The following is a 72,089-nucleotide window of genomic DNA, read 5'->3' on the forward strand; positions in this document are numbered from 1 at the left end:
GACCGAGTTTCTACTAATAATGTAATAGATGTAGAGAATACTGAGGCAATAGAGACTCGGGCGGGGGAGTCCGAGGATATCCCTCACATGTAACCTTTTTGTGTTTAATGAAAACATATTTTGTCATTGATTTTACTAAGTGTCTATATATCCTGTGTTTACATCCTTTTTTCAAGACTTAAACAATTTTTTCTTTCCAAAGAATCGCCAAGGGTTATCTTTTATCCATCACAATGAAAATAACTTGAAAATCATTGAACAACGGGCATAACGCCAGACACTTGGCCTGGCGTATACCCGTTTTGGGCTTGATCCTGAGGCTATACTCACCTATGAGTGCCCATCATGTAGCTTGGGCCTTTAATGTCTTTAAAAGTCTCATACGGGGCTATCTCCCTGTAATTAATTTTGGCAAAATCATGCCTCATGGTTTGGCATAAAGCCCTCGATTAGTAAGGTCTTTGCCTGATTTATGACCTTTTCCTATGACCTTGGATGCACCCTAGGACTTTTCATAGAGATTTAAAACTTGTTTAGTGGAACCAATGTCTGGATGGTCTGGCGAAACCCGCATTATGACTTGACCTGGAGGAACTGCCTTGTGGCCTTATTTAGTTGGACCAATGCTCGGATGGTCTAGCGAAATCCACCTTATGATCTAGCCTAGCGAAAATCGCCTTGTGGCCTTGTTTAGTTAAACTAATGCCGGGATGGTCTGGCGGAACTTGCCTTATGACCTGGCCTGGCGGAAACTACATTGTGGTCTTGTTTAATGGGACCAATCCCCGAGGTTTGGCGGAACCGACCTTATAACCTGGCCTAGCAAAAATCACCTTATGGCCTAGTTTAATAGGACAAACTCTCGAATGGTCTGAAGGAATCTACCTTATGACATGGCTTGGTGAAAACCGTCTTGTGGCCTTATTTAGTGGGACCAATACCCAAATGGTTTGACTGTAACGACCCAAAATCGGACCGCTACTGGCGCTAGGATCATACATTTACATAAAAACTTTAAACTTTTTCATTCACCAAGCTCGACCTGTGCATGCACTGATACTGAATACATAAAAACCCCACACTAGAGCCCTCATCAAATGCTCTAGTTGGGTCAACATTACATACATCAAGCTTGGTTTATATTTCACAACATTAAAACATTTCATAATGATCATGAACAAAAGGGATTAACCAAACAGTCTAGGGTCAAGCACAATACTAATCCTCAATACAAAACTGTACAATATCTTACATTACATTACATTATCTTTCATGTCCACAACTAAACTATTACATACATAAACATTTTACTCTTGCTGACTTCCTGGTCTATCCCGAACCTGCAAACCTGGGGGTTAAGGGAAAGGCGTGAGCTACTAGAGCCCAGTGAGCAGAATAGTAAAACAATATATTAAAATCTACACTTTCATGAAATTCATCACATTACAAACAAATTACATCAAGGATGGACTTGTCATCAATAGCCCTCTACACATTCCAATGGTGCCAGGGGCGTAGAATGGGCCTCGCTGGTCTTTCTTTTATCATAACATAACATAACATTCCAATGTGCCAGGGGCGTAGAATGGGCCTCGCTGGTCTTTCTCTTACTTTGTGCCAGGGGCGTAGAATGGGCCTCACTGGACTTCCGTACCGTATCATCGTCATCATATCATATCGAGGGCTAATGGGTCATCCAACATCCATCCACATCAACATTCGGTGGCCGAAAGTCCCTCCAGAGCCGAAAGTCATGCACTTTCGGGGGCAGGGTTCGGCGGCCGAAAGTCTGTCCAGAGCCAAAAGTCACCCACCTTCGGCGGCAGGTTCGGCGGCCGAAACTCTCCTCCAGAGCCGAAAGTCCAAACTTTTTGGGGCGAGTTTAGGCTGCCAAACTGCCTCCACAGGCAGGTTCGGCGGCCAAACATGGTTTCGACAGCCGAACCTGAGTTCTTCCAGAATGGCAGAACTCAAGCCTCTCACACACATTCAGCCAACCAAACCTCTTCAACACACATCCTGCTATTCTAAAACATGCATATACACCTTTTCAAGCATATAGGGGCTTAAAACTAACCTATACCCCAACAACAACAACATTTAACATACATTAAACATACATTTCATCATTTAACTCACATAAACCCTAACATTTACAAGTACTCTAATCATGCATCTCTACCCCATAACCCTTCATAACACTTGCTTAAAACATTAAAGACGATGAGGATCGACGCTTACCTCTTGAAGATCGAGAGAAGGCATGACCTAACTTGGAGATTTGGGGAAAACGAGTTCCGGAGGTCTCCAAGCTTCATAACTTCGATTTTGAGCTTAAAAACTTCAAAAGAAGATGAAAGCTTTTTCAAAACTTGAAAGATTTGAAGGAAAACATCAAAACTAACCATGGAAGGGTATGGACTCACCTTTGCCCGAAAATGGAGAAGAAAACTCGCCCATTTTCAGACATGGGGCCTTTTATAGGTGGCTGGCCAGACCACCTTCGGGGGCCAAAGGTGCTCCCTAAACTTCACCATGTTCGGCGGCCAAACATGAGGTTCGGCAGCCGAACCTGGCTTTCCTTCCTTGGTGCTTTTCTTTCAAAAACTCAATTTCTTTCTTACTTAAAACCTTAAAATACATGAAAACATTTTAGAAAAATATGATTTTACCCTTCTAGAGGGTTCCGACATCTGAGATTCCGCTGGAAAGCAGGAATTTCGATGCCGGGGTCTAGCCGGGTATTACATTCTCCCCCTTTAAGAACATTCGTCCTCGAATGTTCAACAAACAAGGCATAGCAAGGCATCACATATAAAAACACACAGATACTAACCTTAAAAGAGATGAGGGTATTGCTGAAGCATAGACTCCCGTGTCTCCCAGGTACATTCTTCTATGTTGTGGTGATTCTAAAGGACTTTCACCATCGGGATTTTCTCGTTCCTCAGCTTTCTGACCTGCGTGTCTAAGATCCGCACTGGCTGCTCAACATAGGTGAGATCTTCTAGGATCTCGACATCAGGCTCACTAAGAACCTTGCCCGAATCTGACACGAACTTCCGTAACATGGAAACATGGAAAACCAGATGGATTCTCTCCATTGAAGCAGGTAGGTCTAGCTTGTACAATACATTCCCAATCTTTTGCAAGATTTCAAAGGGTCCGATGTACCGTGGAGCTAGCTTACCTTTCTTCCCAAAACGAATCACCCCTTTCATAGGAGACATCTGCATAACTCTTTTGTCTGCTCACAGCAGTTTTGATCCTTTCTCTGATAATGAGCACTACTCTGCTGGTGATCTCTACTAGCTTAGGCCCTGCCAAGGCCCTTTATCCCACTTCTTCCCAGCAGACAGGTGACTTGCACTTCCTTCCATACAAAGCTTCATATAGAGCCATCCCTATGCTAGCATGATAGCTGTTATTGTAGGCAAACTCCACTAAGGGTAGATGCTGCCTCCAAGAACCGCCAAAATCTAGCACACACATTCTGAGCATATCTTCAGTTGTCTGGATAGTCCTCTCTGACTGTCCGTCAGTCTGTGGACGGAAAGCAGTGCTGAAATCCAACCTGGTACCCATAGCATTCTGCAGACTCCGCCAAAACCTGGAGGTGAACTGGGGTCCCCTATCTGACACTATTGAAACGGGAGCCCCATGCAACCTGACCACTTCATCAACAAATACCTGTGCCAATTTATCCACAGAGTAGCCACTCCTGACAGGGATGAAGTGAGCAGATTTGGTCAGTCTATCCACAATCACCCATATGGAGTCTAGTCTGTTGGACATTGCCGGTAACCCCACCACAAAATCCATAGCTATATTCTCCCATTTCCACTCTAGAATCGGCAGTGGATTAAGCATTCCATCCGGCTTCTGATGTTCTAGCTTCACCCTCTGACATACCTCGCAGGCGGACACAAACTGTGCCACTTCTCTCTTCATAGCTGGCCACCAATAAACTCTCTTCAGATCTTGATACATTTTGGTGGCTCTAGAGTGAACACTATATCTAGCATTATGAGCTTCTCTCATAATGTCTCCCTTCAGAATCAAGTCATCTGGTACACATAACCTGTTCCCATAGCAGAGGATCCCCTTGCTGTCAAATCTGAACTCATCATTCTTGCTTGACTGAACAGTCTTGGCAATTTTCACTAACTCTGGGTCCTCATGCTGTTTCTGAGCCACCTGCTCCAGAAACACGGGTGTCACTCTCATCTGGGCTATCAAAGCACCTGTACCAGACAACTCCAACTGCAGCCCTTCCTCAAAGAGCTTACAGAATTCCCTCACCACTGGTCTCCTCTCTGCTGAAATATGGGATAAACTGCCAAGTGATTTCCGGCTTAGGGCATCTGCCACAACATTTGCCTTACCCGGATGGTACTGAATCTTACAACCATAATCACTAAGCAGTTCTACCCATATTCTCTGCCTCAGGTTCAACTCTCTCTAACTCAAGATGTACTGCAAGTTTTTATGATCTGTGAAGATCTCATATTTAACCCCATACAGGTAATGCCTCCACATCTTGAGTGCAAAGATCACAGCTGCCATCTCTAGGTCATGTGTAGGGTAATTCAACTCATGCTTCTTCAGCTGCCCAGAAGCATAAGTAATTACCCTCTCATTTTGCATTAACACACAACCCAGGTAAGTCCAGCTTGTACGATACATTCCCATTCTTTTGCAAGATTTCAAAGGGTCCAATGTACCGCGGAGCTAACTTACCCTTCTTCCCAAAACGAATCACCCCTTTCATCGGAGACACTTTGAGCAATACCAAATCCCCCTCCTGAAACTCTACTTGCCTTCTGCGGATATCTGCATAACTCTTTTGCCTGCTCACAGCAGTTCTGATTCTTTCTCTGATAATGGGTACTACTCTGCTGGTGATCTCTACTAGCTCAGGCCCTGCTAAGGCCCTTTCTCCAACTTCCTCCCAACAGACAGGTGACCTGCACTTCCTTCCATACAAAGTTTCATATGGAGCCATCCCTATGCTAGCATGATAGCTGTTATTGTAGGCAAACTCCACCAAAGGTAGATGCTGCTTCCAAGAATCGCCAAAATCTAGCACACACATTCTGAGCATATCTTCTATTGTCTGGATGGTTCTCTCTGATTTTCCGTCCGTCTGAGGATGGAAAGCAGTGCTGAAGTCTAGCCTGGTACCCATAGCACTCTGCAGACTCCGCCAAAACCTGGAGGTGAACTGGGGTCCTCTATCAGACACTATGGAAACAGGAGCCCCATGCAACCTGACTACTTCATCAACAAACACCTACGCCAATTTATCCACAGAGTAGCCACTCCTAACAGGGATGAAGTGAGCAGATTTGGTCAGTCTGTCCACAATCACCCATATGGAGTCTAATCTGTTGGATGTTGCCGGTAACCCCACCACGAAGTCCATAGCTATATTCTCCCATTTCCATTCTGGAATCGGTAGTGGGTTAAGCATTCCAGCCGGCTTCTGATGTTCCAGCTTCACCCTCTGACATACTTCGCAGGCTGACATGTACTGTGCCACTTCTCTTTTCATAGCTGGCCACCAATAAACTCTTTTCAGATCCTGGTACATTTTGGTGGCTCTAGGGTGAACACTGTATCTGGCATTATGAGCTTCCCTCATAATGTCTCCCTTCAGACTCACGTCATCTGGTACACACAATCTGTTCCCATAGCGGAGGATCTCCTTGTTGTCAAATCTAAACTCGTCCTTCTTGCCTGACTGTACAGTCCTGGTAATCTTCACTAATTCTGGGTCCTCATGCTGTTTCTGAGCCACCTGCTCCAGAAACACAGGTGTCACTCTCATCTGGGCTATCAAAGCACTTGTACCAGAAAACTCTAATTGCAAACCTTCGTTAATGAGTGACAGGAGCGGTTGTCAAAGCCGGTCAAAAATAACCTTCTTGGTTACCTACAATTTACAACTGTAGATAGTGGTGAAGGATCGTATCCACAGAGAATTGATTACCTATTTATTTATCTCAATCAAGACCAATAGAACTAATTGAAGGCACAAGTGAAAGCAAGTGATCAAAGAGAAATAGGAACTAGTGCAATAAAAGTAAAAAGGGGGGTTTTGAGATTGATTTGTCTAACAACTATTGAAAGCAATTAAAACAGCAAGTAATTAAAATAAAACAAGAAATCAATATGAGAAAAGTCTAGTTGAAGATATGGATCCACTTTGGTTGTTTGGGTTGATCATTGAAACATGGTTATCTTGATTGATTCAATAGGTTGGTTATGGGGGTGGAAGACGCTTCTCACCACCATGTCTTTCCTTATGAACAAACTGATTAGGGAACGTCCTCTAACCAATTACTAATCAACAAATTGCCAAGGAACGTCCTTGGGCCAAAGGCATCAAAACAATTGCCAATTGCATGAAGAACAAGAAAGATCCAAACCTGATAGAGCATAAATTAGCCCATATTATCATGATATTCTTGATGTCTATTTACATCTTTTCTACCTAATCTTGTGGTTTTAATCATGTTTTGCAGATATTAGGTGAAAAGGGACATTCAAAAGAAAATGCTCTTAAAAACGCTCAAAAGTGCAAAATCTGGAAAAGCCACCTTCGGCAGCACCTTCGGCGGCCGAAAGCCCAGTCCAGAGACGAAATTACCCCACCTTCGGCGGCACCTTCGGCCGCTGAACATTGGCTCCAGAGACGAAAGTCGGCCTCCTTCGGTTGCGAACCCCAACCTTCGGCCGCCGAACCTTCAGAACATAGCCGAAAGTCCAGCCTCTGAAACTCAACTTAGGCAGCCGAAAATGCGCTCTATTGCACTCTTTCCTTATTCAAGAAGCCATATCCCAAGTTGCCATATTTGAGGAGCCAAATAAGAGAAATATCTTGAGATCCAAAACTTCAAGATTCACATTCAAATATTGGATTTCAAGATCAAGCTTATAAGTCAAATCCAAAGATCACATGTTTCCCACTTCATTCAAGTTTCCAAAGAAGGCTCCACCTTCCTCATTAGTGCATGGGCAATCTCTTGGACTTAATGTACAACATCTTGAGGATCTTGGACAGCTATGAAAAGACCAAAGTGCCCCCACTTGCCTTCTATCACATGTGACTCGTTTTTGCCTTCACTCATGCACAAACAAGGCACATGCAACACCAAGGGCACTTTGGACAGCCTCTAAAAGACTCATGGACTGCCACCAAACCCTAAGGAGCCTCTCAAGATCTATTTAAAGGCTTCAAGAAGACAAGAAGAGAGATTTTGATCCACCATCTTCTCCAAGAATCGGCAAGGCTCTCCAAGCCTCTCTCTCCACCTTAGTTCTTCATCTTTTGCTTTCTTTTCTTTTATTTTTCTATTTGGTTCAGCCATGAGTGGCTGAAACCTTCTCTCTAGTTGAAGTTTGGTTGAAACTAAGGTTGTTTAATGGGTTGTGAGATCTGAACAGAAACTATTGTCTTTGATTTTAGTCAATATTCATGCAATTGTGCTTTGATTCCAAGATTGCTTTGTTGTTTTGATCAAATTGGCCACTTGATTCTTGATTGCAAAATTAATTGATTGTTGGATTAGGATATTTGTTAGTCCGTAATTGCTGGAAATATTCTGTCCATAGAACACTTGGTATAAAAATCTAAGGAATTGCATGATCTAACATCATCTCATGCGTTTGAGTAGTTAGGGTTTGGATCTTTCTTGTTCTTCATGCAATTGGCAATTGTTTTGATGCCTATGGCCCAAGGAAGTTCCTTGGCAATTTGTTGATTAGTAATTGGTTAGAGGACGTTCCCTAATCAATTTGTTCATAAGGAAAGACATGGTGGTGAGCAGCGTCTTCCACCCCCATAACCAACCTATTGAATCAATCGAGATAACCTTGTTTCAATGATCAACCCAAACAACCAAAGTGGATCCATATCTTCAACTAGACTTTTCTCTTATTGATTTCTCTCCTATTTTAGATTACTTGCTGTTTTAATTGCTTTCAATAGTTGTTAATCAAATCATCTCAAAACCCCTTTTTTACTTTCCTCGCACTTGTTTCTATTTCTCTTTGATTACTTGCTTTCACTTGTGCTTTCAATTAGTTCTATTGGTCTTGATTGTGATAAATAAATAGGTAATCAATTCTCTGTGGATATGATCCTTCACCACTATCTGCAAGTTGTGAATTGTAGGTAACCAAGAAGGTTATTTTTGACCGGCTTCGACAACCGCTCCTGTCAAAAATTGGCGCCGTTGCCGGGGAATTGATTTTACTTGTTTGTTTATTTTTGTTTTCATGACCAGGTCTGAACATAGGGACACTCTGCCCTTTGATCCAGAAATTGAACGCACCATCAGAAGGCTACGAAAGCAAGCCTCAAACGCAGAACCTTCTGCCCAACATTCGGCCGCCGAACCCAACCCATCTTCGGCCGCCGAAAGTCCTTCACTCCAGCAACCAAATTTTGCACCAATGGCAGAGCCTCAAGCACCAGCTGCTGCCCATAATGGACATGCTGTCCAAGGCCAGATAATTCAAGAGAATCAAGCAAATAGGCCACAAGCACAAAGGGAAAGAACCATGAGGGAGTTAGCAACTCCTATAGGTGATTATGCTCCACTTTGCATCACCTATCCACCTCTTACACTTCCCTTTGAACTGAAATCAGGTTTGATTCATCATCTCCCTAAATTTAGAGGTTTGCAAAATGAAAATCCACATAAGCACTTAAAAGAATTTAAAATTATTTGCTCATCCATGAGACCTTAAGGGATCTCTGAAGATCATGTTAAACTAAGAGCTTTCCCTTTCTCATTAGATGACCATGCTAAGGATTGGTTATTTTATTTGCCACCTGGATCTATAACTTCTTGGGATGATATGGTCCAAGCCTTTTTGGACAAATACTTCCCACCATCTAAATCAATTGGCATAATAAGAGAAATCACTAGCATAAGACAAAAACCGACTGAAGACTTATATGATTATTGGGAAAGGTTTGAAAGACTATGTACAGGTTGTCCACAACATGATATGTCAGACAAAGCCCTCATTCAGTTCTTCTATGGAGGATTGATTCCATCAGAAAGGAAACTCATAAATGTAGCCTGTGGAGGATCTATTCTAGATAAGACACCAAGGGAGATGAAGGAACTAATATCCAATCTTGCAGCTTCATCTAAACAATATGAAGAAGAAGGGCAAACGCAAAGAGGAATCTATGAGGTAAGTAAACCCTCTGTTGAATCTCAAATCTCAAAACTAACTTCTCTTGTGGAAAAGATCGCCCTTAGCCAAGTCCAACAAATACAAGCAATCCCACCACCTAGGCCATGTGAGATTTGTTTATGTGTGGGACACCCAACTGATCAATGTCCCACACTCCAAGAAGACCATCATCAAGCCAACGCCATTGGGAGATACAACAACCAGCCTAGATATGATCCATACTCCAATACCTATAATCCAGGTTGGAGAGACCATCCCAATTTCAGCTATGGAAAGAGCAACACTGATCAGAATCACCAAGGTTACCAAAGAAGCCAAGTCCAACCAGCACCTCCAATGGACAATAACACTATGAATGAGGTAGTGAAGACCTTGCAAATGATACAACAACAGATGGGACAAATGGCCACCTCCATAAATAGATTGGAAGCTCAAGGAAAGTTGCCATCCCAGACTGAGGCAAATCCCAAACAAAATGTAAGTGCCATTACTTTGATAAGTGGGAAAGAGCTTCAAGATGCAAGATTTGAGGAGCAAAAGCAAGTTGAACCAAAGCATGCATCATCTGAGACACCCTCTGCACAACATCCAAGGCAGTCTGAAGCCTCTTCATTGCATTCTGCACCACCTCCTGCGCAAAGAGCTGACCCGAAAGTAAGTTTTCACATCCCACCTCCTTTTTTAAAAAGATTTGAAAGAACTCAAAAAGAAAAAGAAGAAAAGGAGATTCTTGAGACCTTCAGAAAAGTGGAGATCAACATACCACTGCTAGACGATGTCAAGCAAATTCCTAGGTACGCAAAATTTCTGAAAGAGTTGTGCACCAACAGAAGAAAGCTAGCTGAAAGAGAGAAAGTAAGTGTAGGTGAGGTAGTTACTGCTGTTATTAAAAGAGAACTCCCTACCAAATGCAAGGACAAAGGTATGTTTGCCATCTCTTGCAAAATTGGGAATGTTGGTATAAAGAAAGCCATGTGTGATTTAGGTGTATCTATCAATGTCATGCCTCTCTCCATCTATAAATCTCTCAATGCATGTGCACTAAAAGAAACAAGAGTTGTGATACAATTGGCCGATAGATCTGTGGTATACCCCATAGGTGTTCTTGAAGATGTCTTAGTCCAAGTAGATGAACTTGTCTTTCCTGCTGATTTTTATGTGATTGATACTAAGGAAGATAGTTGCAATACTAGTTCTGATATTCTTCTTGGACGTCCTTTCTTGAGTACTGCTAGAACAAAAATTGATGTGCATGATGGTACTCTTACCATGGAGTTTGAAGGGGAAATCATTAAGTACAATGTCTATGATGCCATGAAATATCCTCATGATACATCCCCTGTTTATGGTCTTGATATTATTGATTGTTTGAGCCAAGATGTGTTTAATGAAAACCAAGACTCTGTTTTAGATGATGATCTTTGCAGGATTGAAAACCTGAAACTGAAAGAAACAATCTGCAGCATTCAGCAAGTTGAGGTAGCACAGACAGAAGACATTCGGCCGCCGAACATAGCCCACCTTCGGCCGCCGAATCCCACTGCCATTCAGACACCACCTTCTGATGCACCGCTTTTGCAACACATTGCGCAGAAAGAAGACATTCTTCGGCCGCCGAACATCTTTCGGCCGCCGAACCCCACTGACTTGCGGAAGCCGAATCCATCACCACAGCTCATTCCGCAAACTGAAGAAATTCGGTTGCCGAACTCAGACACTTTTTGGCCGCCGAACCTCTCCCAGCAACCCCCATCGCAAGCAAGCTCTTCCAATCCATCTTTGCAACAACCTTCAGATCTAAAGCTTCTTTCAGACCATCTGAAATACATGTATTTGGGAGCAAACAAGACACTACCAGTCATAGTGTCCAATGAATTGAACCAACATGAAGAAGCAAGACTCTTAAAGGTACTACAGAAACACAAAGGAGCCATAGGATGGACTATTGATGACATCAAAGGTATTTCTCCCTCCACCTGCATGCATAGAATTCACATGGAGGATGAGTGCAAGCCAGTCAGAGATGCTCAAAGAAGACTAAACCCACCTATGATGGAGGTGGTGAAAAAAGAGATAGTCAAGCTCCTTGATGCTGGCATCATATACCCAATCTCTGATAGCAAATGGGTGAGCCCTGTACTTGTAGTTCCAAACAAAACTAGAATTACCATTGTTCCAAATGCTGAAGGGGAACTTGTCCCCACTAGAGTCTAGAATGGATGGAGGGTATGCATGGACTATAGGAAGCTTAATGCTGCAACAAGGAAGGACCACTTCCCACTGCCTTTCATTGATCAGATGCTAGAAAGGCTTGCAGGTAAACCTCACTATTGTTGTCTTGATGGTTATTCAGGTTTTTACCAAATCCCAGTTGCTCCAGAGGACCAAGAGAAGACTACCTTCACTTGTCCTTTTGGCACTTTTGCCTTTAGAAGAATGCCATTTGGACTATGCAATGCACCTGCCACTTTTCAGCGATGCATGATGAGCATATTTTCTGACTATGTGGGTAAGACAATTGAGGTATTTATGGATGACTTCACTGTTCATGGAAATTCTTTTGATGAATGCCTTACCAATTTAGAAAAGATCTTCCAAAGATGCATTGAGACTAACCTTGTGCTTAATTATGAAAAATGTCATTTTATGGTTAATCAAGGTATGGTCTTAGGCCATGTTGTTTCAGCTAAGGGCATTGAAGTGGACAAGGCTAAGGTGGATACCATCAAAAATCTACCTTACCCCACAAACGTTAAAGACATTCGATCATTCCTTGGCCACGCAGGATTCTATAGAAGATTCATCAAGGATTTCTCAAAAATCACTTTGCCATTATGCAGATTGCTCCAACAAGATGTAACATTTGATTTTGATGCAGATTGCAAAAAGGCGTTTGATTTGATTAAAGAATTGCTTGTGACTGCCCCAATTATTCAAGGACCTGATTGGAACTTGCCATTTGAAATCATGTGTGATGCAAGCAATTATGCAGTAGGAGCAGTCTTGGGGCAACGTGTGGGAAACTCCCCCCATGTCATTCACTATGCCTCTCGCACATTGGATTCTGCACAAAGCAACTATACAACAACTGAAAAAGAGCTATTGGCAGTTGTATTTGCTTTGGAAAAGTTCAGACCATATCTTTTGGGAACCAAAGTCATTGTCTATTCTGACCATGCAGCCTTGCGATACTTGATCAAGAAAAAAGAAGCAAAACCAAGGCTCATTAGGTGGATCCTACTTCTACAAGAATTTGATCTAGAAATAAGAGACAAGAAGGGCAAAGAGAATCTCGTGGCAGACCACCTCAGCCGACTTCCCTCCGGCTCTGCACCATGCCCAGTCAAAGAAGAGTTCCCAGACGAACATCTGTTCGTCACTCATTCTGCCTAGAGGATCATGCCATGCACACCACACCCCAGGGAAGTACTCAGTTTCTTTTGTTCTTTTCTCTCTTCTTCTCCTCTCCTCTTCTCTCTTCTTTTACATTGAGGACAATGCATAATTTAAGTTTGGGGGTGCATATAGCTTCTTTCTTCTCCTTCTCTCCCTTTTCCTTCTTCTTCTTCTTCTCTTCTTCTGCGATTTTTGTAACGACCCCAAACTGGACCGTCACCGGTGCTAGGATTTAGGTCGGCTTAAGGCCGCCATAACCCGTAGCAAGCCTGCTATACTCTCTGTGTACCTGTAAATCTCATACATGATCATACATTTTCTGTGAAAATAAAAACTCTTTTCTGAACCAAGGCTTAACCTGTGCATGCACTATCTCTGTACTCTGTACTCTGTACTCTGTACCCCTGACTAGAGCTTGCTCTAGATGCGTTAACTCATACCTGTTAAGCCTGGTATTTCACATACAGTAAAACAGATATACATATACAGATCATGTTATGAACAACATCACTAAGTCAAGCACATCTCTAACTGTATACACACTATTACATCTTTCTCATATTACATGTCCACTCTAAGCTATTACAAGTCTCTTTACTCTTTCCTCTTTTGGCATTCTGCTGCTCTCCTCTCTATACTGTACACTGAACCTGCAAAACTGGGGTTAAGGGAGTGGGATGAGCTCTATAGCCTAGTGAGTAGAACAGGAAAACATCTCAGTAAAATATGATCTCATGGAATGCGTCATAACACAGTCAAACCACATCAAGAGTAAACCTGTCACCACATAGTCCCAGTAACTCTGTGCCAGGGCGTAGAATCGAGCACCTGGTCTTCCTGTCATATATGTATATGTGTATATAACACCTCTGTACTTACCATTGCCAGGGCGTAGTTAAAGGCTCCTGGTCTTTACTATAACTGCCAGGGCATAGTCAAAGGCTCCTGGTCTTTACTATACCTGCTAGGGCATAGTCAAAGGCTCCTGGACTTCCTGTCTGAGACTATTGGATCATTCAGCATTCACTCACATCATCAAATAACTATGCAATGCAACATATTCGTGAATGCTAATGCAAACAACCTGCTGTATACTCATGATGCATGAACTATGCTGAAAGCAGTTTATGTTTCAATTAACAGTAGTAAGTTTAGTTCCACTCACCTCTGGCTATCTGGACTGACTGACTCTGCAGGCTCTGAACACTCTGGAGCAGTACTCACTGCTGCTCTCTCTGGTTCCTCTGGTCTGTACCTATACAGATAGATGCAAATGAGGGACCAAACTAGCTTATGACCAACACTATGAAACTCCCCAAGAATCCCCTTAAACTCACTCAAACATCCATGCAAAGCATGTAAAGGAAAGCGGGACAGGACACTTTCAGCGGCAGGTTCGGCGGCCGAAATTCCTCTCCAGAGACGAAACTCAAGCACCTTCGGCGGTCGAACTTCCACTTTCGACTGCCGAACCCTTTCGGGGGCAAGTTTCGGAGGCTGAAAGGCACTCCAGAGACGAAAGTCTCTAACCTTCGGCGGCACCTTCGGCGGCCGAACTCCCCTCCAGAGCCGAAAATCCAAAAGCTCGGGGGCAAGCTTGGGCAGCCAAAGCCACCTCCTCATGGGTTCGGCGGCCGAATGTACCTTCGACGGCCGAACCTGAGTTCATCCGCAAGGCAGAAACTTGCTCTGCCTCTCGCCAAAAGCACCAAAACCCTCTCAAACTCAGCCATCTCCATCCTCCACTTGCATACACTCAAGTATATGCTCAAAGGGGTCAAATACTAGCTAAAAACCCCAAACACACAACACAAACAACACAGAAACAAGCTGTATGCACAAAATCATCAAAACCTCTCTTTTTACCCTATTCATGCAACTCTCTCCACAAACCCCATAAAACCTTCAGAAAACATAAAAACAAGCTCAGGATCTTCACTTACCTCTTGAAACCAAGAAGATGAACGATCCTCACGTGGAGTTTGGAGCAACTCTCCTTCAAACTCTCCAAACTTCACAACTTTGAGTTTTTAGCTTAAAACCTTCAAAATACCATAAAAACTAATCAAATCTTTGCATGATTGGATAAAAAAATGAAAGAATACTCACAAAGGACAGGGTCTCACTTCAGAAGACAAAAGAAACGGTGACTCTTACCGCTTCAACCGACTGAGGGCCATTTATAGGTGGCTGGCCAGACCACCTTCGGCGGCCACACGTGAAACCGAAAGCCATGCAAGTTCGGCGGCCGAACCTCAACTTCGGCGGCCGAACCTGGCTTTTCTGTCTTGGTTCATTTCATAACCAAGAAGATGAACGATCCTCACGTGGAGTTTTGGAGCAACTCTCCTTCAAACTCTCCAAACTTCACAACTTTGAGTTTTTAGCTTAAAACCTTCAAAATACCATAAAAACTAATCAAATCTTTGCATGATTGGATAAAAACATGAAAGAATACTCACAAAGGACAGGGTCTCACCTCAGAAGACAAAAGAAACGGTGCTCTTACCGCTTCAACCGATTGAGGGCCATTTATAGGTGGCTGGCCAGACCACCTTCGGCGGCCACACGTGAAACCGAAAGCCATGCATGTTCGGCGACCGAACCTCAACTTCGGCGGCTGAACCTGGCTTTTCTGCCTTGGTTCATTTCATTCAAAAACTCAGTTCCTTAAGCTTTAAAATTATGAAACATAGTAAAACATGTTAGAAAAACATCACTCTCACCCTTCTAGAGCCTTCCGACATCCGAAACTCCATCGGAAAGTAGAATTCCGATGCCGGACTCTAGCTGGGTATTACAATTTTCTCATGCTTTCAGATTGCAAAATTTTTTCTTTTTTCTTTTCAGTCTTAAGTTTATTAGCCACAGTTAAATTTTAATTTGTTTATGCTTTCAATAAAACACACACAACCACAACCTTCTTCTTCTTTTTGTTTTGCTCTACTCAAACTGATGAACTATGTTGGATAAGTCTTTCTTTCCATGACCCCATTGATGTGAAAACTCTTTAAACTTGTGTTGAATCAATTGCAGTGAGTTATATTCATGTTTGAGAATTGCCTTTTGAATTGAATCTTTGAGTCTGCCATGGTGAAAAATGTATTGATGACCCTCAATTGATTGAGAATAAATTAAAGTGGTGTGAATGAACTTAATGTGACTTGATTTAGCAATTAGTGTTGATTTGCCCAAATCATTGAGAGAAAGAAAATTCAGCAAAGGCAAAGCCCTCAAAAGCACAATTATGATAAAAAAGACTATGAAAAGAGCTAGTAGCCACTTGGAAAGGTGATCAACTGAGTAACTGGGGGTGGGTATCACAAATATGTACCTTCACGTCAAAAGGTTGGTGATCTTTTCAAGCAAAATCTGTAATACCCGGCTAGACCCCCGGTATCGGAATTCCTACGTTCCGGCGGATTTTCCGTTGGAAGTCGGGATTCGAGGATGTCGGAGCTTGCCCTAAGGGTATAAGAAAGGTTTTTAAGCTATTTTTTTAAGTGTTTTTATCATGTTTGCATGTTTTGAGTTAAGAAAATTGAGTTTTGAAATGAAAAGGCCAAGGGGACAAAAGCCAGGTTCGGCCGCCGAAGGTGAAGTTCGGCCGCCGAAAGTTGCATGGTTTCGCATGCACGTTAGGCCACCGAAGGAAGAGTCGGTTGGCCACTACAAAAGCCCCTTTGCCCGAGACTTGAGTGTTAAACACTCTGTTTTTGGGTCAAAGGTAGGTTCAAGCTCTCCTTGGTGTGATTTCTCATGTTTTCCTCAAATCTTGCATGTTTTAACTTGATTTGAGCTTTGTTTTAGAGATTTGAGCAAAAGGAAGCAAAGTTGAGCACTTGGAGAGTTTGCTTGAGTTTTCTCCTATCTCCAAGCTTGGATCATCAATCCTCTAGTTCTTCAAGAGGTAAGCATGGATCCTCACCTCCCCTTATGTTTAAAGCAAGTTTTAGAAGTTTTGGAGAGGTTTATGGCATGTTTTGGGGTATAAGCATGAGTTTGAGCATAGGTTGCTCATATGCGTTTTGTTGTTGTTTTTGGGGCTTGAATTAGTTTTTAGGCCTCTGTATGCATGAGTTATGTTATATGTTAGTTGAGAAGTGTTGGTATGCATGTTCTGGGTGTTTGCTAGGCGTTTGGAGGCTGAGAGCATGAGTTCTGCTCGGATTCTGCCTTTCTGGAGAATCCAGGTTCGGCCGCCGAAGCAAGGTTCGGCCGCCGAACCCCTTGTGGAGGCAGTTTCGGCTGCCAAACCTTGCCCCCGAAAGCTAGGCTTTTGGGTGAGAAAGGGGCTTTCGGCCGCCGAAAGAGGGAGTTCGGCCGCCGAAAGTGCATGAGTTTCGTCTCTGGATGAGACTTTCGGCCGCCGAAGGTGCCGCCGAACATGCATGAGTTTCGTCTCTGGAGGGAGGTTTCGGCCGCCGAACCAGCCGCCGAAAGTGCCCAGTCCAGCCTTCTTTTGCCCATTTTTCCATGCATGCCTATGATGTTTTAGAGGGGTTTTGGGGAGATAGTAGGAGTTATGTTTAAGTACGTTTGGTCCTCATTTGAGTCCACCTGTGTAGGTACGGACCCGAGAGACCAAGGAGGCCCACAGAGTTAGAGTTACAGAGACTGCTCAGCAGTTGACAGAGGTGAGTGGAACAGAACTTTATTTTAAAAGTTAAGAACTGTTTTAGCATGATTCATGCATCATTAATGCCATGTTTATGTAGGATGCTTTGCATTAGTATTCACCAAGTTGATGCATTGCATTATTACTTGTATATGTGGATTGGACCGAGGCGATCTCAATAGCCCATAAGTCTGTCATTATTGTATGTCCTGTGTGAGCTCCTTTGGGGCCGGGCATTTACCTTGGATGAGTCCTGTGAGAGCCCTTATAGGGTCGGGCACCATGAGTAGTTAGTGAAAGACCTGTGTGAGCTCCTTTGGGGGCCGGGCACTGACAGAGGGAGTTTTGGGATCATGTCCAATCCAAGATGTGAAATGTTTGTGCAGTGATGCATCATATGATAGCATGTTTTAAATGTGATTTTTTTTAGATTCCGCTCACTGGGCTTTAGCAGCTCATCCCTCTCCCTAACCCCATTTTTCAGGGCCTCAGAGAAGAGAAAGAGAAAGAAATAGCAAGGGTAAAAGGCATATGTAATAGTATAGAATAGTGGACATGATAATGATGTACAGTACAGAGTTTATGTAATGTATAGAAATGATGTAATAGTAAGTTATATAGTGAGTTATAGAATTGTGCTTGGCCCTAGTGCTTGTTATCCCTTTGCACATGATCCTTTTATATTATATTAGATATGATTGAGATATGTTGTGATGATGATGAGCTAAGCTTGGTGCATGATAGTCTTTCTATCTCTGTAGTCACTGTATGGTACCATAGCAGGTATCACTCTTCGAGTGCATACAGACAGAGCATGCATAGTCCAGGCTTAGTGGAAGTTATACAGAAAGAAAAGATAGTCAAGCAAAGAAAAAAAAAAGAGTAAGTAACAGTTTTAAGCTTAAGTATGATCATGTATGGGATTTATCAGGTACACAGAGTTGACAGTAGGCTTACTACGGGTCCCGGCGGCCTTAAGCCGATCTGGATCCTAGTGCCGGTGATGGTCCGGTAAGCGGGCTGTTACAGATTGGTATCAGAGCATAGGGCCTCTAGAGTACGGTGTGCTGAGCTAAGATGCTCAGGGATTAGAGATATCTCACATCGGAAAGAGGTTGTGAGGGCAAGCACAATAGGAAGATCATGTCCACTAGGATAGGATGTTGAGTCCTATCTTGATGTGTAATGCCATGATTGTATGCCTGTGCATTTCGTGCTATGCTATGCTATGAGTTGAGGGCTCATGTTGTTACATGGATCCTATGATGCTAAAGTTCATGATTATTCATGTTATGTTTTCAGAAGCTAAGATGAGAGGAACCCGTCGATCAGCTAGATTGACTGGAGCTCCGCCCGAGAATGAGGGTATGGAAGGGCGTCCCCCTGCTTTGCCAAGAGCGATGTCCCAAAGGGCAGGCAGAGAAAGATCATCAAGGGACCCTAGAAGGTCTTTTGATGAAAGCAGGAGGGAGACAGAACAGAGAAGAAGATCTAGTGATACAAGGGAAGAGATGGATGTGGATCCAAGAAGGGATGGAGGGTTAGGTGTTGGCACTACAGAGGAGGATGTGGGATCATCGCAGGGAGGCGGTCAGGCCTCGGGGTATGGTTATCCACCCCACTATCAGCCCTACCCACAGGGCCCAGGATATTCGATGGGAGGTACATCGGATTATCCGAGTTTTCACCCATATCCCACATATATGCCTTATCCACCGTATTACCCCCCATATCCACCATATCCCATGTATCCACCCTCACCTTTTTACCCCAGTCCAGCATACTCTACACCAGAAAGTTCTGCACCTCCCCCACCACCACCAGTGGTACAACCAGAAGCCCCAGTTATCCAAACACCTCAACCTGGCCCATCTGTGCGGAGCAAGGTAAAGATGACTGATTACCTAAAGTTAGATGCTCCTAAGTATCAATCAGGAGATGATCCGTTTGAGTACCTTAAAGCAGTCAAGATGATAGCAGATGAGCTAGGGGCAGATGATACCAGAGCCATTCAGATGGCAGGGTTCACTTTAAAATGTAAGAAGGCGAAGGAATGGTTTGGCGTCTATGTGGACCCTAGGTTGGATAACATGTCTTGGGAGGAGTTTGCTAATGAGTTTGCCGGATGGGCATTCCCAGATAGTTCGAAAGAGCTAAAGATGATAGAGTTTGAGCAGCTCAAGCAGACAGAGGATATGAGTATTGATGAGTTTACTGACAGGTTTCTGGAGTTGCTGCGGTATGCAGGACAGGCCTATGATACGGAACAGAAAAAGGCTAGGAGGTATGCTATGAAACTGCATTCCAGGTATTCCTCTTTGATCCATGCAGCCGAGAGGGAGAGTTTCCACACCGTGGTGGATTTAGCACAGAGGATGGAGGCTAGTGCCATTATACAGGGTACAGTGAAACAGCAGCCGGCACAGTCTTCTGGTTCTAAGACCCCAGGTAGGGGTAAGTCAGATCCCTCTTCACAGGGTGCAGCAACTTCCAGTGGTAAGAAGTGGAGTGGTTCCACGCAGAAGTCGAGGAAGAATAAGTTCTGGAATAAGATTAAAGCAGGTCTGGGATTAGGCAGTGGCATGAGTTCAGGCTCAGAGGTGCCAGTGTGTGGTCGGTGCGGTAAGGCGCACAGAGGAGTTTGTCGTTTGGGGATTACAGGATGTTACAGGTGCGGCCAGGAGGGACACATGGCTCGTGAGTGCCCTCAGGCATCTTTCACGGCACCATCCCATCAGACAGCACCAGCTAGCATGCCACAGCCACCAGTTTCAGTTATGACACAAGGCAGAGGCAGAGGGAGAGGGTCAGCCTCTTCATCTGCGGGTCCCCGAGGTGGAGGTCCGTCAGCTCCGGCGCGGATTTTCACGATGACACAGCAGGAGGCAAACACTTCTAACACCGTGGTGTCAGGTAATCTCCTCATTGGGTGTTCTGAGGTGTATGCTTTGTTAGACCCTGGTGCTTCGCATTCCTTTGTTGCTCCCAGAGCCATAGAGAGAGTGGGTTTGATGACGTCTGGGTTAGAGTGTCCCCTATGGGTCAGTGGCCCTAAGTGTGATCCATCGTTGGCAGAGACAGTCTGTCGACATAGTCCAGTGTTTTTAGATGGTAGATGCCTTCCAGCTGACCTTGTGGTTCTAGAGTTGACAGATTTTGACGTCATTCTAGGGATGGATTGGCTATCTGCATATGGTGCTACCTTAGACTGCAGAGACAAGGTAGTTAAGTTCAGAGATGAGGATGGATCTGAGTTTGTCTTCAGAGGAGACAGGAGGGGCACGCCTAGAGGTCTGATATCAGCCCTACAGGCTCGTAGGTTGCTCAGGAGGGGATGTCAGGGATATCTAGCACATGTGAGAGAGCTAGACAGTCAGGTTAGGGACCCCAGTTCAGTGCCCGTAGTCAGAGAGTTCCCAGATGTGTTTCCAGATGAGCTTCCAGGACTACCACCTGATAGGGAAATAGAGTTCGAGATAGAGTTAGTGCCTGGTACCAGACCGATCTCTATTCCTCCCTACAGGATGGCACCAGCAGAGCTGAAAGAGTTGAAAGAGCAGCTACAGGAGTTGGTAGATAAGGGTTTCATCCGTCCAAGTACCTCACCCTGGGGTGCTCCAGTGTTGTTTGTCAAGAAAAAGGATGGATCCCTTAGACTTTGTATCGACTACAGGCAGTTGAACAAAGTCACTACCAAGAATAAGTATCCTCTACCCAGGATCGATGATCTATTCGACCAGCTAGCAGGAGTAGGTTGTTTTTCTAAGATAGATCTGAGATCGGGCTATCATCAGCTGAGAATCAGGGAAGAGGATGTACCTAAGACAGCTTTCAGGACCAGAAATGGGCATTATGAGTTCTTAGTGATGCCGTTCGGGTTGACTAACGCCCCTGCAGCATTCATGGATCTCATGAACCGCGTTTTCAGAGAGTACCTGGATCACTTTGTTATTGTCTTCATAGATGATATCTTGGTGTATTCCAGGAATGCAGAGGAGCATGCCCATCATCTGAGGATAGTCCTGCAGACCTTGAGAGAGCATGGTTTATATGCCAAGTTCTCCAAGTGTGAGTTCTGGCTAAGGAGCATTTCATTCTTGGGGCATGTAGTGTCAGATCAAGGTATAGCAGTGGACCCCAAGAAGATAGAAGCTGTAGCCACTTGGCCTAGACCCACCACAGTGACAGAGGTCAAGAGTTTCTTGGGTTTGGCAGGCTACTACAGGAGGTTCGTTCAGGACTTCTCTAAGATAGCGGCTCCTATGACCAGATTAACCAGAAAGAACCAGAGATTCACATGGTCTGACCAATGTGAAGAGAGCTTTGAAGAGTTAAAGAGAAGATTAACTTCAGCACCGGTGTTAGCTCTGCCTACTAGTGATGAAGACTTCACAGTGTTCTGTGATGCGTCCCGAGTGGGATTAGGTTGTGTGTTAATGCAGAATGACAGAGTAATAGCTTATGCTTCTAGACAGCTGAAGAAGCACGAGCTGAACTATCCAACACACGATCTTGAGATGGCAGCTGTTATCTTTGCACTCAAGATGTGGAGGCATTACCTCTATGGGGTGAAATGTGAGATCTTTACAGATCATAAGAGCCTACAGCACATCCTGAGTCAGAGGGAGTTAAATTTGAGGCAGAGACGGTGGGTGGAATTGCTTAGTGATTATGATTGCAAGATCCAGTATCATCCGGGAAAGGCAAATGTTGTAGCCGATGCCTTGAGCCGGAAATCATTAGGCAGTTTATCCCACATTACAGCAGAAAGGAGGCCGGTGGTGAAGGACTTCTACAGGTTAGTTGAGGAAGGGCTACAGTTAGAGTTAACTGGTACAGGTGCTTTGATTGCACAGATGAAAGTTACACCCGTGTTTCTGGAGCAGGTGGCTCAGAAACAACATGAGGATCCAGAGTTGATCAAGATTGCCAGGACTGTTCAGTCAGGCAAGAGCGAAGAGTTCAGATTCGACAACCAAGGGATTCTCCGCTACGGGCATAGACTATGTGTACCAGACGACATCAGTTTGAAAGGAGACATTATGAGGGAAGCTCATAATGCGAGATATAGCATTCACCCTGGAGCCACCAAGATGTATCAAGATCTGAAGAGAGTGTATTGGTGGCCAGCAATGAAGAGAGAAGTGGCACAGTTTGTGTCAGCCTGCGAGATATGTCAAAGGGTGAAGCTAGAGCATCAGAAGCCGGCTGGAATGCTTAACCCACTGCCGATTCCAGAATGGAAATGGGAGAATATAGCCATGGATTTTGTAGTGGGGTTACCGGCGACGTCCAACAGACTAGACTCCATATGGGTGATTGTGGATAGACTGACTAAATCTGCTCACTTCATTCCTGTCAGGAGTGGCTACTCTGTGGACAAGCTAGCGCAGGTATATGTTGAGGAAGTTGTGAGGTTACATGGGGCTCCTGTTTCTATAATGTCTGACAGAGGACCCCAGTTTACCTCCCGGTTTTGGCGAAGTCTGCAAGAGGCTATGGGCACAAGATTAGACTTCAGCACTGCTTTCCATCCACAGACTGACGGACAGTCAGAGAGGACCATCCAGACCATAGAAGATATGCTTCGAATGTGTGTGCTAGATTTTGGTGGATCTTGGAGGCAGCATCTACCCTTAGTGGAGTTTGCCTACAACAATAGTCATCATGCTAGCATAGGGATGGCCCCATATGAAGCTCTGTATGGGAGGAAGTGCAGGTCACCAGTTTGTTGGGAAGAGGTTGGAGAAAGGTCCCTAGCAGGGCCTGAGTTAGTAGAGATCACGAACAGGGTGGTGCCCATCATCAGAGAAAGGCTCAAGACTGCTGTTAGTCGGTAGAAGAGCTATGCAGACGTTCGCAGAAAGCACATAGAGTTTGAGGAGGGGGATCTGGTCTTGTTGAAGGTGTCTCCAATGAAAGGGGTGGTTCGTTTTGGGAGGAAAGGTAAGCTGGCTCCGCGGTACATTGGACCTTTTGAGATTTTGCAGAAGGTCGAAAATGTGTCGTATAAGCTTGATTTGCCTATGTCTATGGAAAGAATCCATCCAGTCTTCCATGTTTCGATGCTAAGGAAGTTTGTGTCAGATCCGAGTAAGGTTCTCAGCGAACCAGATGTGGAGATCCTAGGTGATCTCACGTATGTAGAACAACCAGTGCGGATCATTGACACCCAGATCAGAAAGCTAAGGAACAAGGAGATCCCGATGGTGAAAGTCCTCTGGAACCACCATAACATAGAAGAGTGCACCTGGGAGACACGGGAGTCTATGCTCCAACAGTACCCCCATCTCTTTTGAGGTTAGTGTTAGCTTCTTTTGTTCTTTATGTGCTTTATGTTATGTTTTTACTCTGTTTTGAGTTAGAGAGGAACATTCGGGGACAAATGTTCTTAAGGGGGGGAGAATGTAATACCCGGCTAGACCCCCGGTATCGAAATTCCTACGTTCCGGCGGATTTTCCGTTGGAAGTCGGGATTCGAGGATGTCGGAGCTTGCCCTAAGGGTATAAGAAAGGTTTTTAAGCTGTTTTTTTAAGTGTTTTTATCATGTTTGCATGTTTTGAGTTAAGAAAATTGAGTTTTGAAATGAAAAGGCCAAGGGGACAAAAGCCAGGTTCGGCCGCCGAAGGTGAAGTTCGGCCGCCGAAAGTTGCATGGTTTCGCATGCACGTTAGGCCGCCGAAGGAAGAGTCGGTTGGCCACTACAAAAGCCCCTTTGCCCGAGACTTGAGTGTTAAACACTCTGTTTTTGGGTCAAAGGTAGGTTCAAGCTCTCCTTGGTGTGATTTCTCATGTTTTCCTCAAATCTTGCATGTTTTAACTTGATTTGAGCTTTGTTTTAGAGATTTGAGCAAAAGGAAGCAAAGTTGAGCACTTGGAGAGTTTGCTTGAGTTTTCTCCTATCTCCAAGCTTGGATCATCAATCCTCTAGTTCTTCAAGAGGTAAGCATGGATCCTCACCTCCCCTTATGTTTAAAGCAAGTTTTAGAAGTTTTGGAGAGGTTTATGGCATGTTTTGGGGTATAAGCATGAGTTTGAGCATAGGTTGCTCATATGCGTTTTGTTGTTGTTTTTGGGGCTTGAATTAGTTTTTAGGCCTCTGTATGCATGAGTTATGTTATATGTTAGTTGAGAAGTGTTGGTATGCATGTTCTGGGTGTTTGCTAGGCGTTTGGAGGCTGAGAGCATGAGTTCTGCTCGGATTCTGCCTTTCTGGAGAATCCAGGTTCGGCCGCCGAAGCAAGGTTCGGCTGCCGAACCCCTTGTGGAGGCAGTTTCGGCTGCCAAACCTTGCCCCCGAAAGCTAGGCTTTTGGGTGAGAAAGGGGCTTTCGACCGCCGAAAGAGGGAGTTCGGCCGCCGAAAGTGCATGAGTTTCGTCTCTGGATGAGACTTTCGGCCGCCGAAGGTGCCGCCGAACATGCATGAGTTTCGTCTCTGGAGGGAGGTTTCGGCCGCCGAACCAGCCGCCGAAAGTGCCCAGTCCAGCCTTCTTTTGCCCATTTTTCCATGCATGCCTATGATGTTTTAGAGGGGTTTTGGGGAGATAGTAGGAGTTATGTTTAAGTACGTTTGGTCCTCATTTGAGTCCACCTGTGTAGGTACGGACCCGAGAGACCAAGGAGGCCCACAGAGTTAGAGTTACAGAGACTGCTCAGCAGTTGACAGAGGTGAGTGGAACAGAACTTTATTTTAAAAGTTAAGAACTGTTTTAGCATGATTCATGCATCATTAATGCCATGTTTATGTAGGATGCTTTGCATTAGTATTCACCAAGTTGATGCATTGCATTATTACTTGTATATGTGGATTGGACCGAGGCGATCTCAATAGCCCATAAGTCTGTCATTATTGTATGTCCTGTGTGAGCTCCTTTGGGGCCGGGCATTTACCTTGGATGAGTCCTGTGAGAGCCCTTATAGGGTCGGGCACCATGAGTAGTTAGTGAAAGACCTGTGTGAGCTCCTTTGGGGGCCGGGCACTGACAGAGGGAGTTTTGGGATCATGTCCAATCCAAGATGTGAAATGTTTGTGCAGTGATGCATCATATGATAGCATGTTTTAAATGTGATTTTTTTTAGATTCCGCTCACTGGGCTTTAGCAGCTCATCCCTCTCCCTAACCCCATTTTTCAGGGCCTCAGAGAAGAGAAAGAGAAAGAAATAGCAAGGGTAAAAGGCATATGTAATAGTATAGAATAGTGGACATGATAATGATGTACAGTACAGAGTTTATGTAATGTATAGAAATGATGTAATAGTAAGTTATATAGTGAGTTATAGAATTGTGCTTGGCCCTAGTGCTTGTTATCCCTTTGCACATGATCCTTTTATATTATATTAGATATGATTGAGATATGTTGTGATGATGATGAGCTAAGCTTGGTGCATGATAGTCTTTCTATCTCTGTAGTCACTGTATGGTACCATAGCAGGTATCACTCTTCGAGTGCATACAGACAGAGCATGCATAGTCCAGGCTTAGTGGAAGTTATACAGAAAGAAAAGATAGTCAAGCAAAGAAAAAAAAAAGAGTAAGTAACAGTTTTAAGCTTAAGTATGATCATGTATGGGATTTATCAGGTACACAGAGTTGACAGTAGGCTTACTACGGGTCCCGGCGGCCTTAAGCCGATCTGGATCCTAGTGCCGGTGATGGTCTGGTAAGCGGGCTGTTACAAAATCAAAGTGCAAAAAGCCTGAATAAAGTACTTCAAGGTAAGGGCAAGTCAATCCAAAAGCTAGGAAAAAGTCTTAACATACTGTGCATGTCTCTCTTGAGGAAAACAAATCCTAACCATGGTAAGCAAAAGGGAAACAAGGAAAGGAGGTAAGTAATCTTCATGCATATATTCTTCACTGCAATGCTTCAAAATAAGTGTCTAGAGTATGAGCTTAAGTGGTAACAAGGATCTAGAGCAAAGATAACTTATTTGACTATGTTTATTTGCTTGAGAACAAGCAAAAGCTTAAGTGTGGGGATATTTGATAGAGCATAAATTAGCCCATATTATCATGATATTCTTGATGTCTATTTACATCTTTTCTACCTAATCTTGTGGTTTTAATCATGTTTTGCAGATATTAGGTGAAAAGGGACATTCAAGAGAAAATTCTCTTAAAAACGCTCAAAAGTGCAAAATCTAGAAAAGCCACCTTCGGCAGCACCTTCGGCGGTCGAAAGCCCAGTCCAAAGACGAAACTGCCCTACCTTCGGCGGCACCTTTGGCCGCCGAACATTGGCTCCAGAGACGAAAGTCGGCCTCCTTCGGCCGCCGAACCCCAACCTTCGGCCGCCGAACCTTCAGAACATAGCCGAAAGTCCAGCCTCCGAAACTCAACTTAGGCAGCCGAAAACGCGCTCTATTGCACTCTTTCCTTATTCAAGAAGCCATATCCCAAGTTGCCATATTTGAGGAGCCAAATAAGGGAAATATCTTGAGATCCAAATCTTCAAGATTCACATTCAAATATTGGATTTCAAGATCAAGCTTATTAAGGAAGCCAAATCCAAAGATCACATGTTTCCCACTTCATTCAAGTTTCCAAAGAAGGCTCCACCTTCCTCATTAGTGCATGGGCAATCTCTTGGACTTAATATACAACATCTTGAGGATCTTGGACAGCTATGAAAAGACCAAAGTGCCCCCACTTGCCTTCTATCACATGTGACTCGTTTTTGCCTTCACTCATGCACAAACAAGGCACATGCAACACCAAGGGCACTTTGGACAGCCTCTAAAAGACTCATGGACTGTCACCAAACCCTAAGGAGCCTCTCAATATCTATTTAAAGACTTCAAGAAGACAAGAAGAGAGATTTTTGAATCTCCCAACCTCTCTAAGGTTTGGCCGCCGCTCCTCCACCACTTTCGCCACCACCGGTTCTTCATCTTTTCTTCTTCTTTTCTTTTATTTTTTGTTTTGGTTCAGCCATGAGTGGCTGAAACCCTTCTCTCTACTTGAAGTTTGGTTGAAACTAAGGTTGTTTAATGGGTTGTGATATCTGAATAGAAACTATTGTCTTTGATTTTATTCAATATTCATGCAATTGTGCTTTGATTCCAAGATTGCTTTATTGTTTTGATCAAATTGGCCACTTGATTCTTGATTGCAAAGTTAATTGATTGTTGGATTAGGATATTTGTTAGTCCATAATTGCTGGAAATATTCTGTCCATAGAACACTTGGTGTAAAAATCCAAAGAATTGCATGATCTAACATCATCTCATGCGTTTGAGTAGTTAGGGTTTGGATCTTTCTTATTCTTCATGCAATTGGCAATTGTTTTGATGCCTATGGCCCAAGGACGTTCCTTGGCAATTTGTTGATTAGTAATTGGTTAGAGGACGTTCCCTAATCAATTTGTTCATAAGGAAAGACATGGTGGTGAGAAGCGTCTTCCACCCCCATAACCAACCTATTGAATCAATCAAGATAACCTTGTTTCAATGATCAACCCAAACAACCAAAGTGGATCCATATCTTCAACTAGACTTTTCTCTTATTGATTTCTCTCCTATTTTAGATTACTTGCTGTTTTAATTGCTTTCAATAGTTGTTAATCAAATCATCTCAAAACCCCTTTTTTACTTTCCTCGCACTTGTTTCTATTTCTCTTTGATTACTTGCTTTCACTTGTGCTTTCAATTAGTTCTATTGGTCTTGATTGTGATAAATAAATAGGTAATCAATTCTCTGTGGATACGATCCTTCACCACTATATGCAAGTTGTGAATTGTAGGTAACCAAGAAGGTTATTTTTGACCGGCTTCGACAACCGCTCCTGTCAAAAATTGGCGCCGTTGCCGGGGAATTGATTTTACTTGTTTGTTTATTTTTGTTTTCATGACCAGGTCTGAACATAGGGACACTCTGCCCTTTGATCCAGAAATTGAACGCACCATCAGAAGGCTAGGAAAGCAAGCCTCAAACGCAGAACCTTCTGCCCAACATTCGACCGCCGAACCCAACCCATCTTCGGCCGCCGAAAGTCCTTCACTCCAGCAACCAAATTTTGCACCAATGGCAGAGCCTCAAGCACCAGCTGCTGCCCATAATGGACATGCTGTCCAAGGTCAGATAATTCAAGAGAATCAAGCAAATAGGCCACAAGCACAAAGGGAAAGAACCATGAGGGAGTTAGCAACTCCTATAGGTGATTATGCTCCACTTTGCATCACCTATCCACCTCTTACAGTTCCCTTTGAACTGAAATCAGGTTTGATTCATCATCTCCCTAAATTTAGAGGTTTGCAAAATGAAAATCCACATAAGCACTTAAAAGAATTTAAATTTATTTGCTCATCCATGAGACCTCAAGGGATCTCTGAAGATCATGTTAAACTAAGAGCTTTCCCTTTCTCATTAGATGACCATGCTAAGGATTGGTTATTTTATTTGTCACCTGGATCTATAACTTCTTGGGATGATATGGTCCAAGCCTTTTTGGACAAATACTTCCCACCATCTAAATCAATTGGCATAATAAGAGAAATCACTAGCATAAGACAAAAACCGACTGAAGACTTATATGATTATTGGGAAAGGTTTGAAAGACTATGTACAGGTTGTCCACAACATGATATGTCAGACAAAGCCCTCATTCAGTTCTTCTATGGAGGATTGATTCCATCAGAAAGGAAACTCATAAATGTAGCCTGTGGAGGATCTATTCTAGACAAGACACCAAGGGAGATGAAGGAACTAATATCCAATCTTGCAGCTTCATCTAAACAATATGAAGAAGAAGGGCAAATGCAAAGAGGAATCTATGAGGTAAGTAAACCCTCTGTTGAATCTCAAATCTCAAAACTAACTTCTCTTGTGGAAAAGATCGCCCTTAGCCAAGTCCAACAAATACAAGCAATCCCACCACCTAGGCCATGTGAGATTTGTTTATGTGTGGGACACCCAACTGATCAATGTCCCACACTCCAAGAAGACCATCATCAAGCCAACGCCATTGGGAGATACAACAACCAGCCTAGATATGATCCATACTCCAATACCTATAATCCAGGTTGGAGAGACCATCCCAATTTCAGCTATGGAAAGAGCAACACTGATCAGAATCACCAAGGTTACCAAAGAAGCCAAGTCCAACCAGCACCTCCAATGGACAATAACACTATGAATGAGGTAGTGAAGACCTTGCAAATGATACAACAACAGATGGGACAAATGGCCACCTCCATAAACAGATTGGAAGCTCAAGGAAAGTTGCCATCCCAGACTGAGGCAAATCCCAAACAAAATGTAAGTGCCATTACTTTGAGAAGTGGGAAAGAGCTTCAAGATGCAAGATTTGAGGAGGAAAAGCAAGTTGAACCAAAGCATGCATCATCTGAGACACCCTCTGCACAACATCCAAGGCAGTCTGAAGCCTCTTCATCGCATTCTGCACCACCTCCTGCGCAAAGAGCTGACCCGAAAGTAAGTTTTCACATCCCACCTCCTTTTCCAAAAAGATTTGAAAGAACTCAAAAAGAAAAAGAAGAAAATGAGATTCTTGAGACCTTCAGAAAAGTGGAGATCAACATACCACTGCTAGACGCTGTCAAGCAAATTCCTAGGTACGCAAAATTTCTAAAAGAGTTGTGCACCAATAGAAGGAAGCTAGCTGAAAGAGAGAAAGTAAGTGTAGGTGAGGTAGTTACTGTTGTTATTAAAAGAGAACTCCCTACCAAATGCAAGGACAAAGGTATGTTTGCCATCTCTTGCAAAATTGGGAATGTTGGTATAAAGAAAGCCATGTGTGATTTAGGTGCATCTATCAATGTCATGCCTCTCTCCATCTATAAATCTCTCAATGCATGTGCACTAAAAGAAACAAGAGTTGTGATACAATTGGCCGATAGATCTGTGGTATACCCCATAGGTGTTCTTGAAGATGTCTTAGTCCAAGTAGATGAACTTGTCTTTCCTGCTGATTTTTATGTGATTGATACTAAGGAAGATAGTTGCAATACTAGTTCTGATATTCTTCTTGGACGTCCTTTCTTGAGTACTGCTAGAACAAAAATTGATGTGCATGATGGTACTCTTACCATGGAGTTTGAAGGGGAAGTCATTAAGTACAATGTCTATGATGCCATGAAATATCCTCATGATACATCCCCTGTTTATGGTCTTGATATTATTGATTGTTTGAGCCAAGATGTGTTTAATGAAAACCAAGACTTTGTTTTAGATGATGATCTTTGCAGGATTGAAAACCTGAAACTGAAAGAAACAATCTGCAGCATTCAGCAAGTTGAGGTAGCACAGACAGAAGACATTCGGCCGCCGAACATAGCCCACCTTCGGCCGCCGAATCCCACTGCCATTCAGACACCACCTTCTGATGCACCGCTTTTGCAACACATTGCGCAGAAAGAAGACATTCTTTGGCTGCCGAACATCTTTCGGCCGCCGAACCCCACTGACTTGCGGAAGCCAAATCCATCGCCACAGCTCATTCCGCAAACTGAAGAAATTCGGCCGCCGAACTCAGACACTTTTCGGTCGCCGAACCTCTCCCAGCAGCCTCCATCACAAACAAGCTCTTTCACCCCACCTTCTTTGCAAACAAGCTCAGAACAATGCCTTCCTGAATCTGAAGAAACCAAGGAAGACCTCATTGAACAAATCTTCCTTGCTCAGTCTGATGAGCCATGGTACGCTGATATGGTAAACTACTTGGCCACAGGTAACTTACCTACTGACATGCCTAAGCACACTAAAGATAAAATAAAAAAAGATGCCAAATACTATGTTTGGGATGAGCCATATTTGTGGAAACATTGTGCTGACCAAATGATAAGGAGATGCATTCCTGATCAAGAAATAGCCTCTATACTTACTTTTTATCATTCATATAGTTGTGGAGGACACTTTGGTCCAAGGAAAATAGCTCACAAGATATTTGAAAGTGGCCTATTTTGGCCCACCATGTTTCGAGATGCTTTTCTATTTTGCAGGACGTGCCAGGTGTCAACAGACCGGAAATCTAAGCAAAAGAAATCAAATGCCACAGAACCCCATCATGGTCTGTGAGGTATTTGATGTTTGGGGCATAGACTTCATGGGACCATTCCCACCATCCTTTGGATACACTTATATCATCCTTGCAGTGGATTATGTATCCAAGTGGGTGGAGGCTAGAGCAACTAAGACTGATGATGCCAAGGCAGTGATAGACTTTGTGAAGACCAACATCTTTGCCAGACATGGAGTACCAAAAGCAATCATCAGTGATCGAGGGACCCATTTTTGCAATAGAGTAGTGGAAAGCCTTCTCAGAAAACACAATGTGATCCATAGAACATCCACAGCCTACCACCCTCAGACGAATGGACAAGCTGAAGTGTCCAACAGAGAAATCAAAGCCATCCTTGAAAAGACAGTTTCTCCCAACCGAAAGGATTGGAGCTTAAGATTAGAGGATGCCTTATGGGCCTACAGAACAGCCTATAAGACTCCCATAGGTATGTCTCCTTATAGACTTGTCTATGGGAAAGCTTGTCACCTCCCAGTTGAGCTTGAGCACAAGGCATATTGAGCTGTAAAGAATTGCAATATGGACCTCAAAGAAGCCGGACACCATCGCAAGTTACAACTGCAAGAGCTTGAGGAAATAAGACGAGATGCATATGAGAACTCTTGGAACTACAAAACAAAGGCCAAAGCCTCCCATGACAATCATCTTTCAAGAAAACAATTTGAGGTTGGTGATAAAGTCTTACTCTTTGACTCTCGTCTGAAACTGTTCCCAGGAAAGCTACGATCTAGGTGGATTGGACCATTCATTGTAGAACATGCATACCCACATGGAGCTGTAGACATCCGAAGCATAGAAACTGGAAAAATCTTCAAGGTGAATGGACATCGTCTGAAACCATACTTTGAAGGGTTCGCTGTAATACCCGGCTAGACTCCGGTATCGAAATTCCTACCGTCCGGTGGAATCTCGGTGTCGGAAACCTCTAAAAGGGAAAAACCATGTTTTCATGAAATGTTTTAATGTGTTTTATGTTTTAAGCATGAAATAAAATGAGTTGTTGCATGAAAATAGCCTTGGAGGAAAACTCAGGTTCGGCCGTCGAACCCCAAGTTCGGCCGCCGAACATGTATGCGCTTCGGGAATGCTTTAGGCCCCCGAAAGCATAAGTGAGGGAAGTCCAGGTTTGGCCGCCGAACCTCATGTTCGGCCGCCGAACATGGCATGCATGCGGAGGCACGTTCGGCCCCAGAATGTGGCCTGGCCAGCCACCTATAAAAGGGTCCCTTAGCCGAAACGGGTGAGCTTTTCTTCCCATTTTCGGCCAAGGTGAGCTCTCCGCTGTCCCTCTCCAATCTCGAGTTTCTTCCTTCAGATCTTTTAAGATTTTCATGAGTTTTCACCTTGTTTTGAAGATTTTGAGCATTTGAGCAAGTTTTGGAGCTTTGAGGTTCAAAGAAACTCAACCCCTCCCATCTCCGAGTTTAGGTCGTCTCTCTCTCTATCTTCAAGAGGTAAGAGCCGATCTTAAGTTCATTGCATGTTTTAAGTAGATTTATGGGGTAGAAATGCATGTTAGGTTATTGTTATGTTTATGGGTATATGTTGTGTTTATGAACAATGTGGATGTTTGATGTGTTGTAGATGGGGTTTAAGTTAGTTGAAGCCCCTAGGAGCTTCTATGCTTGAGTATGCATGTTGTAGAATAGGAAAAATGCATGTTTGGAAGGTTTGGGAGGCATTTGTGCATGAGGAGCTGAAGTTTCTGCCCTTTGGCAGAAACCAGGTTCGGCAGCCGAAGGACTTTCGGCCGCCGAACATGGCTGGGAGGTAAGCCTTTCGATTGCCGAAGCCTGCCCCCGAAAAGAGACTTTCGTCTCTGGAGGGCACTTTCGGCCGCCGAAGGTGCCATCAAACCTGCCTGACTTTCGGCTTTGGAGGGACTTTCGGCCACCGAAGGTGCCGCCGAAGGTGCCATCAAACCTGCCTGACTTTCGGCTTTGGAGGGACTTTCGGCCACCGAAGGTGCCGCCGAAAGTGCCCTGTGCAGCCCTCCTTTGCATGTTTTTCCATGATGTTTTGAGGTGTTTTAAGGGGGTTTTTGGGGAGTATTTTAGAGTCATGTTCTAGTATGTTTGGTCCCTCATTTGAGTCCACCTGTGTAGGTTCAGACCCGAGGAACCGAGGACCCCAGCAGTGAGTTCAGCTGCTTCGGTGTTGTCAGAGTCAGCCAGAGGTAAGTGGAACTAAACTTAATCTTTTAAATTGAGAAGTTAAATGTTTATCATGTTTCATGCATCATGAGTATGCAATAGGATGATTGCATTAGATTTCACGAATATGTTGCATTGCATTCTTTATTGTTGATGTGGGTGAATGTTGGATGACCCAATTAGTCCCTGAGGGAAGACCAGGACCCCATTCTACGGCCTGGCATGCGAATGAAAGACTAGGACCCCATTCTACGGCCTGGCACGAATATGGGACTCGAAGACCAGGAGCCCAGAGGAGGCCCTGGGGCAATGGTAAGAAATGTATGATGTGACAGGAAGACCAGGACCCCATGCTACGGCCTGGCACAAATGATGCTGGGACTATTTGGTGACAAGTTCACCCAACCCTTATGTGAATTGTCTGTGTTATGGTGCATTTCATTGGAGCATGTTTGTTAATATGTTTTTATGATTCTACTCACTGGGCTTTTTAGCTCACCCCTCTCCCTTTAACCCCCAGGCTTGTAGGTACAGGATAGAGCATGTAACGACCCCAGAACGGACCGTCACCGGCGCTAGGATTCAGGTCGGCTTAAGGCCGCCAGAACCCGTAGCAAGCCTGCTATACTCTCTGTGTACCTGTAAATCTCATACATGATCATACATTTTATGTGAAAATAAAAACTCTTTTCCTGATCCAAGGCTTAGCCTGTGCATGCACTATCTCTGTCTGTACCCCTGACTAGAGCTGGCTCTAGATGGGTTATCTCATACCTGTTAAGCCTGGTTTTTCACATACTCAGCACAATAATATACATAAACAGATCATGTACAAAAACCAAAGATTTACAACACAACTATGTCAAGCACAATTCTAACTGTAAACACAATTAATATTACATGTCCACTCTAAGCTATTACAAGTTTCTTCTCTTATTTCTGAACTCTTCTGACCTTCCCCTGTACACTGTACACTGAAATCCTGCAAGACTGGGATTAAGGGAGTGGGATGAGCTCTATAGCCCAGTGAGTAGAATAACAAAATCAGTCATAAAATATGATCTCATGGAATGCATCATATCACAGACAAGCCACATCAAGAGTAAACCTGTCACCACATAGCCTCAGTAACTTCCGTGCCAGGGCGTAGAATCGAGCACCTGGTCTTCCTGTCATATATGTATATGTGTATAACACCTCTGTACTTACCATTGCCAGGGCGTAGTCAAAGGCTCCTGGTCTTTACTATACCTGCCAGGGCGTAGTCAAAGGCTTCTGGTCTTAACTCAGAGACTATTGGATCATTCAGCATGTACTCACACCAACAAGTGACAATGCAATGCAACATATTCGTGAATACTAATGCAGGCAACCTATTTGCATAATCATGATGCATGAGATATGCTAAAACATTCCATTGTTTCATTAAAAGTACTAAGTTTAGTTCCACTCACCTCTGGCTCTGGACTGACTCTGCAGGTTCAGTAACTCTGGAGCAGTACTCACTGCTGCTCTCTCTGGTTCCTCTGGTCTGTATAAGCACATAAAGACTCAAATGAGGGACCAAACTATCTTAAGACTAACTCTCTTAAACTACCCAAGAAACCCCTTACTCTCGCTCTAAAACTCATGCAAAACATGCAAAAGAAAAGCTGGACAGAACACTTTCGGCGGCAAGTTCGGCGGCCGAATGTCCTCTCCAGAGACGAAACTCAAGCACCTTCGGCGGCACCTTCGGCTGTAACAGCCCGGAAACCGAACTGCCACCGGCACTAGGATCCAGATCGACTTAAGGTCGCCGGGACCCGTAGTAAGCCTACTATTCTGTCTGTATACCTGTGAAATCCCATACATGATCATACATTTGCTGTAAAACATAAAACTTTTCTTCATTCCAAGGCTTAACCTGTGCATGCACTCCCTCTGTGCTCTACTAATCCCTACTAGAGTTCCTCATGGCTCTAGGCGGATCAAACTCATAATGTTAAGCCTGGTTTTGCTCATAAACATACAACAATAAAGAAACATACATAAACTGATCATGTGACTCCACAAAGGGATTACAAGTTTTATAAGTCAAGCACTATTCTATACATTGTACATACACTGTACATATACATTATCTCTATACATTTACATGTCCACACTAGCTATGTCAATACTCTGTACTCTTCCTGTACCCTGCTGAGTTCTCTCTGACCTCTGAACCTGCACAACTGGAGTTAGGGGAGAGGGATGAGCTACGATAGCCCAGTGAGTAGAATAGTAATAAAATAACAGGTGATAAAACATGTTCTCATGGAATGCAACACATAAGCACATCACCTCGGCCGGACGGATCAAAACTCCCTCTATCTCATCTGGGGTACCTGAGTACCATTTGCCTGGTCCCCGTAGGGCTGTTCTAGGTCTTTGTGTTGTGCCTGGTCCCCGTAGGGCTGTTCCAGGTCTTTCCTCTGAGGGCTAATGAATCCTCACGAAGTCCGTGCCGTCTCACATAAGCAATGTACAAGGAGCAGTGCCAAGTACAAGGATAAATGCAATGCATCATCTTTGTGTACACTAATGCACTCATCCTATAGCATATTCATGATGCATGAAGCATGATAAAATATTCAGTTCTCATATTAAAACATTAAGTTAAATTCCACTCACCTGGTTATCTCTGCACTGACTCTGCAGGTTCTAACACTGGACTCACTGCTGACCTCCCTGATTCCTCTGGTCCGTTCCTACACAGGTGGACTAAAATGAGGGACTAAACTCACTCAAGAACATCTCTAAGAAACTCCCCAAAACCCCTCTAAAAACCATCACATAAAACATGCAAAAGAAAGCTGGACAGGGCACTTTCGGCGGCAGGTTCGGCGGCCGAAACCCCACTCCAGAGACGAAACTCATGCATGTTCGGCGGCACCTTCGGCGGCCGAAGGTCTCGTCCAGAGACGAAACTCACACACTTTCGGCGGTCGAACTCCCTCTTTCGGCGGCCGAAAGGCTCTTTCTAAACCGAAAGCCTCGCTTTCGGGGGCAACCTTTGGCAGCCGAACTGCCTCCACAAAGGGTTCGGCGGCCGAACCTGGTTTTGCCCGAAGGACAGAACCCTGCTCTGTTTCATGCAAACTTTGCCCAAAAACCTACAAACATGCATAGCAACTACTCCCAACTAGCATATACACATATATATGCACAAAGGGGTCTAAAACTACCCTAAAACCCCAAACAAACATAGCACATAACACTTAAACATGCTTGAACACCACAAATCACCAAAAACCTCACCTAAACCTAAACATGCATACTACCCATACAAACTTCATAAAACCTTTCACAATCATCAAAGAAGCTCAGGATCTTCACTTACCTCTTAAAGAACTTGAGGACGAAGGATCCTAACGTGGAGATATGAAGAAAAGCTCTTCCAAAGCTCCAAGCTTCAAACTTTGGTTCTTTTGCTCAAAACCTTCAAAAGTCACCAAAACTCTTAAAACTATTGAAAGATTTGATGAAAATCATGGAAAACATGAAAGTCAACGTAGGAGAGGCTGAAACTCACCTCTGGCTGCAAGTGGAGGAGAAATAACCTCCTTCCACCGACCCTTGGCCCTTTTATAGGTGGCTGGCCAGACCACCTTCGGCAGCCGAACGTGAAGCCGCAACCATGCAATGTTCGGCGGCCGAAAGGGACCTTCGGCGGCCGAACCTTTGCATTTCTCCCTTGTTGCTTTTCTTTCAAAACTCAAGTCTTTTAACACTTCAAAACATGAAAACAAGTGAAAAGACTTTAGAAAACATAGGCATTACCCTTCTCGAGGGTTCCGACACCCGAGATTCCACCGGACTACAGGAATGCCGATGCCGGACTCGAGCCGGGTATTACATTCTCCCCCCCTTAAGAACATTCGTCCCCGAATGTCCCTAACACAACATAAACACATAGAAAAGGGGAAAACTAACCTTAAAACAGATATGGATATTGCTGGAGCATGGACTCCCGAGTCTCCCACGTACACTCTTCTAGGTTGTGGTGGTTCCACAGAACTTTCACCATTGGTATCTCCTTGTTTCTCAGCTTTCTGATCTGGGTGTCAAGGATCCGCACTGGCTGCTCTACATAGGTGAGATCACTTAAGATGTCCACCTCAGGTTCACTAAGAACCTTCTCTGGATCTGACACAAATTTTCTCAACATAGAAACATGGAATACCGGGTGAATTCTTTCCATAGAAGCCGGTAAATCTAGCTTATACGATACAGGCCCGATCTTCTGCAAGATCTCAAAGGGACCAATGTACCGTGGGGCCAGTTTACCCTTCTTTCCAAACCGAACCACTCCCTTCATCGGAGACACCTTAAGCAATACCATATCCCCCTCCTGGAACTCAATATGCTTCCTACGGATGTCTGCATAGCTTTTCTGTCTGCTTACAGCTGTTCTGATCCTTTCTCTGATAATCGGCACTACCTTGCTGGTTATCTCAACTAACTCTGGCCCTGCAAGAGTTTTCTCTCCTACCTCTTCCCAGCAAGCAGGTGTTCGGCACTTCCTTCCATACAAAGCTTCATAAGGAGCCATCCCTATGCTAGCATGATGGCTGTTGTTGTAGGCAAACTCCACCAGAGATAGATGCTGCCTCCAAGAACCGCCAAAGTCTAACACACACATTCTCAGCATATCTTCAATGGTCTGGATGGTTCTCTCTGACTGACCGTCTATCTGTGGATGGAAAGCAGTGCTGAAATCCAACCTTGTGCCCATTTCAGTTTGCAGACTCCGCCAAAACCTGGAGGTGAACTGAGGTCCTCGATCTGATACGATCGACACTGGAACTCCATGCAACCTTACTATCTCGTCTACATATACCTGCGCCAACTTGTCCACAGAGTAGTTACTCCTAACTGGAATGAAGTGAGCAGATTTAGTGAGTCTATCCACAATCACCCATATGGAGTCTAGTCTGTTAGACGTCGCCGGTAACCCCACTACAAAATCCATAGCGATGTTCTCCCATTTCCATTCTGGAATCGGCAGTGGGTTAAGCATTCCAGCCGGCTTTTGGTGCTCTAGCTTCACCCTTTGACATGTCTCGCAGGCTGACACAAACTGTGCCACTTCTCTCTTCATTGCTGGCCACCAATACACCCTTCTCAGATCTTGATACATCTTGGTGGCTCCCGGGTGAATGCTATACCGCGTATTATGAGCTTCCCTCATAATGTCGGCCTTCAAACTGCTATCATCTGGTACACATAACCTCTTACCGTGCCGAAGAATCCCCTCACCGTCAAATCTGAACTCTGCACTGTTACCAGACTGAACAGTCCTGGCAATCTTTACTAACTCGGGGTCTTCGTGCTGTTTCAGAGCCACTTGCTCTAGAAACACTGGTGTCACTCTCATCTGTGCGATCAAAGCACCTGTACCAGATAACTGCAACTGTAACCCTTCTTCCATGAGCTTATAGAAATCCTTCACCACCGGTCTTCTCTCTACTGCAATGTGGGATAAACTGCCAAGTGATTTTCGGCTTAAGGCATCAGCTACAACATTAGCCTTGCCCGGATGATACTGGATCGTACAATCATAATCACTGAGCAATTCGACCCACCGCCTCTGCCTCAAGTTTAACTCTCTCTGACTTAAGATGTGCTGCAGGCTCTTATGATCCGTATAGATCTCACATTTTACCTCATAGAGGTAATGCCTCCACATCTTAAGTGCAAAGATAACAGCTGCCATCTCAAGATCGTGTGTCGGGTAATTCAGCTCGTGCTTCTTCAGCTGTCTAGAAGCATAAGCTATCACTCGGTCACTCTGCATCAACACACAACCTAATCCCACTCGGGATGCATCACAGAACACTGTGAAATCTTCATCACTGATCGGCAGCGCTAACACCGGTGCTGAAGTTAACCGTCTCTTCAACTCTGCAAAACTGTCCTCACATTCCTCTGACCACACAAACTTTTGATTCTTTCTGGTCAGTCTGGTCATAGGAGCAGCTATCTTCGAGAAGTCCTGAACGAACCTCCGATAGTAGCCTGCCAAACCCAGAAAACTCTTGATCTCGGTCACTGTAGTGGGTGTAGGCCAGTTGGCTACTGCCTCTACCTTTTTGGGATCTACTGATATACCGTCCTCTGATACAACATGTCCCAAAAAGGAAATGCTCCTTAGCCAGAACTCGCACTTGGAGAACTTAGCATACAAGCTATGCTCTCTCAAGGTTTGCAGCACTATCCGCAGATGCTGGGCATGGTCCTCTGCATTCCTGGAGTACACCAAAATATCATCAATAAAGACGATCACAAAACGATCCAAGTACTCCCTGAAAACCCTGTTCATGAGATCCATGAATGCTGCAGGGGCGTTAGTCAACCCGAACGGCATCACAAGGAACTCATAATGCCCATATCTAGTTCGGAAAGCAGTCTTGGATACATCTCCTTCCCTGATCTTTAACTGGTGGTATCCGGATCTCAGATCTATTTTAGAAAAACAACCTGCTCCTGCTAGCTGGTCGAAGAGATCATCGATCCTGGGTAACGGATACTTATTTTTGATAGTGACTTTGTTCAACTGTCTGTAGTCGACACAAAGTCTAAGAGGTCCATCCTTCTTTCTGACAAATAATACTGGAACACCCCAGGGTGAGGTACTCGGGCGGATGAAACCCTTAGCTACCAAATCCTGTAACTGCTCTTTCAACTCTCGCAACTCTGCTGGTGCCATCCTGTAGGGAGGAATAGAGATCGGTCTGGCATTGGGCATCAACTCAATCTCGAACTCTATTTCCCTATCAGGTGGTAGTCCTGGAAGCTCTTCAGGAAACAAATCTGGGAAAGCTCGAACAACTGGTACTGAGGATGGTTCCCTAACCTGACTGTCTAGCTCTCTCACATAAGCTAGGAACCCCTGACACCCCTTCCTTAACATTCTACGAGCCTGGAGGGCTGATATCAAACCCCTAGGTGTCCCTCTCCTGTCTCCTCTGAAGACACACTCTGACCCATCCTGGTCTCTGACACTGACTACCTTGTCTCTACAGTTCAGAGTAGCATCATACGTAGATAACCAGTCCATCCCTAGAATGACATCAAAATCTGTCAACTCTAGAACCACCAGGTCAGCTGGAAGGTATCTACCCTCTATGCACACTGGACTGAACCGACAGACTGACTCTGCCAAAGATGGATCACATTTGGGTCCACTGACCCATAGAGGACACTCTAACTCAGACACTATCAGACCCAACCTCTCTGCAGCTCTAGAAGAAATGAAAGAGTGAGAAGCACCGGGGTCCATTAAAGCATACACCTCTGAACACCCAATGATGAGATTACCTGACACCACCGTGTTCGACGTGTCTGCCTCCTGCTGAGTCAGGGTGAAAATCCGTGCTGGGGCTGACGGACCTGCACCTCGGGAACCCATCCCTGATGAAGAGGCTGCCCCTCTTCCTCTTCCTCTGCCACTGCTTGGTGGAATGGCTGAAGCTACTGGCTGGACTACACTGCCCGTACTCATCTGCTGGGATGGTGCAACCAAAGTCGCCTGAGGACATTCTCGTGCATAATGTCCCTCCTGCCCACATCTATAGCAGGCTGTGGATCCCAACTGACAAGCTCCTCTATGCTGTTTGCCACACCTCTTGCACACTGGAAAATCTGCGCCGTAACTGGAGCCACTACTCATTCCCAGACCCGATTTAAGCCTGTTCCAAAACTTGCCTCTCTTTCCTCTGAATTTCTCCCATCTCTTCTTACTTGCACTTACTGTACTCTGCGAGGAGGAACCTGGTTTCACACCAGAAGACTGTGCCTTGACTACACTTTGACTTATAGCACTGGCCTCCATCTTTCTAGCAGCATCCACAATAGAGTGGAAACTTTCCTTCTCCGCATGAAGAATCAAAGAGAAATACCTGGGATGAAGCCTTGTGGCATATCTCTTTGCCTTCTTCTGATCTGCATCATATGCCTGACCGACATATGGCAACAATTCCAGGAACTTATCTGTATACTCATCAACGCTCATCTCCTCCGTCTGTCTCAACTGTTCAAACTCCACAACCTTTAGTTCCCTAGAACTGTCAGGAAAAGCCCATCCAGCAAATTCGTTGGCGAACTCTTCCCATGTCATACTCTCAAGTCTCGGGTCCACATAGTTCTTGAACCATTCTCTAGCTTTCTTACACTTTAACGTGAACCCTGCCATCTCAATGGCTCTACCATCATCTGCTCCCAACTCACTTGTTATCATTCTAACTGCACTGAGATACTCAAAGGGATCATCTCCTGTATTGAATTTAGGAGCATCCAACTTTAGGTACTCAGTCATCTTCACCTTACTTCCCCCTGAAGAACTGGGTTGCTGTACTTCCACAACAGGGGCTACTGGTTCAGGAGGTGGTGGTGGTGGAACTGGTTCCCTCACTTCAGGCTGTACTGGACTTGGATGAACATGTGGGGGTGGAGACATATGATATGGTGGATAAAAGGAAGGATAGGGCATATATGGCATGTAGGGTGGATATGGGGCAAAGCTGGAGTAATCCGACGTGCCTCCCATCGGATACTCTGGGCCCTGAGGAAAGGGTGGATAGCCAAACCCCGAGGCCTGAACGCCTCCCTGGGACTCCCCCATACCTTCTTCTGACCTTCCTACACCCATGCTTACATCTCTACTCTGATCCATCCCACCTCTTTCTTCTACTGACCTTCCCCCTCTGCTTACTCCTCTCCTGCTCTCGTCAGAAGACCTTCTAGGGTCTCGTGACGTTCCTTCCCTGCTTGACCTATGAGATCTTGCCCTTGGCAAGGCAGGTGGACGAGCAGCTGTACCCTCACTTACAGGTGGGACTCCAATCAATCTCGCGGATCGACGAGTTCCTCGCATCGTCACTCTCTGGAAAACAACATCACATAACACATCAGCAACACATCAAAAACATGTACATGCATAACTCATGGCATTGCACATCAGCATATAGCGACAGGACTGACATCCTCTCCTAGTGGACATGTTTTTCCTATGGTGCTTGACCTGCTAAACCGCTCTATGAGCCCAACTCTCACTCTATAGGTCCGACCATGTGAACCTAGGGCTCTGATACCAATCTGTAACAGCCCGGAAACCGAACTGCCACCGGCACTAGGATCCAGATCGACTTAAGGTCGCCGGGACCCGTAGTAAGCCTGCTATTCTGTCTGTATACCTGTGAAATCCCATACATGATCATACATTTGCTGTAAAACATAAAACTTTTCTTCATTCCAAGGCTTAACCTGTGCATGTACTCCCTCTGTGCTCTACTAATCCCTACTAGAGTTCCTCATGGCTCTAGGCGGATCAAACTCATAATGTTAAGCCTGGTTTTGCTCATAAACATACAACAATAAAGAAACATACATAAACTGATCATGTGACTCCACAAAGGGATTACAAGTTTTATAAGTCAAGCACTATTCTATACATTGTACATACACTGTACATATACATTATCTCTATACATTTACATGTCCACACTAGCTATGTCAATACTCTGTACTCTTCCTATACCCTGCTGAGTTCTCTCTGACCTCTGAACCTGCACAACTGGAGTTAGGGGAGAGGGATGAGCTACGATAGCCCAGTGAGTAGAATAGTAATAAAATAACAGGTGATAAAACATGTTCTCATGGAATGCAACACATAAGCACATCACCTCGGCCGGACGGATCAAAACTCCCTCTATCTCATCTGGGGTACCTGAGTACCATTTGCCTGGTCCCCGTAGGGCTGTTCCAGGTCTTTGTGTTGTGCCTGGTCCCCGTAGGGCTGTTCCAGGTCTTTCCTCTGAGAGCTAATGAATCCTCACGAAGTCCGTGCCGTCTCACATAAGCAATGTACAAGGAGTAGTGCCAAGTACAAGGATAAATGCAATGCATCATCTTTGTGTACACTAATGCACTCATCCTATAGCATATTCATGATGCATGAAGCATGATAAAATATTCAGTTCTCATATTAAAACATTAAGTTAAATTCCACTCACCTGGTTATCTCTGCACTGACTCTGCAGGTTCTAACACTGGACTCACTGCTGACCTCCCTGATTCCTCTGGTCCGTTCCTACACAGGTGGACTAAAATGAGGGACTAAACTCACTCAAGAACATCTCTAAGAAACTCCCCAAAACCCCTCTAAAAACCATCACATAAAACATGCAAAAGAAAGCTGGACAGGGCACTTTCGGCGGCAGGTTCGGCGGCCGAAACCCCACTCCAGAGACGAAACTCATGCATGTTCGGCGGCACCTTCGGCGGCCGAAGGTCTCGTCCAGAGACGAAACTCACACACTTTCGGCGGCCGAACTCCCTCTTTCGGCGGCCGAAAGGCTCTTTCTAAACCGAAAGCCTCGCTTTCGGGGGCAACCTTTGGCAGCCGAACTGCCTCCACAAAGGGTTCGGCGGCCGAACCTTCCTTCGGCGGCCGAACCTGGTTTTGCCCGAAGGACAGAACCCTGCTCTGTTTCATGCAAACTTTGCCCAAAAACCTACAAACATGCATAGCAACTACTCCCAACTAGCATATACACATATATATGCACAAAGGGGTCTAAAACTACCCTAAAACCCCAAACAAACATAGCACATAACACTTAAACATGCTTGAACACCACAAATCACCAAAAACCTCACCTAAACCTAAACATGCATACTACCCATACAAACTTCATAAAACCTTTCACAATCATCAAAGAAGCTCAGGATCTTCACTTACCTCTTAACGTGGAGATATGAAGAAAAGCTCTTCCAAAGCTCCAAGCTTCAAACTTTGGTTCTTTTGCTCAAAACCTTCAAAAGTCACCAAAACTCTTAAAACTATTGAAAGATTTGATGAAAATCATGGAAAACATGAAAGTCAACGTAGGAGAGGCTGAAACTCACCTCTGGCTGCAAGTGGAGGAGAAATAACCTCCTTCCACCGACCCTTGGCCCTTTTATAGGTGGCTGGCCAGACCACCTTCGGCAGCCGAACGTGAAGCCGCAACCATGCAATGTTCGGCGGCCGAAAGGGACCTTCGGCGGCCGAACCTTTGCATTTCTCCCTTGTTGCTTTTCTTTCAAAACTCAAGTCTTTTAACACTTCAAAACATGAAAACAAGTGAAAAGACTTTAGAAAACATAGGCATTACCCTTCTCGAGGGTTCCGACACCCGAGATTCCACCGGACTACAGGAATGCCGATGCCGGACTCGAGCCGGGTATTACATCGGCGGCCGAATCCCCCAAACAGAGCCGAACATGCAAAAACACTCGGGGGCAAGCTGTGGCAACCAAGTCACCCTGCAGGAGGTTCGGCGGCCGAATGAACTTTCGGCTGCCGAACCTGAGTTCATCCAGAACTCAGCTTCAACGGCAAACCATCTCCTCCTTCCCTTCAAGTTCTCCAAACATGCATATCTCACTTATTCAACACACATATACTCAAGTATATGTTCAAAGGGGTCCAAAACTAACTAATAACCCCAAAATACAAAACAAACATAACACATAACCATGTATACATGCCTAAAACATCAAACTATCATTAATAACCTAAGCATGCATCTCCCTCCTTTTAACCCCATAAAACCTTCTGAAAACATATAAACAGGTTCTCAATTATCACTTACCTCCTATAACAAGAAGATAACCACTCTGAATCCAAGGAAAACAGCTCAATCTCTCTTCAATCTCTCAAACTATCAAACACTTAGTTTTTTCTTCAAAACTGTCAAAACCTTTGAACACATACACTATTCTTCTGTATGAGCAGCTAAAACCACTTGCAGATGAGTCATGAAGGACGTGGGCTGCTTAATCTAAGGCTAACATCTGTCACAATACATGACTCAGCTGGCTGGCCACCTCAGCTTCGGCTGCCCAATCGCATGCAAAATCATGCAAACATTCGGGGGCCGAACTTGCACTTCGGAAGCCGAACCTTGGCCACTTTCGGCAGTCGAACTTACCTTCGGCGGCCGAACTTGGCTCATCTGCCTTGGTTCATTGCAACTCACAACTTAGTTCCATTTACCTTCAAAACATTTAAACACATCATAACACTTAGTACAACATAAATCCTACCCTTTTGTTTTATAGAATTCCGACACCCCGAATTCCACCGGACAACAGGAATTCCGGTGCCGGATTCTAGCCGGGTATTACAGAGCAGGAGGTCGGATAGAGTAAAGTCATGGTTATGTAATAGCTAGCAGTGGACCTGATTAAATTGTAATGTAATGTCTTATACAGTTATGATATGTAATGATGATGTATTGAGGTTTAGAAATTGTGCTTGACCGAGTTTGTATAGTAATCCCTTTTGATACATGATCTATAGAATGTTTTATGATGTTTATGTTCAACCAAGCTTAATTCATGTATGTTATGATACCCCATTGGAGCATTTGATGAGGGCTCTAGTGTGTGGTTTATGTTATGTTATGAGTATGCACAGGTTGAGCTTGGTTTATGGAAAGGAAAAATTTACAGGTTTTTTTGAGTGTGTATGATCATGTATGGGATTTGACAGGTTCACAGGTTATATGTCAGGCTTGCTACGGGTCCTTAAACCGATCTGGATCCTAGTGCCGGTAGCGGTCCAATTTTCGGGTCGTTACATTCACAGTACAAGTGGTGGAAGAAATTCTACTACAACATCATTCTGCCTAGAGGATCATGCCAAGCACACCACACCCCAGGGAAGTACTCAGTTTCTTTTGTTCTCTTCTCTCTTCTTCTCTTTTTCCTTCTTTCACATTAAGGACAACGCATAATTTAAGTGTGGGGGTGCATATAGCTTCTTTCCTCTTCCTCTCCCTTTTCCTTCTTCTTCTTCTTCTCTTCTTCTGCGATTTTCTCATGCTTTCAGATTGCAAAATTTTTTCTTTTTTCCTTTTAGTCTTAAGTTAATTTTAATTTGTTTATGCTTTCAATAAAACACACACAACCACAACCTTCTTCTTCTTTTTGTTTTGCTCTACTCAAACTTATGAACTATGTTGGATAAGTCTTTCTTTCCATGACCCCATTGATGTGAAAACTCTTTAAACTTGTGTTGAATCAATTGCAGTGAGTTATATTCATGTTTGAGAATTGCCTTTTGAATTGAATCTTTGAGTCTGCCATGGTGAAAAATGTATTGATGACCCTCAATTGATTGAGAATAAATTAAAGTTGTGTGAATGAACTTAATGTGACTTGATTTAGCAATTGGTGTTGATTTGCCCAAATCATTGAGAGAAAGAAAATTCAGCAAAGGCAAAGCCCTCAAAAGCACAATTATGATAAAAAAGACTATGAAAAGAGCTAGTAGCCACTTGGAAAGGTGATCAACTGAGTAACTGGGGGTGGGCATCACAAATATGTACCTTCACGTCAAAAGGTTGGTGATCTTTTCAAGCAAAATCAAAGTGCAAAAAGCCTGAATAAAGTACTTCAAGGTAAGGGCAAGTCAATCCAAAAGCTAGGAAAAAGTCTTAACATAATGTGCATGTCTCTCTTGAGGAAAACAAATCCTAGCCATGGTAAGCAAAAGGGAAACAAGGAAAGGAGGTAAGTAATCTTCATGCATATATTCTTCACTGCAATGCTTCAAAATAAGTGTCTAGAGTATGAGCTTAAGTGGTAATAAGGATCTAGAGCAAAGAGAACTTATTTGACTATGTTTATTTGCTTGAGGACAAGCACAAGCTTAAGTGTGGGGGTATTTGATAGACCATAAATTAGCCCATATTATCATGATATTCTTGATGTCTATTTACATCTTTTCTACCTAATCTTGTGGTTTTAATCATGTTTTGCAGATATTAGGTGAAAAGGGACATTCAAGAGAAAATGCTCTTAAAAACGCTCAAAAGTGCAAAATCTGGAAAAGCCACCTTCGGCAGCACCTTCGGCGGCCGAAAGCCCAGTCCAGAGACGAAACTGCCCCACCTTCGGCGGCACCTTCGGTCGCCGAACATTGGCTCCAGAGACGAAAGTCGGCCTCCTTCGACCGCCGAACCCCAACCTTCGGCCGCCGAACCTTCAGAACATAGCCGAAAGTCCAGCCTCCGAAACTCAACTTAGGCAGCCGAAAACGCGCTCTATTACACTCTTTCCTTATTCAAGAAGCCATATCCCAAGTTGCCATATTTGAGGAGCCAAATAAGGGAAATATCTTGAGATCCAAATCTTCAAGATTCACATTCAAATATTGGATTTCAAGATCAAGCTTATTAAGGAAGCCAAATCCAAAGATCACATGTTTCCCACTTCATTCAAGTTTCCAAAGAAGGCTCCACCTTCCTCATTAGTGCATGGGCAATCCCTTGGACTTAATGTACAACATCTTGAGGATCTTGGACAGCTATGAAAATACCAAAGTGCCCCCACTTGCCTTCTATCACATGTGACTCATTTTTGCCTTCACTCATGCACAAACAAGGCACATGCAACACCAAGGGCACTTTGGACAGCCTCTAAAAGACTCATGGACTGCCACCAAACCCTAAGGAGCCTCTCAAGATCTATTTAAAGGCTTCAAGAAGACAAGAAGAGAGATTTTTGAATCTCCCAACCTCTCTAAGGTTTGGCCGCCGCTCCTCCACCACTTTCGCCACCACCGGTTCTTCATCTTTTTTTCTTCTTTTCTTTTATTTTCTGTTTTGGTTCAGCCATGAGTGGCTGAAACCCTTCTCTCTAGTTGAAGTTTGGTTGAAACTAAGGTTGTTTAATGGGTTGTGAGATCTGAACAGAAACTATTGTCTTTGATTTTATTCAATATTCATGCAATTGTGCTTTGATTCCAAGATTGCTTTGTTGTTTTGATCAAATTGGCCACTTGATTCTTGATTGCAAAGTTAATTGATTGTTGGATTAGGATATTTGTTAGTCCGTAATTGCTGAAAATATTCTGTCCATAGAACACTTGGTGTAAAAATCCAAGGAATTGCATGATCTAACATCATCTCATGCGTTTGAGTAGTTAGGGTTTGGATCTTTCTTGTTCTTCATGCAATTGGCAATTGTTTTGATGCCTATGGCCCAAGGACGTTCCTTGGCAATTTGTTGATTAGTAATTGGTTAGAGGACGTTCCCTAATCAATTTTTTCATAAGGAAAGACATGGTGGTGAGAAGCGTCTTCCACCCCCATAACCAACCTATTGAATCAATCAAGATAACCTTGTTTTAATGATCAATCCAAACAACCAAAGTGGATCCATATCTTCAACTAGACTTTTCTCTTATTGATTTCTCTCCTATTTTAGATTACTTGCTGTTTTAATTGCTTTCAATAGTTGTTAATCAAATCATCTCAAAACCCCTTTTTTACTTTCCTCGCACTTGTTTCTATTTCTCTTTGATTACTTGCTTTCACTTGTGCTTTCAATTAGTTCTATTGGTCTTGTTTGTGATAAATAAATAGGTAATCAATTCTCTGTGGATACAATCCTTCACCACTATCTGCAAGTTGTGAATTGTAGGTAACCAAGAAGGTTATTTTTTACCGGCTTCGACAACCGCTCCTGTCAAAAATTGGCGCCGTTGCCGGGGAATTGATTTTACTTGTTTGTTTATTTTTGTTTTCATGACCAGGTCTGAACATAGGGACACTCTGCCCTTTGGTCCAGAAATTGAACACACCATCAGAAGGCTAGGAAAGCAAGCCTCAAACGCAGAACCTTCTGCCCAACATTCGGCCGCCGAACCCAACCCATCTTCGGCCGCCGAAAGTCCTTCACTCCAGCAACCAAATTTTGCACCAATGGCAGAGCCTCAAGCACCAGCTGCTGCCCATAATGGACATGCTATCCAAGGCCAGATAATTCAAGAGAATCAAGCTCCAGAGACGAAAGTCGGCCTCCTTCGGCCGCCGAACCCTAACCTTCGGCCCCCGAACCTTCAGAACATAGCCGAAAGTCCAGCCTCCGAAACTCAACTTAGGCAGCCGAAAATGCGCTCTATTGCACTCTTTCCTTATTCAAGAAGCCATATCCCAAGCTGCCATATTTGAGGAGCCAAATAAGGGAAATATCTTGAGATCCAAAACTTCAAGATTCACATTCAAATATTGGATTTCAAGATCAAGCTTATTAAGGAAGCCAAATCCAAAGATCACATGTTTCTCACTTCATTCAAGTTTCCAAAGAAGGCTCCACCTTCCTCATTAGTGCATGGGCAAACTCTTGGACTTAATGTACAACATCTTGAGGATCTTGGACAGCTATGAAAAGACCAAAGTGCCCCCACTTGCCTTCTATCACATGTGACTCGTTTTTGCCTTCACTCATGCACAAACAAGGCACATGCAACACCAAGGGCACTTTGGACAGCCTCTAAAAGACTCATGGACTGCCACCAAACCCTAAGGAGCCTCTCAAGATCTATTTAAAGGCTTCAAGAAGACAAGAAGAGAGATTTTGATCCACCATCTTCTCCAAGAATCGGCAAGGCTCTCCAAGCCTCTCTCTCCACCTTAGTTCTTCATCTTTTGCTTTCTTTTCTTTTATTTTTCTGTTTGGTTCAGCCATGAGTGGCTGAAACCTTCTCTCTAGTTGAAGTTTGGTTGAAACTAAGGTTGTTTAATGGGTTGTGATATCTGAACAGAAACTATTGTTTTTGATTTTATTCAATATTCATGCAATTGTGCTTTGATTCCAATATTGCTTTGTTGTTTTGATCAAATTGGCCACTTGATTCTTGATTGCAAAGTTAATTGATTGTTGGATTAGGATATTTGTTAGTTCGTAATTGCTGGAAATATTCTATCCATAGAACACTTGGTGTAAAAATCCAAGGAATTGCATGATCTAACATCATCTCATGTGTTTGAGTAGTTAGGGTTTGGATCTTTCTTGTTCTTCATGTAATTGGCAATTGTTTTGATGCCTATGGCCCAAGGATGTTCCTTGGCAATTTGTTGATTAGTAATTGGTTAGAGGACGTTCCCTAATCAATTTGTTCATAAGGAAAGACATGGTGGTGAGAAGCGTCTTCCACCCCCATAACCAACCTATTGAATCAATCAAGATAACCTTGTTTCAATGATCAACCCAAACAACCAAAGTGGATCCATATCTTCAACTAGACTTTTCTCTTATTGATTTCTCTCCTATTTTAGATTACTTGCTGTTTTAATTGCTTTCAATAGTTGTTAATCAAATCATCTCAAAACCCCTTTTTTACTTTCCTCGCACTTGTTTCTATTTCTCTTTGATTACTTGCTTTCACTTGTGCTTTCAACTAGAAAGAGGGTTTCAGCCACTCATGGCTGAACCAAACAGAAAATAAAAGAAAAGAAGAAGAAAGAAGAAGAACTAGAGTGTGGAGAGAGAGCCTTGGAGAGGCTGCCGATTCTTGAAGAAGAGGTGGAACCAAATCTATCTTCTTGTCTTCTTGAAGCCTTTAAATATGTCTTGAGAGGCTGCCTAGGGTTTCATGGAAGTCCAGGAGACTTTTAGAGGCTGTCCAAAGTGTCCTTGGTGTTGCATGTGCCTTGTTTGTGCATGAGTGAAGGCAAAAACAAGTCACATGTGATAGAAGGCAAGTGGGGGCACTTTGGTCTTTTCATAGCTGTCCAAGATCCTCAAGATGCTGTACATTAAGTCTAAGAGATTGCCCATGCACTAATGAGGAAGGTGGAGCCTCCTTTTGAATTTTGAATGTGCATGATACTAAGTGGGAAACATGTGATCTTGGGATTTGGCTTCTTAATAAGCTTGATCTTGAAATCCAATATTTGAATGTGAATCTTGAAGATTTGGATCTCAAAATACTTCCCTTGTTTGGCTCCTCAAATATGGCAACTTGGGATATAGCTTCTTGAATAAGGAAAGTGTGCATTGGAGTGCATTTTCGGCTGCCTAAAGTGAATTTCGGAGGCTGGACTTTCGGCTCTGGACACAAGGTTCGGCGGCGGAAGGTTGCCGCCGAAGGTGGTCGACTTTCATCTCTAGAGTCCGCTTTCGGCCGCCGAAGGTGACTGATTTTTGGCTTCCGAAAGTTGCCTCCGAAGGTTGCTTCTCTAGTTTTGGCTTCTTTTGGCATTTTTAAGAGCATTTTCTCCAAATTGTTTCTTCACACCTAATACTTGCAAAACATGATTAAAACCACAAAATTAGGTAGAATAGGTGCAAACAAATATCAATAAGATCATGAAAATATGGGCTAAAATATGCTCTATCAAATACGCCCACACTTAAGCTTTTGTTTGTCCTCAAGCAAATAAACATAGTCAAATAAGCTTCCCTTTGCTCTAGATCCTTATTTCCACTCAAGCTCATACTCAAGACACCTATTTTGAATCATTGCAGTGAAGAATATATGCATGAAGATTACTTACCTCCTTTCCTTGTTTCCCTTTGCTTACCATGGCTAGGATTTGTTTTCCTCAAGAGAGACATGCACATTGTGTTAAGACTTTTTCTAGCTTTTGGATTGACTTGCCCTTACCTTGAAGTACTTTATTCAGGCTTTTTGCACTTTGATTTTGCTTGAAAAGGTCACCAACCTTTTGACGTGAAGGTACATATTTGTGATACCCACCCCCAGTTACTCAGTTGATCACCTTTCCAAGTGGCTACTAGCTCTTTTCATAGTCTTTTTGACCATTGGAACATTTTATTGTTTTGTGCTTTTGAGGGCTTTGCCTTTGCTAAATTTTCTTTCTCTCAATGATTTGGGCAAATCAACACCAATTACTAAATCAAGTCATATTAAGTTCATTCACACAACTTTGATTTATTCTCAATCAATTGAGGGTCATCAATACATTTTTCACCATGGCAAACTCAAAGATTCAATTTTAAAAGGTAATTCTCAAACATGAATACAACTCACTGCAATTGATTCAACATAAGTTTAAAGAGTTTTCACATCAATGGGGTCATGGAAAGAAAGACTTATCCAACATAGTTCATCAGTTTGAGTGGAGCAAAACAAAAAGAAGAAGAAGAAGGTTGTGGTTGTGTGTGTTTTATTGAAAGCATAAACGAATTAAAATTTAACTGTGGCTAATTAACTTAAGACTGAAAGGAAAAAGAAAAAAATTTTGCAATCTGAAAGCATGAGAAATCGAAGAAAAGAAGGGGAGAAGAAGAAGGAAAAGGGAGAAGAAGAAGAAAGAAGCTATATGCACCCCCACACTTAAATTATGCATTGTCCTCAATGTAAAAGAAGAGAGAAGAGGAGAAGAGAAGAGAGAAGAGAACAAAAGAAACTTAGTACTTCCCTGGGGTGTGGTGTACATGGCGCAATTCACTTTATGCAGAATGAGTGACGAACAGATGTTCGTCTGGAAAATCTTCTTTGACTGGGCATGGTGCAGAGCTGGAGGGAAGTCGGCTGAGGTGGTCTGCCACAAGGTTTTCTTTGCCCTTCTTGTCTCTTATCTCAATATCAAATTCTTGTAGAAGTAGAATCCACCTAATGAGCTTTGGTTTTGCTTCTTTTTTCTTGATCAAGTATCGCAAGGCTGCATGGTCAGAATAGACGACGACTTTGGTTCCCAATAGATATGGTCTGAACTTCTCCAAAGCAAATACAACTGCCAAGAGTTCTTTTTCAGTTGTTGTGTAGTTGCTTTGTGCAGCATCAAGTGTGCGAGAGGCATAGTGAATGACATGGGGTGAGTTTCCCACACGTTGCCCCAAGACTGCTCCTACTGCATAATTGCTTGCATCACACATAATTTCAAATGGCAAGTTCCAGTCAGGTCCTTGAATAATTGGGGCAGTCACAAGCAATTCTTTAATCAAATTAAATGCCTTTTTGCAATCTTTATCAAAATCAAATGTTACATCTTGTTGGAGCAATCTGCATAATGGCAAAGTAATTTTTGAGAAGTCTTTGATGAATCTTCTATAGAATCCTGCATGGCCAAGGAATGAGCGTATGTCTCTAACATTTGTGGGGTAGGGCAGATTTTTTATGGTATCCACCTTAGCTTTGTCCACTTTAATGCCCTTGGCTGAAACAACATGACCTAAGACCATACCTTGGTTAACCATAAAATGACATTTTTCATAATTAAGCACAAGGTTAGTCTCAATGCATCTTTGTAAGATCTTTTCTAAGTTGGAAAGGCATTCATCAAAAGAGTTTCCATGAACTGTGAAGTCATCCATAAATACCTCAATTGTCTTACCCACATAGTTAGAAAATATGCTCATCATGCATCATTGAAAAGTGGCAGGTGCATTGCATAGTCCAAATGGCATTCTCCTAAAGGCGAAAGTGCCAAAAGGACAAGTGAAGGTAGTCTTCTCTTGATCTTCTGGAGCAACTGGAATCTGGTAGAAACCTGAATATCCATCAAGACAACAATAGTGAGTTTTACCTGCAAGCCTTTCTAGCATCTGATCAATGAAAGGAAGTGGGAAGTGATCTTTTCTCGTTGCAGCATTGAGCTTCCTATAGTCCATGCATACCCTCCATCCATTTTGAACTCTAGTGGGTACAAGTTCCCCTTTAACATTTGGAACAATGGTAATTCCAGTTTTCTTTGGAACTACATGTACAGGGCTCACCCATTTGCTATCAGAGATTGGGTAGATGATTCCTGCATCAAGGAGTTTGACTATTTTTTTCTTTACCACTTCCATCATGGGTGGATTCAATCTCCTTTGAGCATCTCTGACAGGTTTGCATTCATCCTCCATGTGAATTCTATGCATGCATATGGAAGGAGAGATACCTTTTATGTCATCAATGGTCCATCCTATGGCTCCCTTGTGTTTCTGTAGTACCTTTAAGAGGCTTGCTTCTTCATGTTGGTTTAATTCATTGGACACTATGACCGAAAGTGTCTTGTTGGCTCCCAAGTACATGTATTTTAGATGATCTGGGAGAGGCTTCAGATCAGAAGGTTGTTGCAGAGGAGTTTCTGAGGAGCTTGCTTGTGATGGAGGTTGTTGTGAGAGATTCGGCGGCCGAAAAGATTCTGGGTTCGGCGGCCGAAGTTTCGTGGTGTGCGGAGTAAGCTGTGGCGATGGATTTGGCTTCCGCAGGTCAGTCAAGTTCGGCGACCGAAAGGTGTTTGGCGGCCGAAGTTCGTCTTCCTTTTGCGCAGTGACTTTCGGGAGCGGTGCAACAGGATTCGGATTCCGAAGGTCAGTAGGGTTCGGTGGCCGAAAGGTGTCTATGTTCGGAGGCCGAATGTCTTCTCTCTGCGCAACCTCAATCTGCTGAATGCTGCAGATGGTTTCTTTCAGTTTTTGGCTTTCAATCCTGCAAAGATCATCATTTAAAACACAATCTTGATTCTCATTAAACACATCTTGGCTCAAACAGTCAATAATATCAAGACCATAAACAGGGGTCATGTCATGTGGGTATTTCATAGCATCATAAACATTGTACTTGATTACTTCCCCTTCAAACTCCATGGTAAGAGTACCGTAATGCACATCAATTTTAGTTCTAGCAGTACTCAAGAAGGGACGTCCAAGAAGAATGTCAGAACTAGTATTGCAACTATCTTCCTTAGTATCAATCACATAAAAATCAGCAGGAAAGACAAGTTCATCTACTTGGACTAACACATCTTCTAGAACACCTATGGGGTATACCACAGATCTATCAGCCAATTGTATCACAACTCTTGTTTCCTTGAGTGCACATGCATTGAGAGATTTATAGATGGAGAGAGGCATGACATTGATAGATGCACCAAGATCACACATGGCTTTCTTGATACCAACATTCCCAATTTTGCAAGAGATAGCAAACATACCTTTGTCCTTGCATTTAGTAGGGAGTTCTCTTTTAATAACAGCAGTAACTACCTCACCTACACTTACTTTCTCTCTTTCAGCTAGCTTTCTTCTGTTGGTGCACAACTCTTTTAGAAATTTTGTGTACCTTGGAATCTGCTTGACAGCATCTAGCAGTGGTATGTTGATCTCCACTTTTTTGAAGGTCTCAAGGATCTCCTTTTCTTCTTTTTCTTTTTGAGTTCTTTCAAATCTTGTTGGAAAAGGAGGTGGGATGTGAAAACTTACCTTCGGGTCAGCTCTTTGCACAGGAGGTGGTGCAGAATGCGATGAAGAGGCTTCAGATTGCCTTGGATGTTGTGCAGAGGGTATCTCAGATGATGCATGCTTTGGTTCAACTTGCTTTTCCTCCTCAAATCTTGCATCTTGAAGCTCTTTCCCACTTCTCAAAGTAATGGCACTTACATTTTGTTTGGGATTTGCCTCAGTCTGGGATGGCAACTTTCCTTGAGCTTCAATCTGTTTATGGAGGTGGCCATTTGTCCCATCTGTTGTTGTATCATTTGCAAGGTCTTCACTACCTCATTCATAGTGTTATTGTCCATTGGAGGTGCTGGTTGGACTTGGCTTCTTTGGTAACCTTGGTGATTCTGATCAGTGTTGCCCTTTCCATAGCTGAAATTGGGATGGTCTCTCCAACCTGGATTATAGGTGTTGGAGTATGGATCATATCTAGGCTGGTTGTTGTACCTCCCAATGGCGTTGGCTTGATGATGGTCTTCTTGGAGTGTGGGACATTGATCAGTTGGGTGTCCCACACAAACAAATTCCACATGGCCTAGGTGGCTAGGGTGCTTGAATCTGTTGTACCACATCCACCACAGCATTTTTTATAACAGATGTTAGTTCAGACATAGTAGGAAAATTTACCTCATTGGCCCTTTGTAGTTGCCTCTCTTCTCCATATTGCCTAGATGAGGCTGCAAGAGTGGAGATTAATTCTCTCATTCGTCTAGGTGTTTTGTCTTCAATGGAGCCTCCACAGGTTACATAAATGAATTTTCTCTCTGAGGGAGATAATCCTCCATAGAAGAATTGTATAAGGGCCTTGTCTGACATGTCATGTTGAGGGCATTCTGTGCAAAGTCTTTCAAACCCTTCCCAATAATCATATAGGTCCTCAGATGGTTTTTGCTTTATGCTTGTAATTTCTCTTATTATGCCAATTGATTTATGAGTTGGGAAGTATTTATTCAAAAAGGTTCTGACCATATCATCCCAAGAAGTAATAGATCCAGGTGGCAAGTAAAATAACCAATCTTTAGCAAAGTCATCCAATGAAAAGGGGAAGGCTCTCAACTTAATTTGGTCTTCAGAGATACCTTGAGGTTTCATAGATGAACAGATTATATTGAATGCTTTTAAGTGCTTGTGTGGATTTTCATTTTCTCTACCTCTAAACTTAGGGAGAATGTTTATCAAACCTGTCTTCAGTTCAAAAGGAACTGTCAGAGGTGGGTAGGTAATGCAAAGTGGGGCATAATCACCTACAGGAATTGCCAATTCTCCCATGGTCCTTTCTCTTTGTTCTTAGGGCCTAATTGCTGGATTTTCTTGAACCATTTGGCCTTGGAAAGCATGTCCATCATGGGCAGCAACTGGTGCTTGAAGTTCTGCCATTGGTGCAGAATTCGATTGCTGGAGTGAAGAACTTTCGGCGACCGAAGATGGGTTGGGTTCGGCGGCCGAATGTTGGGCAGATTGCTTTACGGCTTTCTTTCCAAGTCTTCTGAGAGTGCATTCAATTTCTGGATCAAAGGGTAGTGTGTCCCTGCATTCAGATCTGGTCATGAAAGAAAATAAACAAGTGATATCAACTCCACGGCAACGGCGCCAATTTTTGACAGGAGCGGTTGTCGAAGCCGGTCAAAAATAACCTTCTTGGTTACCTACAATTTACAACTGTAGACAGTGGTGAAGGATCGAATCCACAGAGGATTGATTACCTATTTATTTATCTCAATCAAGACCAATAGAACTAATTGAAGGCACAAGTGAAAGCAAGTGATCAAAGAGAAATAGGAACTAGTGCAATAAAAGTAAAAAGGGGGGTTTTGAGATTGATTTGTCTAACAACTATTGAAAGCAATTAAAACAGCAAGTAATTAAAATAAAACAAGAAATCAATATGAGAAAAGTCTAGTTGAAGATATGGATCCACTTTGGTTGTTTGGGTTGATCATTGAAACATGGTTATCTTGATTGATTCAATAGGTTGGTTATGGGGGTGGAAGACGCTTCTCACCACCATGTCTTTCCTTAAGAACAAACTGATTAGGGAACGTCCTCTAACCAATTACTAATCAACAAATTGCCAAGGAATGTCCTTGGGCCAAAGGCATCAAAACAATTGCCAATTGCATGAAGAACAATAAAGATCCAAACCCTAACTACTCAAACGCATGAGATGATGTTAGATCATGCAATTCCTTGGATTTTTACACCAAGTGTTCTATGGACAGAATATTTCCAGCAATTACGGACTAACAAATATCCTAATCCAACAATCAATTAACTTTGCAATTAAGAGTCAAGTGGCCAATTTAATCAAAACAACAAAGCAATCTTGGAATCAAAGCACAATTGCATGAATATTGAATAAAATCAAAGACAAAAGTTTCTGTTCAGATATCACAACCCTTTAAACAACCTTAGTTTCAACCAAACTTCAACTAGAAAGAGGGTTTCAGCCACTCATGGCTGAACCAAACAGAAAATAAAAGAAAAGAGGAAGAAAGATGAAGAACTAGAGTGTGGAGAGAGAGCCTTGGAGAGGCTGCTGATTCTTGGAGAAGAGGTGGAACCAAATCTGTCTTCTTGTCTTCTTGAAGCCTTTAAATATGTCTTGAGAGGCTGCCTAGGGTTTCATGGAAGTCCAGGAGACTTTTAGAGGCTGTTCAAAGTGTCCTTGGTGTTGCATGTGCCTTGTTTGTGCATGAGTGAAGGCAAAAACGAGTCACATGTGATAGAAGGCAAGTGGGGGCACTTTGGTCTTTTCATAGCTGTCCAAGATCCTCAAGATGCTGTACATTAAGTCCAAGAGATTGCCCATGCACTAATGAGGAAGGTGGAGCCTCCTTTTGAATTTTGAATGTGCATGATACTAAGTGGGAAACATGTGATCTTGGGATTTGGCTTTCTTAATAAGCTTGATCTTGAAATCCAATATTTGAATGTGAATCTTGAAGATTTGGATCTCAAAATACTTCCCTTGTTTGGCTCCTCAAATATGGCAACTTGGGATATGGCTTCTTGAATAAGGAAAGTGTGCATTGGAGTGCATTTTCGGCTGCCTAAAGTGAGTTTCAGAGGCTGGACTTTCGGCTCTGGACACAAGGTTCGGCGGCCGAAGGTTGCCGCCGAAGGTGGTCGACTTTCGTCTTTGGAGTCCTCTTTCGGCTGCCGAAGGTTGCCGCCGAAGGTGACTGATTTTTGGCTTCCGAAAGTTGCCTCCGAAGGTTGCTTCTCTAGTTTTGGCTTCTTTTGGCATTTTTAAGAGCATTTTCTCCAAATTTTTTCTTCACACCTAATACTTGCAAAATATGATTAAAACCACAAAATTAGGTAGAATAGGTGCAAACAAACATCAATAAGATCATGAAAATATGGGCTAAAATATGTTCTATCAATGAGCTTGTGAAACACTTTCACCACTGGTCTTCTCTCTGCCGTGATATGGGATAGACTAGCAAGTGATTTCCGGCTTAAGGCGTCTGCCACAACATTCGCCTTACCCGGATGGTACTGAATCTTGCAATCATAGTCACTAAGCAGTTCTACCCATCTTCTCTGTCTCAACTTCAACTCTCTCTGACTCAGGATGTACTGTAGGCTTTTATGATCTGTGAAGATCTCACATTTAACCCCATAAAGGTAATGCCTCCACATCTTGAGTGCAAAGATCACAGCTGCCATCTCCAGGTCATGTGTAGGATAATTCAACTCATGCTTTTTCAGCTGCCTAGAAGCATAAGCAATTACCCTTTCATTCTGCATCAACACACAACCTAGTCCCACACGGGACGCATCACAATACACTGTGAAGTCTTCATTACTAGTAGGCAGAGCTAACACCGGTGCCGACGTCAACCTTTTCTTCAGCTCTTCAAAGCTCTCCTCACACTGGTCAGTCCACACAAACCTCTGATTCTTCTTAGTCAGTCGGGTCATAGGAGCTGCAATCTTAGAGAAGTCCTGAACGACCCTCCTGTAGTAACCTGCCAAACCCAAAAAGCTCTTGATCTCTGTTACTGTAGTGGGTCTAGGCCAGTTAGCTACGGCTTCTATCTTCTTGGGGTCCACTTCAATTCCATTTTCTGATACAACATGCCCCAAGAAAGAAATGCTCCTCAACCAGAACTCACACTTGGAGAACTTGGCATACAAGCCGTGTTCCCTCAAGGTCTGCAAGACTAACCTCAGATGATGGGCATGCTCCTCTGCATTCCTGGAATACACTAAGATATCATCTATGAAGACAATAACGAAGTGATCCAGATACTGACTGAAAACTTTGTTCATGAGGTCCATGAATGCTGCAGGGGCATTGGTCAACCCAAACGGCATCACAAGGAACTCATAGTGCCCATATCTGGTTCTGAACGCCGTCTTCGGCACGTCCTCTTCTCTTTTTCTCAGCTAATAGTACCCGGATCTCAAATCTATCTTAGAGAAACAACCTGCTCCTACTAGCTGGTCGAATAGATCATCAATCCTAGGCAACGAGTACTTATTCTTGGTAGTGACTTTGTTCAACTGCCTATAGTCGATACAAAGTCTAAGGGATCCATCCTTCTTTTTCACAAACAAAACTGGTGCACCCCAAGGTGAGGTACTCGGTCGGATGAAGCCCTTATCTACCAGCTCTTGCAACTTTTCTTTCAATTCTCTCAACTCTGCTGGTGCCATCCTGTAGGAAGGGATAGAGATCGGTCTGGTTCCAGGCATCAACTCTATTTCGAACTCTATCTCCCTAGCAGGTGGTAAACCTGGCAGCTTGTTTGGGAAAATATCTAAAAACTCTCTGACCACGGGTATTGAGGAGGGCTCTCTAACATGACTATCCAGCTCTCTCACATGAGCTAGAAAACCCTGACAACCCCTCCTGAGCAACCTACGAGCCTGTAGGGCTGATATCAAACCTCTAGGTGTACCCCTCCTGTCTCCTCTGAAGACAACCTCTGACCCATCCTGACCTCTGAACCTCACTACCTTGTCTCTGCAGTCCAAGGTAGCACCATGGGTAGATAGCCAATCCATCCCTAGAATGACATCAAAATCCGTCAAATCTAGAATCACAAGGTCGGCTGGAAGGCATCTACTCTGCACAAACACTGGACAAAACCGGCAGACTGACTCTGCCACTGACGGGTCACACTTGGGTCCACTGACCCATAGGGGACACTCTAATCCAAAGACCATCAAACCCAACCTCTCAACGGCGCTCGGAGCAACAAAAGAATGAGATGCACCAGGTTCCATTAAGGCATAAACATCTGAACAACCAATGATGAGATTACCTGACACCATGGTGTTTGATGCATTTGCCTCCTGCTGTGTCATAGTGAAGATCCGTGCTGGAGCTGATGGACCTTCACCCCTGAAACCCGCTGAAGAAGAGGCTGCCTCTCTCCCTCTGCCTCTGTAAATGGCCTGAGTCGAGGCTGGAGCTACTGGCTGAGCCACACTGCCAGAGGCTGTCTGCTGGGACTGTGCCAAATAAGCTGCTCTAGGACATTCCCGTGCCATGTGTCCCTCCTGCCCACATCTGAAGCAGGCTGTCGTCCCAAACCGACATACTCCCTTGTGCGGCTTCCCACACTTCATACAAACTGCATTGTCTACACCTGAGCTCGAGCCACCTCCTAATCCCAGACCTGACTTTATCTTATTCCAGAACTTGTTCTTCTTTGACTTCTTAGTGGTATTAGCCCACCTCTTACTGCCTGGTGCTGCTGAACTCAAAGAAGAAGAGTCCAACTTTCCCCCACCTGGGGTCTTCGAACCAGAAGACTGTGCCACTGACTGCTTAATTTTTCCTTCGATTATTGCACTAGCCTCCATTCTCTGGGCCATATCTACTATGGCATGGAAACTCTCCCTCTCTACTGACTAGATCAAGGAGGAATACCTGGAATGGAGCCTCATGATATACCTCCTAGCCTTCTTCTGATCTGTGTCCAGATTTTGCCCTGCAAACGGCAACAGCTCCAAGAACCTATCTGTGTACTCATCTACACTCATCTCCTCCATCAGCCTTAGCTGCTCAAACTAAATCATCTTCAACTCCCTTGAACTATCAGGGAAAGCCCATACTGCAAACTCATTAGCAAACTCCTCCCATGATAGGCTATCCAACCTCGGGTTCACATAGTTTTTAAACCACTCTCGGGCCTTCTTGCACTTCAGTGTGAACCCAGCCATCTGAATGGCTCTACTGTCATTTGCCCCTAACTCATCTGTTATCATCTTGACCGTCCTGAGGTACTCAAACAGATCATCACCTGTTTCATACTTAGGAGCATCCAACTTCAAGTAGTCAGTCATCTTGACCTTGCTCCCTCCAGATGAGCTAGGTTTAGGTGCTTGGACTTCTAGGACTACAGGTTCAGCTGGGGGTGGAGGAGGAGCAACATTCCCTGGATTAGAGTTTGTTGTACCTGGATGAAAGGATGGGGGTGGGTACATAGGGTACTGTGAGTATGGTGGATAGAAAGGTGAGTATGGCATGTAAGGAGGATAAGGGTTAAACCTGGGGTAATCCGATGTACCTCCCATCGAATACCCGAGATTTTGTGAAAAGGGTGGGTATTGGGGTGGTTGAAAAAACCCCGAGGCCTGAGTGCCTCCCTGAGACTCTCCCATGCCCTCTTCCGACATGCTCACACCAAGACTGCCATCCCTCCTCTGATCCACATCCATATCATCCCCCACATCTTCTGACACTCCACTTTGAACTGTTCCCCTTCTTCTTACATCAAAAGACCTTCTAGGGTCCCTTGACGCTCTCTCCCTACTAGATCTGTAGGACATTGCCCTAGGCAATGCAGGAGGACGGGCATCTGTGCCCTCATCCTGAGATAGTACTCCAGTCAATCGTGCAGATCGACGAGTTCCTCTCATCTTGCTTACTGAAAAACAGAACACATCACATAAAACATTAGCATCATATGGTTCATGTGGAAACACATGAACCCGCATCACATATACATCACATACACAGCATATCATCAATGCACATGCATAAAATCATGGCATTTCACATCATTATTCAAGACAGGACTCTACATCCTATCCTAGTGAACATGATTTTTCCTATTGTGCTTGACCTTCTAGAACATCTATGAGCCCGACACTCTCTAGGTCCGACCATATGAATCTAGGGCTCTGATACCAATCTGTAACGATCCGAAAACCGGACCGCTACTGGCGCTAGAATCCAGATCGGCATAAGGCCACCGGGACCCGTAGTAAGCCTAACATACATCCTGTATACCTGTTAAATCCCATACATGATCAAACATATACATAAAAATTTTAAACTTTCTCTTTCATTTACCAAGCTTAACCTGTGCATGCACAAACTCATAAACATAAAACTCGACATTGGAGCCCTCATCAAATGCTCCTATGGGTTAACATATCATACATTAAGCTTGGTTTACATAAGTCATCAATAAAACATTTTACAGATCATGTGCAAAAGGGATTTACTTTACATACTAGGGTCAAGCACAACTCTAAACCTCAATATACATCATTACATTACATTACTATATTTTACATTACATTGTGTTTCTCATGTCCATAACTAGCTATTACATAATATATGACTTTACTCTTGTTGACATCCTGGTCTATCCCGTACTTGCAAACCTGGGGGATTAAGGGAATGGGGTGAGCTACAGGAGCCCAGTGAGCAGAATAATAAAAACAGTATATTGAAAATTCTTGCTTTCATGAAATGCATCACATCACAAACCATTCACATTAAAGATGAACTTGTCACCAATAGCCCTCTACATTTCCAATAGTGCCAGAACGTAGAATGGGCCCTGGTCTTTCTTACATAACATGTCATAACATTCTAATATGCCAGGGACGTAGAATGTGTCTTCCTGGACTTCCGTACTGTATCATCATCATATCATATCATACATTACGAGGGCTAATGGATCATTCAACATTCATCCACATCAACAACATAATATGCAATGCAACATATTCATGAATTCTAATGCAAACAACCTAATATATCTCATGGCATTCATGATGCGTGAATCATGCTAAAACTTTCATTATTTGCTTTGAAACATAAAGAGTCATTCTACTCACCTCAGGCTAGCTCTGAAAAGACACTGAAGCAGCTGTCTCACTGCTAGGGTCCCTGGTTCCTCAGGTCCGAACCTACACAGGTGGACTCAAATGAGGGACCAAACATACATGAATATGACTCTAAACATGTAATACCCGGCTAGACTCCGGTATCGGAATTCCTACAGTCCGGTGGGATCTCGGATGTCGGAGACCTCTAGAGGGGTAAAATCATGTTTTCATAAAATGTTTTAATGTGTTTTATGACTTTAAGTAAGAAAGAAATTGAAATTTGAATGAAAAAGACCATGGTGGCATTTCCAGGTTCGGCCGCCGAACCTCAAGTTCGGCCGCTGAACATGGGATAGTTTAAGGGGGCAAGTTAGACTTCCGAAAGTGGCTCAGGTTCGGCCGCCGAACCCCATATTCGGCCGCCGAACTTGCATGAGTTTTGGAGGCACTTTAGGCTGCCGAAGGTGGTCTGGCCAGCCCCTATATAAGGGCTCCATGGCCGAAACAGGTGAGCTTTCTCCCCATTTTCGGCCAACGGTGAGTCCATGCTCTCTCATGGTTGTTTTTGATGATTTTTCCTCCAATCTTTCAAGTTTTAACAAGTGTTTTCTTGGCTTTTAAAGATTTGTGAACCTTGAGCAAGTTTTGAAGCTTGGAGACCCAAGGAGCTAGATCTCCCCCATCTCCAAGTTGGATCGTCTCTCCTCTCGATCTTCAAGAGGTAAGGGTAGATCCTTAGCTCATTTCATGTTTTAAACGAGTTTTATGAAAGTTTATGGGGTAGAAATGCATGTTTAGGTTATTATTGAGTTTATGGGTTTATGTTGAGTTTTTGAGCAATGTGGGTTGTTTATTTATGCTTGATGTGTTGTAATTGGGGTTTAGGATAGTTTGAAGCCCCTAGGAGCTTATGTATGTGTGTATGCATGTTGTGGAAGTGTTGTGTTTGAGTTGAATGGTTTGGGAGGCAAATGTGCATTGTGGAGGCTGAGTTCTGCCCTTTGGAAGAACTCAGGTTCGGCAGCCGAAAGGACTTTCGGCCGCCGAACCTGCCTATGGAGGCAAGCCTTTGGCTGCCGAACCCTGCCCTCGAAAGTGGACTTTCGGCTCTGGAAGGGAGTTTCAGCCGCCGAAGGTGCCGCCGAACATGCATGAGTTTCGTCTCTGGAAGGAACCTTCAGCCGCCGAAAGTGCCGCCGAAGGTGCATGACTTTCGGCTCTGGAAGGAACCTTCAGACGCCGAAAGTGCCGCCGAAGGTGCATGACTTTCAGCTCTTGAGGGACTTTCGGCTCTAGAGGGACTTTCGGCCGCTGAACCTGCCGCCGAAAGTGCCCTGTTCAGCCTTCCTTTGCATGATTTCTATGATTGTTTTAAGGTGTTTTAGGGGGTTTTTGGGGAGCATTTTAGAGTCAAGTTCATGTATGTTTGGTCCCTCATTTGAGTCCACCTGTGTAGGTTCGGACCCGAGGAACCGAGGACTCCAGCAGTGAGACAGCTGCTTCAGTGTCTTGTCAGAGCTAGCCTGAGGTGAGTGGAATAACTCTTTATGTTTCAAAGTAAATAAATCAGATTTTGAGCATGTTCATGCATCACGAATGCCATGAGATAAATTAGGTTGTTTGCTTTAGAATTCACGAATATGTTGCAGTGCATAATATGATGATGATGTGGATGAGTATTGAATGATCCTTTAGTCCTTGTATGATATGAGATGATGATGACATGATGTGATATGGTATGGTATGGTATGGAAGTCTAGGTCGAGGCCCATTCTACGCCCCTGGCATTATAGGAATGTTATGTTATGTATGTTATGTTAAGAGAAAGACCAAGACGAGGCCCATTCTACGCCCTTGGCACTATTGGACATGTAGAGGACTATTGGTGACAAAACCATCCTTGATTGTGATTTGTTTGTGATGTGATGCATTCCATGAGATCATGTGTTTTAAATTAAATGTTTTATTATTCTGCTCACTGGGCTCTAGTAGCTCACCCCATTTCCCTAATCCCCCAGGTATGCAGGTACGGGATAGGCCGGGAGGTCAAGAAGAGTAAAGTTATGTTTTATGTAATAGTTAGCTGTGGACATGAGGATGATGTAATGTATAGTAATGTAATGTAATGTAATGACGAGTATTGAGGTTTAGAGATGTGCTTGACCCTAGTATGTTAGTTAATCCCTTTGTACATGATCTATAAAATGTTTTATCACTGTTTATGTAAACCAAACTTATTATATGTATGTTACCCCATTGGAGCATTGGTGAGGACTCCAATGTGGGGTTGATGGTTATGCTTATGAGTTGTGCATGCACAGGTTGAGTTTGGTAAATGAATGAGAAAAGTTCAAAATTTTTATGTATATGTTGATCATGTATGGGATGAAACAGTTGTACAGGTTGTATGTTAGGCTTGCTACGGGTCCCGGCCGCCTTAAGCCGATTTGGATCCTAGTGCCGGTAGCGGTCCGATTTTCGAGTCGTTATAGATTGGTATCAGAGCCCTAGGTTCATATGGTCGGACCTAGAGTGTTGGGCTCATAGATGTTCTAGAAGGTCAAGCACAATAGGAAAATCATGTCCACTAGGATAGGATGTAGAGTCCTGTCTTGAATGATGATGTGAAATGCCATTATTTTATGCATGTGCATTGATGATATGCTATGTATGTGATGGATGTATGCGGGTTCATGTGTTTGCACATGAACCATTTAATGCTAATGTTTTATGTGTTGTGTGTTGTTTTTCAGTAAGCAAGATGAGAGGAACTCGTCGATCTGCACGATTGACTGGAGTACCACCTCAGGAAGAGGGCACGGATGCCCGTCCTCCTGCATTGCCTAGGGCAATGTCCTGCAGGTCTAGCAGCGAGAACATCAAAGGAACCTAGAAGGTCTTTTGATGTGAGCAGAAAAGGAACAGTGCAAGGTGGAATGTCGGAAGATGTGGGGAATGATATGGATGTGGACCAGAGGAGGGATGGCAGTCTTGGAGTGAGTATGTCTAAAGAGGGCACGGGAAAGTCTCAGGGAGGCACTCAGGCCTCAGGATTTGCTCAGCCACCCCAGTACCCACCCTTTTCACAGAATCCCGGGTATTCGATGGGAGGTACATCGGATTACCCCAGCTTTAACCCTTATCACTCTCACATGCCATACCCACCTTTCTACCCACCATACCCACAGTACCCTATGTACCCACCCCCATCTTTCTACCCAGGTACAGCAAACCCTAATCCAGGGGATGTTGCACCTCCTCCACCACCAGCAGAACCTACTGTCCCAGAAACCCAAGTACCTAAACCTAGCTCATCTGGAAGGAGCAAGGTCAAGATGACCGATTACATGAAGCTGGGTGCTCCTAGTATGAAACAGATGATGACCCGTTTGAGTACCTTAGGAGGGTCAAGATGATTACACATGAGATAGGAGCTGATGATAGTAGAGCCATTCAGATGGCTGGGTTCACACTGAAGTGCAAGAAGGCCTGAGAGGGGTTCAAAAACTATGTGAACCCGAGATTGGATAGCCTATCATAGGAAGAGTTTGCTAATGAGTTTGCAGGATGGGCTTTCCCTGACAGTTTAAGGGAGTTAAAGATGATCGAATTTGAGCAGTTGAGGCAGACATAGGATATGAGTGTAGAGGAGTTCACAGACAGGTTCTTAGAGCTGTTGCCGTTTGCAGGGCAGACCCTTGATACAGATCAGAAGAAGGCTCGGAGGTATATCATGAAGCTTCATTCCAGGTATTCCTCCTTAATCCAATCAGTAGATAGGGAGAGCTTCCATGCCATAGTAGATATGGCCTGGAAAATGGAGGCTAGTGCCATCATTCAGGGAACAGTTAAGCAGTCAGTGGCACAACCCTATGGTTCCAAGACCCCAGGTGGGGGAAGGTTAGACCCTTCTTCTCTTAGTGCAGCAGCTTCAGGCAGTAAAAAGTGGGGTAAGGCCAAGTCTAAGAAGAACAAGTTAGGGAATAAGATCAAGTCAGGTCTGGGATTAGGAAGTGGCTCGAGCTCAGGTGCAGATAATGCAGTATGTATGAAGTGTGGGAAGCCACACAAAGGGGTATGTCAGTTTGGGACGACAACCTGCTTCAGATGTGGGCAGGAGGGACACATGGCACAGGAGTGTCCTAGAGCAGCTTTTGTGGCACAGTCCCAGCAGACAGCTTCGGGTAGTGTGGCTCAGCCAGTAGCTCCAGTCGCGACTCAGGCCAGTGGCAGAGGCAAAAGGAGAGGGTCAGCCTCTTCTTCAGCGGGTTTCAGGGGTGGTGAAGGTCCATCAGCTCCAGCACGGATCTTCACGATGACTCAGCAGGAGGCAAATACATCAAACACCGTGGTGTCAGGTAATCTCATCATTGGTTGTTCAGATGTTTATGCCTTAATGGACCCTGGTGCATCTCATTCTTTCATTGCTCCGAGAGCCGTCGAGAGGTTGGGTTTGATGGTCTCTGGATTAGAGTGTCCCCTATGGGTCAGTGGACCCAAGTGTGACCCGTCAGTGGCAGAGTCAGTATGCCAGTGTAGTCCAGTTTTTGTTGAGGGGAGATGCCTTTCAGCCGATGTAATACCCGGCTAGACTCCTGTACCGGAATTCCTACCGTCCGGTGGAATCTCGGTTGTCGGAAGCCTCTAGTGGGATAGAAACATGTTTTCATAAAATGTTTTAATGTGTTTTATGGTTTTAAGCATGAAAGGAAATGAGTTTTTGCATGAAAATAATCTTGGAGAAAAACTCGGGTTCGGCCGCCGAAACTCAAATTTCGGCCGCTGAACATGCAGGCATTTCAGGTGAGCCTTAGGCCCTCGAAGGCATAAGTGACGGAAGCCCAGGTTCGGCCGCCGAACCTCAAGTTCGGCCGCCGAACATGGCATGCATGCGGAGGCACGTTCGGCCCCCGAACGTGGCCTGGCCAGCCACTATAAAAGGGTCCCTTAGCCGAAAACGGGCGAGCTTTTTCTCCATTTTCGGCCAAGGTGAGCTCTCCGCCGTTCCTCACCAATCTTTGATGTTCTTCCTCTAGATCTTTCAAGATTTTCATTTGTTTTAACCTTGTTTTGAAGATTTTGAGCTTTTAAGCAAAATTTTGGAGCTTGGAGGTTTAAGAACTCAAATCTCTCTTACCTCCGAGTTTTAGGTCGTCTATCTCTCGATCTTCAAGAGGTAAGAGCCGATCTTAAGCTCATTGCATGTTTTAAGTAAGTTTTATGAAGATCTTTGGGGTAGAATGCACGTTTAGCTTATAGTTAGGTTTTTGAGTTTATGTTATGTTTTGAGCAATGCATGTTGGATTTGTATTGCTTGATGTGTTGTAGTTGGGGTTTAAGGTAGTTTGAGACCCCTAGGAGCTTGTATGCATGTTTTGGTTGAGCAAAATGCATGATGGCATGAGTTTGAGGCATTTGTGCATGTTTGAACCAAGTTTCTGCCCTTCGGGAGAAACCAGGTTCGGCAGCCGAAAGGACTTTCGGCCGCCGAACCCTCTTGTGGAGGCAGCCTTCGGCTGCCAAAGCTTGCCCCCGAAAGGAGACTTTCATCTCTGTCTGGGAGTTTCGGCCGTCGAAAGTGCCGCCGAACATGCATGAGTTTCGCCTCTGTCTGGGAGTTTCGGCTGCCGAAGGTGCCGCCGAACCTGCCTGACTTTCGGCTCTGGAAGGACTTTCGGCCGCCGAACCTGCCGCCGAAAGTGCCCTGTCCAGCCTTCTTTTGCATGTTTTGCATGATTGTTTCATGATGTTCTAGGGGGTTTTTGGGGAGTAGTTTAGAGTTATGTTCATGTATGGTTGGTCCCTCATTTGAGTCCACCTGTGTAGGTTCGGACCCGAGGAACCGAGGACCCCAGCAGTGAGTTCAGCTGCTTCTGAGTCAGTAGAGCTTCAGCTAGAGGTGAGTGGAATAACTCTTATGCTTTTAAATAAATAAACCCGTTTTAGCATGATTCACGCATCATGAATGCCATGAGATATTTTAGGTTGTTGCATTAGAAATCACGAATATGTTGCATTTGCATAATATGTTGATGATGTGGATGAATGTTGAATGATCCTTTAGTCCTCGTATGTTATGATATGATGATGATACGGTACGAAAGACCAGTGAGGCCCATTCTACGCCCCTGGCACTATGTAAGAGAAAGAACAGTGAGGCCCATTCTACGCCCCTGGCACAGTTGGACCATGTAGAGGACTATTGGTGACAAATTCATCCTTGATGTGATTAGCTGTGATGTGATGCATTTCATGTTATCACATGTTTCAAATGTTTTATTATTCTGCTCACTGGGCTCTTGTAGCTCACCCCTCTCCCTTAACCCCAGGCTTGCAGGTACAGGGTAGACCAGGAGGTCAGCAAGAGTAATGAAGTCTTATGCATGTAATAGCTAGAATGTGGACATGACAAATCGTAGAAAGATGTAATGTAAAAGTACAGTATAGATATGTAATGTATTGATGTTTGAGGATGTTAGAAGTGTGCTTGACCATAGTATATTGTAATCCCTTTTTAATACATGATCTTAGATGTTTTATACTGCTTATGTAAACCAACTCAACACATGTTATGCCACCCATTGGGGGCATTGATGAGATCCCACAGAGGGGTTAAGTTTATGATTATGGCTATGTTCAGTGCATGCACAGGTTGAGTTTGGTGTATGAGAAAAAATGAATGAAAGAAAAGTTTTAATTTTTATGTATGTTGTTGATCATGTATGGGATTAAACAGGTTTACAGGATGCATGTTAGGCTTGCTACGGGTCCCGGCAGCCTTAAGTCGACCCGGATCCTAGTGCCGGTAGCGGTCCGATTTTCGGGTCGTTACAGAATGGTATCAGAGCCCTAGGTTCATATGGTCGGACCTAGAGTGTCGGGCTCATAGATGTTATAGAAGGTCAAGCACAATAGGAGGATCATGTCCACTAGGATAGGATGTGGAGTCCTGTCTTGCATGATGATGTGAAATGCCATGATTATATGCATGTGCATTAATGATATGTGATGTATGTGATGAGGGTTCATGTGTGCCCACATGAACCATATGATGCTAATGTTTGCTTGTTATGTGCTGCCTTTCAGAAAACAGGATGAGAGGAACTCGTCGATCTGTACGATTGACTGGAGTACCACCTGAGGATGAGGGCATGAGCGCCGTCCTCCTACATTGCCTAGGGCAATGTCTAGTAGGTCTAATAGATAAAGAGCAGTAAGAGACCCTAGAAGGTCTTTTGATCTGGGTAGAAGCAGATTAGTCAGAGGAACAGTTCAGGGAGGAGCGTCAGAGGACATGGGGGATGATATGGATGTAGAGCAGATGAGGGATGGCAGTTTGGGAGTTAGCATGTCAGAAGAGGGAATGGGCGAGTCCCAAGGAGGCACTCAGGCCTTGGGATTTGTTCAGCCACCCCACTACCCACACTTCTCACAAAATCCCGGGTATTCGATGGGAGGTACATCGAATTACCCTAGCTTCACCCCTTATCCCACACAGATGCCATACCCACCCTACTACCCACCATATTCACAATACCCAATGTATCCACCCCCACCTTATTATCCAAATCCAGCAAACCCTACCTCAGAAAATGTTGCACCAACTCCACCACCTACAGAACCAGCAGCCCCAGCTACCCAACCTTCTAGACCTAGCTCAGCCAGTGGGAGCAAGGTCAAGATGACCGACTACATGAAGTTGGGTGCTCCCCAGTATGAAAAAGGGGATGACCCGTTTGTGTATCTTGAAAGGGTTAAAGTGATCACAGATGAGATTGGGGCTGATGATAGTAGAGCCATTCAGATGGCCGGGTTCACACTTAAGTGCAAGAAGGCACGAGAGTGGTTCAAGAATTATGTGAACCCGAGGGTGGACAGCATGTCTTGGGAAGAGTTTGCAAACGAGTTTGCAGGATGGGCTTTCCCAGATAGTTCAAGGGAGCTGAAGATGATAGAGTTTGAGCAGTTGAGGCAGACTGATGAGATGAGTGTAGAGGAGTTCACAGACAGATTCTTGGAGCTGTTGCCTTTTGCAGGGCAAAATCTTGACTCGGATCAGAAAAGGTAAAGGAGGTATATCATGAAACTCCACTCCAAATATTCCTCCTTGATCCAGTCAGCAGATAGGGAGAGCTTCCATGCCATAGTGGATATGGCCCAGAAAATGGAGGCCAGTGCCATCGTTCAGGGAACAGTTAAGCAGTCAGTGGCACAGCCTTCTGGTTCTAAGACCCCAAGCTCTTCTTCTTTTAGTGCAGCAGCTTCAGGCAGCAAGAGGTGGAGCAGTACCACTAAGAATTCGAAGAAGAACAAGTTTTGGAACAAGGTCAAGTCCAGTCTGGGACTAGGGAGTGGCGCGAGTTCTGGTGCGGATAATGCAGTATGCAAGAAGTGTGGGAGACCGTACAAGGGAGTATGTCTGGTTAGGACGACAGCCTGCTTCAGATGTGGGCAGGAGGGACACATGGCTCGGGAGTGTCCTAGGGCAGTTTTTAGGGCACAGTCTCAGCAGACAGCTTCTGGTAGTGTGGCTCAGCCAGCAGCTCAAGCCACGA

Source organism: Manihot esculenta, chromosome 5 (genome assembly GCF_001659605.2).
Source record: "Manihot esculenta cultivar AM560-2 chromosome 5, M.esculenta_v8, whole genome shotgun sequence".
Lineage (NCBI taxonomy): Eukaryota > Viridiplantae > Streptophyta > Magnoliopsida > Malpighiales > Euphorbiaceae > Manihot > Manihot esculenta.